The sequence below is a fragment of the Helianthus annuus genome, chromosome 16, assembly GCF_002127325.2.
Source record: "Helianthus annuus cultivar XRQ/B chromosome 16, HanXRQr2.0-SUNRISE, whole genome shotgun sequence".
NCBI classification, from domain to species: Eukaryota; Viridiplantae; Streptophyta; class Magnoliopsida; order Asterales; family Asteraceae; genus Helianthus; species Helianthus annuus.
In genome coordinates, this window is record NC_035448.2 from 162,151,503 (window position 1) to 162,211,111 (window position 59,609).

General features: G+C 37.6%; 2 protein-coding genes and 1 long non-coding RNA gene across 6 annotated transcripts; 2 read left to right on the forward strand and 1 right to left on the reverse strand.

Annotated features, from left to right (window-relative positions):
- Positions 1–21,212: 21,212 nt before the first annotated feature.
- Positions 21,213–28,343, reverse strand: LOC110879632 (protein WHAT'S THIS FACTOR 9, mitochondrial). 3 transcript variants are annotated; one of them, XM_035985898.1, is made up of 4 exons: positions 28,109–28,343; positions 24,448–24,582; positions 22,004–23,879; positions 21,213–21,505 (listed from the first exon to the last, which is right to left on the reverse strand). In XM_035985898.1, exon 3 carries the CDS (start codon positions 23,328–23,330, stop codon positions 22,137–22,139), a length of 1,194 nt encoding a protein of 397 aa, XP_035841791.1. In that variant the 5' UTR covers positions 23,331–23,879; positions 24,448–24,582; positions 28,109–28,343; the 3' UTR covers positions 21,213–21,505; positions 22,004–22,136. The 3 variants fall into 3 exon arrangements, with proteins under 3 accessions (XP_035841791.1, XP_035841790.1, XP_035841792.1); XM_035985897.1 differs by lacking the exon at positions 28,109–28,343 and adding an exon at positions 27,541–27,669; XM_035985899.1 differs by lacking the exons at positions 24,448–24,582; positions 28,109–28,343 and adding an exon at positions 27,541–27,669.
- LOC118488389 lies at positions 24,719–27,931 on the forward strand. Of its 2 annotated transcripts, XR_004884477.1 has the most exons (4): positions 24,719–24,966; positions 25,041–25,277; positions 25,410–25,480; positions 27,666–27,931. It is a non-coding gene; the product is annotated as an uncharacterized LOC118488389 (long non-coding RNA). The 2 variants fall into 2 exon arrangements; XR_004884476.1 differs by lacking the exon at positions 27,666–27,931 and having other exon boundaries at positions 24,724–24,966; positions 25,410–26,188.
- Positions 28,344–29,494: 1,151 nt separating the features above from the next.
- Positions 29,495–32,151, forward strand: LOC110879631 (probable L-gulonolactone oxidase 6). Its single transcript, XM_022128139.2, has 4 exons — positions 29,495–30,265; positions 30,668–30,923; positions 31,056–31,157; positions 31,220–32,151. The coding sequence occupies exons 1-4, from the start codon at positions 29,588–29,590 to the stop codon at positions 31,960–31,962; spliced, it is 1,779 nt and encodes a 592-aa protein (XP_021983831.1). The 5' UTR covers positions 29,495–29,587; the 3' UTR covers positions 31,963–32,151.
- The last annotated feature ends 27,458 nt before the right edge of the window (positions 32,152–59,609 follow it).

The window sequence follows — 59,609 nt, forward strand, 5'->3', positions numbered from 1 at the left end:
AGAAATTCTGATTTTCATCAGGAACTTTTGTTTAAATGTACATAATAATCAGTAATCATCAAAGGTCCACATCTTCATACATATTCTATTTGTATAAATTTATAGTTTTTTTTATTTTTTTTAAAAAAGGGGAAAACATTGATGACATGCATGAAGATAAAATTAAATCCAAAGAATTCAATCGTCACAAATGTCTTTTCACAAAAGGAATTTTTTTGAGCATGCAACGTCATTCAGTTATAAGGATTTAACAGAAACACGTAAGCACCAATATCATTAGGAGCTATGAAAGTAGCCGCCCACCTATTGAATGCTTACTCACACAAAAGGCTTAGTAGACTGTCATATTCACTGCAATAGATATCGTCTTAAATGAAGAGAAGAATTTTTTTTTGTTAATATGGAACTATCACTTTCACCTATAATTATTAACAATATGAAAAAGACATTCTTCACAACAAAATCTTCTCTTCAAAGCCTACTATCAGAAAAACCTCTTATTTCAAATGAATCACCCAAAATCAAAGGAATCCAACCAATTCCCTCTCAACCTTTACGAACATCATAATCTCAGACTAAGATCCAACTTAGAAGGACCTGCATGGGAGGACTGCAGGGTTGTATACAATATGATCATGCGAAGTCCCTTGGGCTTTGCCATGTCTACACATGTCACCATATATCCAGAACTTCTTCAGGAGTTCTGGTGGAATGCTCAAGTCGTTATGAGTGGCACTTCTATGTGGATAAAAAGTGAGGTTATGGGGGTAAAGATCACCCTAAAAGAGGAAACACTCAGAGATGTCCTCAAATTGGGTGATTATCGAAAGATCAGCATATTGGAAAAGGCAGAGGTGCAAAGGACCTTGACTGAAATGGGCTACAATTCAAACAATGTGTCAAGGCAAATTTGCAAATCTGGGTTCATACAACCTTTTCAATATTTGGTAACACAGCTAAGTGTTTGCTTTTCGAAAAAGACTGGACACTTTAATGAGCTGTCTTACAGGATGATGAAAGTGGCGCATGCTATTGTACAGGAAAAACCTTACAATTATGCTAAGTTTCTCAAGAGAGACTTAGAAGGAAACGTCCATGACCGTAATCCTTTTCTGATCTACCCTCGTTTCGTAACAAAGGTAATCACAAGTCAGCTTGACTTTGGAGGTGTGAGAAGTTGTTATACAAGAGCTGAACTGGCACTTCAAGAAAACTTAAGAGTGGCTTCCCTGGTTCCATCAACCTTTCATACAGGAAGAATAACCAGTCTCTGGTTATATGTGAAGTGCATGTATAACGTGTTGGATGAAGAGGATGAGTAGTTAGGTCTATCTGTGTTTGTTTTTGCTTGTTTAATTTTTTTTTTTTTGTGTTCTAACCAACTCTCGTTTAGTAATATATTAAGTTTTTCTTAATTAAATATTAGTTATATATGTCAATAGGTCCAGGGGGAACTAAGAAATCTTGTCTGATGATAACAAGGAAAATCTGGTAAGAATCAAATGAAATCTGATAGGATATAATAAATCATCAGAATCTGATAAAATTTATCAGAAACTTCATTAAAACATCAGAATTTGATTCAAAATCACCAGATAAAACTAAAAAAAATTGATACAAAACATCAAAAGTAATTTTTCTTGACAAACGGGAAAGATCGATTGCTTAAAAAAAAAGAAGGTTCTAACCAAGGTTGATCAGATACAAAGAAACTCAAAAAAAAATCTAGATCATTTTTAGATAAGTTTCTTTCAATTTTTTTTCTGAGGACTGGAACAAGCTATATGAAAAAGACTTCCTGATACACCAGAACAAAAGTGTGGAGTTCACAAGATCAAGGTAAGAAATTTTCCCAAACTCCACTCATTCCCTCTCATCTTAAAAAAAATAAAAAATAAAAAAAAATTCAGACTCCTATAAATGAATCAAATGACTTCTGATGATATATATGAGAAAATTTAACTCTTCAAGAAACATTTAGAGATTTTTCAATATATATCATTAAAAGGACAACATGGGAAAGCACTCAATTGAAGAAAATGTTTTTTATTGGACCAAGTCTGCAATCAAAAGGGGTCCCACATAAAAAGGTGCAAGTTGGATACTAGTGTTTATCTTTTTAAAAATCGTTGGAACCTCTAATTATCTTTAACGAGATATACATTAAATTAGAGATAAACCAAAGGTTTTTCAAAAACGGTTGCTTCTTTAAAAAGATTAAAACACCATTAAGGTGTCATAAAACACCTTGAATACAAACAACCCACGATAAACACTCAAAAATCTATGTCTCAGCTCACTATAAATATCCCCTCCAAAAACGGAGACGTTCATCTTCAATCTTCATTCTCAAACCCTAAAAACCCGTCTCAAAAGCAAAAATCCAAATCCTAAATGGCTGCCACCAACAACAGTCCACCTCCAGCTGAACACTCTGTTCCCTTAATCACTGAAGCTGAATATCTTCCTTTGAAGAACAACAATGAAGCAATGAACACCAATATCGAACAATATATATGATGTGAAGTGTCAAATTCTCATTGAATTTCTGATCAAAAGCCCAATAGCTCATGCTCTTACAAAGACCAGAGAGGTACCAGAAAGACTGCTACAACAAGTTGTAAAAACTCTCGAAGCTCATAGTACAAGTATGGAGCTAACAGCACATGTATGGGAAGATATCTTCATCATAATCACACCGGAGAAAATAAGGGAATGTTTGGAACTACCCTTAAATCAAGAGTATGAAGAAGCACCACCAAAAGAAGACATGTTTGAACAACTTAATGCTGTAATGGGATACAAGGAAAAGATTTCAAAAATCAATGAGTTCAAGAGGAACAAGCTGCCTGCCTTCTGGCAAGTGTTAATGGAAATACTGAATAAGTGTTTATCATAAAAGATCGGAGGTACGAATCAGATAAATATGAATATTCTAACAATCATGTTCAGCCTTATAACTGGGTTGAATATTGATTTTGGAACAAAAATATTTAATCTGATCAAAAGATCAGTTCTGACCAAAACTGGAAAGATAGATTCACATCAACCGTTCCCCAGATTTCTATCCATCATAATTTCTGATGCTTTTTCTGAAAGAAATCTACAAACTCCAAAATCAAAATATACGTGGAAATTAGAAATTATGAGACCTTGGAGTGCTGCAGGGTCATGGAAGTCAGATTTTGATGTACTTGTTCTGCCAGAAAATATGACGGATCTTATACCAGAAAACTCATCATACAGAGCAGAATATATGAGAATGTTAAGTAGGCAAGAAGAAACAAAAGAAAGATTTGAAAAGGTGTCACCCATGGAGCATGATGCAGAAGAATCAAGCACACCAAGAATAGAGCAGCAGGATGAATCTGATCCACATCCAGCTGACAAAGACGTGCATATGACTCATGCAACAGAAGAACATCATGCTGAAGGCTCATATATGGGAGAAACAGGTGCAACAAAATCTAAACTCAATATATTTTATATTTCTGAAAGTGATTCTGATGAATCAATTCAACCAAAATATGAAATATTACAAAGAAGCACTGTTTTTACAAAACAAAATGTGAGTGAAACAAAAGACCCATTTTCTGAGTCAGACTCTGAGGAGGAAAATGTGTTAACAACAGGTGGAGATCAGTTTACTGATCAAGGAAACCTGGATGAGAAAAATAAAAGTTTCTCAACAACTCATGGAGAACCTGAAAGGGTTCAAGGATGTGAGGAAAACCAGGACTTGAATTTATTTCAAATTTCTGGTGAGGGAACAGAGAATTTGGATACTTCAATCCTCTTAACCTCAAAACATCAGAAAATGTGTTTTCTGGTGGTGTTAGAAGAGAAACATCTGTTGTTTCTCCTATTTTCCAAGAACAACCATCTATGTCTCCAAAACAACTTCATAAAGAACTTGAAGATAAAGCTGCTACTGAGAAAACAGTCATGGATGAAAAACTTGATCTGATACTGGAAGAAATCAGAAATCAAAAATCAGAAGTCAAAGCTCTATCAGAGACTGTCAAAGCTATGCAGAAACAAACTGAAGAAAATAATGCAGCTCTCAAAGAAATACAAAAGTCATCAGAAAACAGAGGAAGTTCTTCAGAAATGGAGAAGGCTCTTAACGAAATGCATGATATCAAGAAAAAGATGACTGAGATTGCAACTGCAGGAGAAAGTTCAAGTTCAGGAAGGCTTCTTGAAGAAATTCAACTTCTCAGAGCCAACAGCAGCAGCCTGACTGAGGCTTTTGAAAAGTTGATACTGGAATTAAGTGAACAAAGATATAAAGAAAATCAGGAGTTTCAGAAGATAAAGAAGTAAGAAGAAACAAACAGTCAAGCTCTTACTAACATTCACTTGCTAGTAAAAAGATTGCAATACAATGTTGCCACACTGGCAAAAGTTAATCTTCATAAACTAAAGACTCCAATTCCACAAGAAAGACAAGCAACAGAGTCAGAAAGTCCCCAACATCAACCAGAAACCATCCAACAAGAACAAATGAAGCAAACAGAAATTGTAACAACTCAAAAACAAAAGCAGACCATGGGTCCACCACCAGATAAACAAAAGTTACCCATGGGTCCTCCACCAAGCATATCAAAGCCAGACACTTCAAGGATCCAACATAAAGAATATACTTCAGCTCAACCATCAATTACAACCATCACTGGAGAAACAGAATTTAGCATAAGGATGGACACAAAAGAGAAGCGAAGAATGGAACATGAAGTGACCTCTTCAAAAAGGTCAAGAAAAATAATGAGAGTAGATTCATAAGGCAACATCAAAGAATCAGAAGTGCTGGAAGGTGATCTACACACAATCATGTATCCAGAAGAACATCTGAAGCACTACTATTGGAAAGGTCCAGAAGACAACCCAACAAGGCCACTCTCACCAATGAGTAAAGGTATTTGTGAAGAAAGAAATAATGGCAGCTGGGTAATATTGCACAACAAATTGACCAATCCAATAGTATCAATTGAAAGAGTTGATACTTTGACTACTGGAGGAGGCATACTAGGGAATGAAAGTCAAAACAAGTACACCCTGGTCAGAAAAGACAAAGATGTTCAAAAGGTTACTGATGCCGACCTGGCTGATAAAATTCATCCAATGGACATAGTCAAGATGAAGAACATCATTGATGAATGGAAAGGTGGTTCAGTAGTGATCAGGAGAGCTCTTGACAGTGTTAAAAATGCAGGAGCGAAATTATACAAAAGAGCAGCATTAGCAGACTTTGATCTGTGTATCAATTTCGAGTATAGCACTAAAGTGTTAATACCTCCACCCAACACAATGATTCCAGCTGCAATCCCTTCAAAATTAGCAAGAACTGGTGCAATCTTTGACACACCAGAAATATGTGCAGTCTTCAAAGATACCATGATGAGAAAGCTCTATTCAGAATCAGTGAAATTTGCAGCTGAGAAAGAAAATTGAAGATTGCATTGAAGATTGGATGGAAGCAAGAGAATGGTACAAATCAATGTACAAGGCAACTCAAAAGATAATTGATCACAAGAAAAAGCTGAAATCAGGAGACAAACACAGAAGTGGAGTGAAGATCAATTGAATGAATTGATGAGATAGTGTTGTTTTTTTTTTTGAACAATGTTTAGAATTTGTTTTTCTGTTTCTTTTACAATGGTTGGATGGTCTATGCTTTAAGTTTTATGTTTTATGCTTTATGTCTGTGGGACATAGTCACTTGATCTTTCTTTTTCAAGAATTAGTTAAAAGTTGTTTACATTTGGATATAGAGATAGTTCATTTTCTTACAATACTTAGGGGGAAACTGTTAGGAAACTTTATTTGTAAGTATTGAAGAAAATCTCAATCAACTGGATCTCTGAAGAAGATAACAGTCCTGAAGAACACAGAAAGATGAAGAAAATCAGTTGGGACAACTGAAAAGCAAAGTATCTACTACAAAGAATCACAAGTTGATCAAGAGTTGATTTGGATTATCAGAGAAGGTCGTTTCTGATGGATCTGATGTTATTTCTGATGAAATATCATCAGTTTCTGACAAATTCTGATCATCAAACTTTCTGATGATTTGTTCACCAGAATTTCTGATGAAGTGGTTTATCAGAAATTCTGATAAAAGCCCCACTTGTCTAAAAATCACAACTCTATCCTGCCACCCATGACCGAAACATGACATTATTGGTTTTCATGATTACAAATGCAACTTGAACGATGGATTCAATGAATATGTTAAATTGCTACTTTACGCAGGACTTATTGCATGAATAAACAATTGTTTATTCATGTCCACAGCCGTCTATAAATAGAAGGCTCGAGAGGCAGAAGATACTTGAGTTTAAAGCTTAGCATTCACATACAAACACCCAAACTCCACTGCTCTTCTCACCCACAGAAATCAAGATTCATTTGTATTAGATAATAATCTTACAATCACCTTGTTAAACTAATTTGTTTCAAAGTGATATAAACTTGATAATTCTGTAGGTCTTGTTTCTTGAAAGTCTGATTTCCATTTCCGCACATCTTTTTCACATATACTGAAATCACTTGCCATATTACGTAAGAAGAAGTTGTTAAGGCCATACTGGGTCCAACAAAAACAATTTCAGAAGTTTTCAAACTCGATGATCTGAAAGGTAAAACTTCTTTTTCTAAAACCGAGTTGAAAAAGGATTTCATGAATAGGGGATATGTAGAGCAACCAAAAAGGGATACCTTACAAAAAGGTTTCTTCCCTTCTGCACCAAGGTTTTTATTTCACACTCTGTTGATGTGTGTTTCTAATAAAACAACTGCTTTTAACGAAATATCATCAAAAATTCAATGCCTGGGATATGAAATTTTAAATAATGAAAATTTTAATTATTCCCAGGAGATTTTTGATGATTTGGTAAAAAAATGTTGATAGCAAAGCATTTCTGCTCTTTCCGAGGTTTCTAAGCTACTATTTCGAACAAAAATTTAAAAAGGATGATGCAGAATTGCTCAAACAAGGTGCTCAATTTAAAATAAATGGTTTAACACCTGAAACATTCTCTAGAATGTTGGCACCTATTAAAACAAAAGCAGAGGTGCCTGAGCAGAATTTAGCAGATGAAACTGCTCCTCAGGCATCGGCTGCTGAGCCCACTGCTCCAGGTGATCAAAGCAGCACACCCATTGTTTTGAAACCCACACCTGCCACCACCAAAAGGACCAAAAAGAAAACATCCAGAAAGCCCCCCAAACCCAAAACAAAGGCACCTCTGGAAGAAGAGATCCCAGAGCCACTGCCAGTGACAACACAAATGTCACCAATAACCACTGCTGCTACTTCCTCACAGCAGATGGAAGAAAGATCTCCACCCTTGCCTTAAACTCCTCCTTCATCCTCACAAAAGGATCAGGTTGTAAACACAGGGACCCCACAATATGAAGCTCTGGACCCACTCGGATCCATCTTCCACAGTCCTGATCCCAAGGACATGTCTCTTTCAACTCCTTTACCTTCACCCCCCACATTACCACCATCCATAATACCTTTGTTGCATGCAGTGAATGTAGCTTAGACACAAACCAGTTCCTCTCAATCACCTATCACTGAGAGTACACTTCCACAAGTGACTGGGTCTGATGTCTATATCTCTGCTATCCCAGCAACAACTGAGGAGGTTACACTGCAGGAGTTACAAGTAACTCCTGTCAGTAGTTCAAGTGGAGCAGCCACTACAAATGTTGAACCCACTGGTTAACATTTGGACAGTGGTTTCATACATAAGACTACCTTGAAGGCAATTTCTTCAATAGCACCTCTGAGAACCACCAGTGAGGTTGTTTTGCCCACTGCTACCCGCAAAAGGTTATCAAGTGCTGAAGAAAGAAGTCCCCAATACCAAGAACAAGGGGCATCAATGAATGACTTCTGGGATTCAGTTCCTAAGTCACACATTGGTACAACCACTGCTGGTGGGGATTCAGATGATCCCATTAACTTGGGTGATGATTCAAAATATCAGGAATTGACGGGCAGAGTTGAAAATCTGGAGACCTCAATTGCTGAAATAAAGGATATGGTGCAACAGCTGTTAAAGGATCAAAAAGCACAATCCTCTGCTGCTCCAACTCAAGCACCTGCACAACCTGCACATGCTGCAAATGAGCTATGGAACATGTTCCAACCACTGCTGGAAAGACAAAAATAGATGGCTGATCAGCAACATGCTATACATGTTCAAAAGCTGACTAACATGGTGGAATCAAGATTTAAAGATACTCAGGCAGACATTAAAGCTGTCAAAGCTCATATCCAAAATGCCTCTGGAAAAATTCCTCCCACTGTTCTTTTCATGAATGAACCCTTCCCAGATAATGCCAAAAAGGGGGAGAAGATCAAGTGGAAAAAGAAGGGAATTAAAGATGGTATCTACATTGAGCCGGAAAAGAATAGCCAAACCAAAGCTGCAGTATCAACACACACCACATCACCACACACCACCACAACCACTGCTCCACCATCATCATCATCTGTGATCACATCACCAAAACCAAATTCACCACTAAAAACAGCCACCCCATCATCACCTCCTGCCAAAAAGCAGAAGACAGCAGATGTCACAACATCTGCTGTAATGACAACAATGGTTGAAACACCAGTTGTTTCAACAACTGTTAGTCAGTCACAAACCACTGCCACAGAAATCACTACCATTCCAACCCCTGCTCAAACGCAGAAGACTTCTACTGACACATCAGTAGTTGTAATGACAACAGCGGTTGAAACACCAGTTGTTTCAACAGCTGTTAGTCAACCATCAACCACTGCTCTCACTATTCCTACATTACAACCAAAATCCCTTTCATCCATAAAGCTTTACACCAGAAAGAGAAAAATTACTCAGGCAAATGAGGACAAATATGATCCAAATGCTGCAAAATATCCGATGGAACTGGAAGCTGTGAAAAATGAGATGAGACAATTTTACACTGAAGATGATCCTTCAAACAGAATGCCACACCCCAACCGATGGCGGAATCATCGGGGCATGGCACTGAGCGAAACAGATTGTCCAGAAGTTTCCACAACAACTATCATTACTATTTAGTTTAAATAATACGTCCCATACCGTATCCCAAATAATAAAACAAGTTATTACAGATAAACATCTAGTCAAATATTCTGTTTCGACAACTCAGATTTAAATAAAAATATGAATATTGTTCAAATGCTTCTAGAGACTCGATCGACAAGATCTACCGACAACTATGCTCTAAACGCTTATTCCTAGCTTGCCTTCCTAGCAGATAAGCATCCTAATTGCCTGTCACATACGTTAGAATAAAGTCAATACATAAAATGTAAAGGTGAGCATACAAGTTTGATATAGCATATAGAGTTCGAAATAGTTTACGCATAACCAGCACGTACACAGAGGAAAACGAAGCATGTTAATTATCGACATGGATCTATCGATACCAGTGACTGCGGGTTGACTGTCCGAGACAGTTCGCAATACATGATTACCACCGTAATCCATGCAAGTAATTGTCCTTAACAACCCCCGTGTGAACGGGTGCTGAGTCCAAACTATAGTACTACGTCGTTAAGGCAGGTAGACGGCATTCCACGTGTAAACATAACAACAAGCATTCATTTAGTCACGTAATACATGCGAATCGGTTAGCATTCAAATAATTGAGTAATGTGTTCGATTGTGATTTAGATAAGTAATGTATGTAACACCCAAAAGTGCTTAAAGCAAAAAGGGTTCGAGTATACTCACAGCGATTTGATTGATGGATTGAAGGGAGCGCTTGAGAGTAGGGTTAGTCTGAATAGTTCGGTAGTATAACGATGAGTAATGCGTAAAATGGAAACAAGTGATTATGGGTCGAACAGCCTAGTCGATCGAACAACCTAGTCGATCGAACTGTAGGTTCGATCGGATGGGTTGTTCGTTCGGCTGGATAGTCCGTTCGGTCAGCCTATTCGATCGACCGGTAGGCTCGATCGGTTGGTATGTTCGGTTTGTTTCTTCCTTTGTGTAGGATGTGTTTGTGTATGATGGCTTGTCCTTTCGAAGTTTTCATTGTAGTATTGGAGAACACTGAAGTATCCTTACCTTTCAGGTCGATCGATCGAACAACATGTTCGATCGGCCGGCTTAACCGATCGGTTAGGTACTTCAGACGGGTCCTCAGTGGGATGTCATCTGATCGAATAGCATGTTCGATCGGGTGGCACTCCAATACGTCGAACGAGTTGAAAGTCGACTAAGTGTTGAAGCATAGTATCTCATGATCCGAGGAGTAATGTTGACAAGCTGTCGTTCGATCGAACATTACTTCGTCCAATACCATACTTCATGAAATTGTCAAGTGTGGGGCCATATGCTAGCCGATCAGCTGGCCTGGTCGATTGGCTGACATGTCCGATCGGCTGGGCTGTCCGTTCGAACAGCCTATCCGATCGGTCAGCATCCTGACCTGGTCGGCCTGTTCGTCTAACACTTGGCTTTTCTGATGGTTTGACGTTATATCGAGGTATTTTGACAACGAGCTGCACCATAGAACCTTCGTTCCTACTTGTTTCCCCTGTTCGGACAGGAATCACCCAAGTCCGGCCGGTGAACGGTTCGGAACGGTAGTTTAACATTTAACTCGAAATCGGTGAACCTCGTAGATAGAATCCGAATCTTGAACCACACAACCATGTAGAATGTTTGGTGAGTTGGCTCAAGCTCCGTTTCTACCGGTCTGAAGGCATTGAGTGTAAAAGAGTTGAAAGAAAGTTGGAAATCTTTCTTTCAATCCTTCACACCATGTAAATGTTCAGATCTGTAGTAGATCTTAGTTTGTTTATGTGGAAATTGGCTAGATCCAAGTGATTCTTGGTGGAATAAGGCTAAAACATGATGTTCTTGAAGAACACCATGATGACATCATCCTAGAATGCTTAGATCTTGATGATTTCACGGTTAGAAATCAAGGTTTGAAAGATAGAAAGGTGTAGGAGTGTGCATAGATCAAGAAAGTACAAGATTTAGGACGAAAACTTACGGGAATCGAGAGAAATCTGGAAAAAGGAGGGGAGCACGAGCTGGTCGGTCAGAGGGTTTCCAAAAGTGGAAAGAATGACAATGACAGGCCTGTTTATAGGCTTCCAAAAGGGGAAAGGGCTGGCCGATCGGCCAGGCATCCCGATCGGACGGCCTGCTCGATCGGACAGTCTGTCCGATCGGCTGGGCTGTTCGATCGGCTGACAGCCTGATCGATCAGTAGCCTGTTTCGAGCGTTCGGTGCGACGATTTCTGATATTTCGATTTCGATTGAAGACGATACGAGTACGATAGAGTTTCATATTTAAATTACTTTTAATCCCAACCACTATATCTACATACAAGCATCTATGTTTCGCACTATCTTTTCGCTACCAATCATCATAATTCGATTTCGATTGCATTCGATTGAGTTTCGAGTTTCGATTCGACTGATTCGATTGATCACCACACATAACATAAAGTAAACACGCACAGGTAACACATAAGGCACACACACGTAATATAACACCAAAGTCGCATAATTCGAGTTTCGAGTTCGATTGATGATTCGATTAGCTTGATTGTTGATTGATTAACTTTATCGCACTGTTACTTCCTACTATTCACAAGCGTAAATCGTTTCGCGTCGATTAAACATTCGATTACTTCGATTCTTCTTGATTAACAACACTTACTTCACATAATACAAATAAACACAAAATAGACTAATTATAGTCAAAGAAATCAAACTTGACTTTGACTTTGACTTTGACATTCGGTAACACGGGGTGTTGCACAGAAGATTCCCTTCACTCATAGGCTTCATAGTCCCAGAAGATATAGATGAATATCTTGAGCTCAAAGCAAGACAGGCTAAGATAAGAGCCAAGATTGAATGTGAAGGTCAAAGTGATGAAGCCATCTCTGAAAAACTGGAATTCTTGCTCACAAAAGTTAAGCAGATGGAAGATTTTGCACAAGAATTAAGCAAAGAAAAAGCTGATCAACGAAATAAATTAAGAAAAGAATATCTTGCTTATATTATGAAAGAAAAATTCTATCCTGCTGAAGAAAAACAGTTTGAAGAATGGCCAATAGTTGCTTTAAAGCATGAGGCAGAAAGGATTGATAGAATCAAAAACAATCCTAGAAAGAAGAAGACTGCTCCAAATTGGAGCAAATACAAAAAGCTCATAGCTGACCTAACATCTGAGTACAAGAGGAAAAAACAGGAGCTAGTGGATGCAAAGGTGGACACTGCCACTGCCATAGCAAAATGGTCAAAGCAGCATACTGATGAAGCTTATGAAAGGCTTAAGAAAAGAAGGATAACTATCTCAGACACTTCAAAGAAGCCTGACTACAAAAAGCTTGAACAACAGATTGAAAATCTCAAAACACTGCTCACATCAGTTGATAATCCTATTCTTGTGTCAAACCAAGAAGAAGGAAAACAGTTGTCAGTTGAAGAAGTAAAGGAAAAGGAAGCAGAGTACTTCACAGAAACCATCAAGAAAATGGGTCTAAAAGAAGAGAGCTCAGTAAGACTTCAAGACCTTTTCAAAAAGGTATTAACCAAACCTGCATCACCAAGCACTTCAGAAATATCAGACATTGAGCCAGATTAACAAAAGAGACAAGAGCAAATTGAAAAGGAAACTGCAGAAGACGTAGCTGCAGCAAATGATGTCATTGAGAAGGCCCTCAAACAAATGTCTGATAGCTTACAACTTTTCACAAGGCCAACATCTCCAAACTCATCAGGAAATAAATCTCTCCCAAGAAACCCATTAGGATTAAAAGTACTAAAGTGGATGTCTGATCAAAAGACCCACGTATTGACCTTGGTCAGATCCAATGGTGAAGTGAAGTACATATCAAGGAAAAAAGCACTAGGCCTTGGTGTTGAAGATTTGCAGGATCTCCTTGAACTTTCACTGTGTAGGGATGAGGATGACTCAAGTTCCAAGGCCTTTGAAGAAGAATTTAAAAGACAAGCTAGGAAACTTTTGATGAGAAATAAAAATCCAGAATAATGAAGGGTTTTGGCATTATCTGTTCCAGGGGGAGATTGTTGGGATTGAACCCTACCAGAGGAACAGATAATGAAAGCCAAAACCGGATCACAAAAATGGATTCACAATAAGCAGCTGTTTACTATAAGCTTTCCCCTTGACTGTGGCTCCAACATCTGATATACTCCAAAGTACTGCCTTTATCAACAACTGCTGACACTGGAAACTGCTGATCTGCTCAAAGACTGATGAAGACTAAAGCCCTGCTGCCCAATCTACTGCCTTGAGTCAAGCACTGCTGATCATGACAAGTACTGCTGGGTTCACAGCAGTGGAAGGATGCAGCAGCAGTTTTATTCATCTTGTGTAATGTAATGTAACATCAGTATTTAGCAAAGCAGTAGTTGTATAGATCAGTAGATAGAGTTTGTTAGTTTGTTAGATGTCACTATCACGGTGACGTCAGCTGAGATGCCTCAGTGGTTTGGTTTGCCTATAAATGGAGTAGTACTCTGTACTGTTACATTTGATTGACTGAGCAAATTCTTCTTCTCATGTCTAATCCTTTCATCTTGAGCAACCAACCTTGGAGCATCAGGCTGAGGGGGAGTTTAGTATTGTAAGCATGCTTGTGAACATTTGCTTTGTAATTTAATCATTTGGCTTAATGTGAAGCATCTGTTTATCATACTATTCTCTTCTTTGATTGTGTTTACAAAGTTTGTATTCATTTCCGCTGCACTTTACATTATTTCATATTCTCTTAATGTACAAATTATACAAACAAACACAATTGTGAGAGCCTCCGATCCTAACAAAAGTAAAGCAATATGATCCCGATACCGTCTTTACCCTTAGGAAGCGCCACTGTATCCCAAGAAACCCTATGCATCTTAGGCGATTCTAGACCCACCCCAAAGGAACCTTTTTCATCTTGCTTTCCAAAGTAGCAATGATAGCTCACAAAGCTTTATAAAGAGAAAAGAAGTAGCTCGGGAGACTTTCCAAAACCGAATGGATGAGAGTAACTCTCCCCATCTCCCAACTATCGATAGAGTTTTAGCTTTCCATAAGGAGAGTCGAGACTCAACAATATCCGCCACTTCCCTCCGGTTATCAATGTTATTCATATTGGCACCAACCGTTAAACTTACATATGAGAACGGAACGCACCCACTTTTACGGCCCAAAATCGCTGCAAATGTGATTAAGTTCACTTTGAGACAATCCACATTATATAATACTCGACTTCTGGATGTTAATTTTCAGACCTGAGCACATGTGGAAACACTTAAGGATCCTTGACACATTCAAAATATTCTCCACCGACCAATCCCCTAATATTATAGCATCATCAGCATACAATAAATGAGACAAAACTAGACCCCATTCGGAATCTGGATGCCTTTAAGAACCCCCATTCAAAACCGGACCCCATTCGGAATCTTAACTGGTTCTCAAATTTATTTGACTAAGCGGTTATTATTTTATATAGATGTTTGGCCTTAAACAGGCACCACGTGCATGGTACACCGAACTCACCCAATTTTTACTACAATTCGGTTCCACTAAATCCATGGCTGATCCCTCTCTATTCATTTACAAACATGATTTGATAATTTGTTACTTCATAGTCTATGTGGATGATATTGTTCTCACCGGTAACACTCCATCTTTCCTAGAAAAATTCACCGCATCTCTAGCCAACCGCTTCTCAATCAAAGATCTTGGTCCACTTCATCACTTTCTAGGAATTGAGGTTATTCCCACCTTTCGTGGTCTCTTCTTGTCTCAACATAGACACATTCATGACCTTCTCACTCATTTTCACATGGACGGTGCTAAAGAAGTTCTTACTCCTCTCAGCTCAACTGACACAATGTCACCTCATGATGGATCTCCTTCTGCTGACCCTACTCCCTATCGCAAGTTGGTCGGTTCTCTCTAATACTTGGCATTTACCAGACCTGACATCTCCTTTGCGGTTAACAAACTCTTGCAATACATGCATGCTCCAACACAGTTACACTGGCAAGCTCTCAAAAGAGTACTCAGATATCTCAAGGACACAATTCACGATGGTTTATTTTTAAGATGTGGCTCCTCCCTTCAACTCTCGGCTTTCTCTGATTCAGATTAGGGGGTATCACGGACGGGGGCCGCTCTACCACAACCTACATCTTGTACCTCGGCACCAACATTATCTCCTGGTGCTCTAGCAGGCAAAAATCAGTTTCCAGGTCCTCCAGAGAAGCCGAGTATAAAGCCTTGGCAAATGCCGCAGCTGAACTCATTTGGGTTCAAAACTTACTACTTGAACTTGGCATCACCGGTCAACAGCTCCCTCATCTTTTTCTGTGACAATACAGCTGCAACTTAATTATGTGCAAACCCCATATACCACTTCAGAATGAAACATGTTGCCCTTGACTACCACTTTGTTCGGGAACGAGTTGCAAATGGGTCTCTCAAGGTGCTGCACATCAGCTCCGCTGATCAAATAGCGGATGTTCTTACTAAACCTCTATTACGGCAGCCCTTCACAAAATTCCACTCCAAGACTGGAGTCTCCGATGGAGCCTCCATCTTGCGGGGGCGTGTTACGGATTCTACAAATCAACCGAGCAAGTCAACAGCATAGTCAAATCAATTTAAATCCATCTGATATTGCCGTATATATTATTGTACAGTTTATTTCTATTCCTTAATTGTTTCATGTAATCTCTCACTTTCCTGTTGTACTATTGTCTATATATTCTTAGCATTGCAATAGAAGCAAATACGCCTTTTCCAAATATCTCTGAGTCACCATACAACATACAATAAATGAGACAAAACTAGACCCCTTTCGGAATCTGGATGCCTTTAAGAACCCCCATTCGGAACCGAACCCCATTCGGAATCTTAACTGGTTCTCAAATTTATTTGATTAACTAGTTATTATTTATATAGATGTTTTTGTTAGCTTCTAAAAATATATATAACCAGATTTGAAAAGATATATTAATTAAATTTTTAACAGTGTTAAGGTTTTGTCAATGACGTTAAAAATCAACAACAATAATAAGAACAGGACTCGAGAAAATCGGAGTTATTATAATATGATTTTTCTAGTGTTTGTGTCGTGCGTAAGCTAGTTGATAGTTATTCATTTAATAATATACTACAACCGAGGTTATTTAGTTAATGTTGTATTACGACTGGTGGTTTTAATAATATACTACCTCTAGTTAAAAATATCTAGTTTTACCACTGGTAGCTAGTTGTTAGTGTTGTATCTACTTAGAACAACAATACTTTGGTGGCAACATTTTTAGAGCTAAACATGTCACGTTTTGAAGTCTAATGAAAAATAAAATTACCAAATGTAAACAATCAAATAAAAGCTGGATCAGATGTAGTGAATTGCAACATGCAAGTGAGAAAATAGGTTGGATTTGAGGTAAACAAATAGTGTTAAGGTTTGCTTATCTATAAAGTGTGAGGAAAAGGGATGAGATAAGTTCCTGGCCCATGCGGATATACCAGTGTAATGGCATCGGGTAAGCACAAAAGAAATCTAACTTCTAATTACTTCTATGCTTTTCTTTTATTTTTTGAGTTAATTGTCCGGATGGTCTCTGTGGTTTCACGTTTTTTCACGTTTAGTCCCCAGTTTTTGAAAATAGCAGGTATGCTCCCTATAGTTTGTCATTTTGTTACTCGGATAGTCCCTTGACATTTACTCTGGGGACTATCCGAGTAAAAAAATGACAAACCATAGGGAGCATACCTGCTATTTCCAAACTAACTGACATCTACTCAGAGGACTATCCAAGTAACAAAATAACAAACCATAGGGCGCATACCTGCTATTTTCAAAAGGTATGGACTAAACGTGAAAAATGTGAAACCACATAGACAATCTGAGCAATTAACTCTATTTTTGTGATCATACTAGTTTTATATCCCGCGCGCGTTGCGGCGCGCTAAACCGAATCGTTCTTGGTTTAATTACATGTATGTTTGTGCATCGATTACTTGTACATTACTACTTAAAACACGATCTCTAAAAAAAGTTTATATCGAGACATAAATAAAAATATGCACATCATATAATAACTTTATTAAAGTTAAGAGGCAACGACTTATTACGTTGAAAAGTTGAGTAATCTGAATTCATACAATTGAATAAAAATGTATTATAATTGACCTGACTTGTTTTCAAACAATATTTATGTCGAAACTCTAGCTTCGTACACGGCGTGATAAAGTATAGACTAAAATTGACCCAACTTGTTCAGCATCGGTTCGGTTCGTCATGGTACCAGTAGTCGATATAGTTTACCATACAAAATTTGAATACATCTCACAACTCCATTTTTAACGAAATATATCGGAAACCATAGGAAATGAATGTCGGTACCAAGACAAAAGCTTTTTGGACGATATCAATTCGGTTCGTCACGGTAAAAAATTCAAGTATATTCCACCTGTTCTATTTTGAATAAAACTTGTATTGAAACGAACCTTTCGACGTCTCTCAGGATTGTCATCTCACTACAATGACATACTCAGAACTATATTTTATATTGTATGTTAAAAGTTATAAGTGGAAAACAGAGAGAGTGCGATCAAAATAATTATAAAAATTAAATATTATATTAATAAAAGGAAAAAAAATGTAACTTTGCTTCGTAAGCATAAATGGGTTTATAGTAAGCTTGTTACACATAAAGATTGTTAGTATTTTTTCAACTTTTTGTTCCTAATATGGTGTTTTTAAGAGAATGAAAATATGAAATTGATAGTATGAAAAATAAATGTAAATATAGATGCATAACACATTAATAATAGAATTGTTAGTAACGAATGATATGTAAAATAAAAATAATTTATATCTTTTGTTAGTATAATTGGTCGTAAAGGTTAAACATATCATAAGATAACATAAGATGTATAACATTATAATCTCAGTTTAATTTTGAATGTAACAAATAGTTTTTTTTACTGATGAGAAATAAGAAAATACCTAATATTTTGTTATTTAATTGAAAATAAAAAAATAAGAAATAGATATGCCATTGTGAGACAAAATCATTACCACAAAACCTCTTTCTCCCCCTTCGCTTCTTTCTTTCTCTCTGTAACTTAGTGAGACAAAAGAAAAAAACCATTGTGTTTACTCTGGTCAACATCCTTTTCTCCATCTTCATCGCCGGAAATACCTACCATTACCACAAAAACTTGCCGCCTCCACCACCACGAAACCACCTAACCGCGCCGTCTCCATTCACCGCGCCAGTGGCGGAGTTAGCCCATTAATTTAGGGCTATCCCGAATTTTTTTACCGTGCAATCATACAATAATAAAAAAAACGATAATAACGTCTTAAACCTAATATATAAATATACAAACTACTAAACTAGAATTCTAGATAAAATATAACATCATCATACAAGAAATTAAACTTAAGATTTAAAGGACAAGAAATCGAACAGGTATGTCGGTCAACGGCGACGTTGCAGCAGGTTGAATCGATTTTCAGGCCGTGAGGCGTGAGAAGGGCTAAATTGCTGATCATCGGCGTCTGTCCTGTACTCCTGTTCGTGCGATATTGAATGTTCGACACTTCAACGTTTGGGTTTCTTTCCGGTTTCCAATTGCCGCCAATGCCCATGGTGAATGGTTTATTTTATTCTTTTGGGCTTAATTATTATTTGGGCTTAATTATTAACTAAGTTTTGGGCTTAATTAATAATATCAAGTTTTATAATTTTCTCTTATGGGTATTTTTGTATATGTTTAGAGGTGTCCTATGTAATCGAAAAAAAATACACTTCAAATACGAGGTTGAGCCGTAGCCCGTGCTACGGCAACTTACACATTAGTTCCGCCCCTACACCGCGCCGTCATCAATCGAAAAGAAAAATTTGTTAATGTTATCTTACTATTCTTTCTAACCTCCACACTGTTAAAAACTTAGAGAGAGCACACTTGAGGAGAACCCCATCTAACTCATCCATGGCGATGAGTTTATCTGAAGACTCTAAGGTAGATTTGGGTTTTTCTTCATAATACACACTCAAAAGACAGACAAAACACACAGTCTCTCTGATGGCAATATAGTAAATTAGTTGGAGGATTGAAGTAAGGGCAAAATAGTAATTTCGTCGGTGCACTGTTGCACCGACCATTACTTTTAATGTTATATAAATGTTATATAAATTATTGTTTTGTTATCTAATTTTTCTTTTCTTTATTTTTTCCTTGGAGTATGCAACTCTTCGTTCAATCATTTTTCAACAACTACTGACCAGTTTGATAAAAACAAAAAAAAATATATACTCAGTATTAAAGCATTAAAATAACAGTATAGACAGTGGCGGAACTAGAAGAAATATTCAGGGGTATCCCAAATTTTTTTACGATACATTTATAGAACAAAATCTTTTTTTACCTGCATTACGGGGCGGGGCCGATCTTGAAAATTCAAGTGCCCTGGGTGAGCCAAAAAAAGGCCCTTAGGCCTTACCGAATTAAATTTTATAAACTAGTTTTTTTTATGTTATTAGTATTTAGGTTAACGAATCAATATTGAGCATATCACATTTGGGCTAGGCTTTATGAATTAATATTGGCAGTAAGTTTTTAGATATTAGATTAGGCTAGGTTTATTTTTAATTTTTAGATCGAAATTAAACAATTCAAGAACGCAAGAAGAAAAAAAATAAAGAATACTCACAACTCATAATCACAATTAGCACAACAATCTAATACACTATTGGGTTATTATTTGGTTATTTGGGCTAATTACTATTGGGCTATCATTTGTTTTTTTGGGCTAATATAATCAGTATTATTTGGGCTTGATTTCAGTTTGTAAATTTTTTTCAGGGGTGTCCTAGTACTTGTTGAGGGGTGTCCTTAGTATAAAAATCGAAAAAAAAAAATTTTACACTACCGGAAAAAAGTTGAGCCGTAGCCCGTGCTACGCCCCAACCTACATTAGGTCCGCCCCTGAGTATAGAAATATGAAAATGTATGCATAGTTTGAACTGATATATTTTAATCATTTGGAAAGGCTAAAACCAATTTAGCTTCTTGCAAAGGCTAAAACCAATTTAGCTCAGTAGCTCATTTTTAGTTAAAAGAGTAAATTACAAGTTTTGTTCTTTATGTTGACATCAAATTGTAGACGTCGTCCTTTGCTTTTAAATTAGACGAGTTTTGTCCTTAACGTTTCAAAATCATGCACGTTATATCCTTTAGCCCTAATCCAGTTAGATTTTTTGGTTAAGTATGGTCACATGTGCCTTGCACATGAGGGTATCTTTGTCTTTTCACCTTTTCAGAGATTATTGTGTAAATAAGTTATATACAAGGAATATTTGTAAAAACAAAATGATATTAAATGGCTTAAACTATCTACACGCTTGGTGTGTAGATAGTCACCTCATAAAGTGTTTTTTTGTCTTAGTTGTGGTTAAAGCGTGGCGTTTTGGTCTGGTCAACCAGACAAAGACTGACGAGTGTCTGACGGGTCTCTTGGCCGGACTAAAACGCCGAGCTTTGGCCGCGTTTTGGTCCTGTCAACCAGACACCCGGTCAATCTTTTGTCTGATTGACAGGACCAAAACGCGGCCAAAGCTCGTCATTTTGGTCCGGTCAACAGACCCGTTAGACACCCGTTAGTCTTTGTCTGATTGACCGGACCAAAACACCGCGCTTTAGCTACGCCTCGACACTGCAGGGTGTGCATATAAGACAAAAAATCACTTTTTGGTGTGCACATAGGCACATTGGTGTGCCAATAGGTACACCCTATTAAATTTAACAAACTTCTCCCTCTCTCTCTCTCTCAATCTTCTCTCTCTCTAGAATCTAATAATTAAAGTTAGCTGTAAATAAAATCTAGTTTGTTATTAGAGATAGGGTTTTTTTTTAAAAAAAAAAAAAGGCCGTTGCTTTTTTTCATATAGGAGACAAAAGCGCACATACCTCGCCTAGGTCGCCCAGGCGCACTGGGCGATTGCTTTTAATAACACTGGAATCTATAGGTTTAAAATCGAACATCAATGTGTGTCAACTTCACAACTGGAACTCCATATTCAGACTCTTCTAAAACCAACCTCACCCGCACAAGCAGACAATTAAACCCATATTATCTATGAATGATCGGTCATTAAGATGGAAATTGTTTAAACAGGTCACCAAACATGCACAAAAAGTGCACTTGCTTCTACGGATAAAAATATAAGGCTCAAATGATCTATACAAAATTCCACTTTATAGTGCAAGGAGCAGAAGTTAATCAAGTGTTATCCTTCACCACTGAGATCATCAATAATTAGATATAAAGGATGCATTAACATAACAAACATTTTGGAGTTTTGCAAATTTGCTGAATAATCTTACACATGTTCTAGTTAGTCAAAGCAACATAAGCGCTCGGGATTTAGTCCTTCAAGAGTTGTTCCTTCTAGTCTCCTGTAGAACACCAACAAAATTCTGTTACCATGAAAATGAACTTTCATTTAGAAGAAACAAATCATAATCATGCTGTTTCGGGTTTCATACATGTTCATTAAACTGAAATTTATCAATTTCTAACCCTAGGCATATCATGAAAACCTGAAAAAAAATCCACCATGTATCAAATATCCCATATGGCCATATGGGTTCATAGCAATTTCTATTGGCAAAATTCTCTAATAAGAATATGCAGCAGATTTGTCTAATGTCACTGAATGTATTACATACCCTACATTCATATCTAATTCTAACATAAGCAATTCGTTTATCTTTTCAATAACAGTGAGAACGTAGACTTTGTGTATAATTAGTCGGTTATTCTTTATACGTAGTTACCAACAGAATGGACAAATCTAGCTACATAATACTTGACGCCAATAGTATAAAACAATAGTATGATTATTATCAGTTATCACCATAACCAAACAAAAGATCACATTTTTTTCTACATACCAAATGCCTTTTTAGTTCCAAAGACCGATATGGACATCTATTTGTGCAACAGCCTTCTCTTTTATCACAACAATCGCCTCCTTTGATCCATGATGGACAACGGTACCCACATGTGAAATAGAGCTAAACGAATTTATAGACATTGACTTGCACTATGAGTATCTTCAACCTTCAAATCCCCTTCACCCGAGCAAAAAGAATGATTTTGCAGCCTTCGGTTTTTCAATATAACTTTCGATTCCTTCACCAAATCAATATACTTTCTCCTTACCGTTGCAAGAGGATGGGCCTCAATAGCCATTTTATCACAATACGCTTCTTTCAATATCGCAGTGCACGTGTCATTCCTCAAAGATAGATAAAACATACACGGATGTCGCTCAAACACCTTATGAACTTTCTGTGGCAGCCCCAAATACTTTCTCAAGCACAAAAGCTTCTTCCTCTCAGCAGAATGTTCCACAAATAGACTAAGCAACTCATGGAGCAAACCCACGACCCGTTTCTCAGCCAAATCACTACCCGGGCATAAATCCAAGCATTCCTCATATGGTGAAACATACGGAAGTTTCTGAAAACCATCCAACCAATCCAAAATCTTGCTTCTTAACCTCAACCCCTTAGATGGAAACATCGGAAACGAAATGGATTCCATTTTTCCACCGTTATAAACTCCGGTTCTTAGTGCGTTCTTCTGAATCACCGACAACGTCTTTTTGGTTTGAACAGCCGATAATCCCTTCAGCCCATCGCCCATTTCAACTACCTTAAAACACTCGTCAACATTTCCGTCCAAATAATCCTCCGGTAACCCTAAATACCACAACATACCTTTAATTATCTTCAAAGGCAACTTATTTTCAACACTCATAAGTATCAATTTTCTCAATCTTTCTTGTAAGTCGGCTTTAAAATCCCGATAAACAGCTTGTTCTTCATCATGAAGGATTGCAGCCTCTGGGGTTAGTCTAAACCAGGGTAAATTGTATTTGGGTCCGATGAACTCCTCAAAAACCGACGGGTATAATCGAAGAAACCTAGCAACCTTAATGGGTATTTCTAACTGTATCCCTTTCTTTGAAACATCGGAAACCGGGATGCAACTGTCTGGAGAGGCTGTAATACGGTTCTTGAGAGCGATTATGGGTTTGAGTTGGATGGATTTGTGGATTGATTCAATTGAATCGAAGTATGAATCACTTTTCCATTTCATGTATACATTGGTGTAACTGTGATTTCGAATGTGTCGCCAGGTGGGTGTGTATTGATTTAAAAAGAGAACCTTATTTACCACTTTTCTGAGATTTTTACTACTTGCCATACTCATAATCTCTACAATGACGGACCCTGCACCAATTTTCTTCACAATCTTGCAGAAGATCGATCAAAACGGTTAGTACTCATACAAGTGGTAGTGGTGTGAATTTTATGTTCAAAAAATAATAATAATAATAATAATAATCAAACATGAGGCTAGCAACTTTGGTTGTAATGTGCGCTCCTTGTAGGTATGTTTTACAAAACCTATAAGATAAAAATGAAGGAAAATGTTTACTTTATATAATATATACTAAATGTTTCAATTACCCAAACAAAAACTTGTTAATAAATGGGTTAAACGAACACGAACTGTTTAACACGATTTAATATAACAATGACGTATACAAGATTTTTTGTCGGTGGGGGCAAAAATATGATTTGGTTAAAATGGGTCAAAATAAGACATTGATAGCAATAGCATACATGAATTAAGAACACCATATTCGAAATCGAAGAATTATACACCAGGAGTTCAATTTGCTAACCTGCTCAATCAACTGCTTGACCGAGTTGCTGCTCGATTAAGTGCTCAATCGAGTTGCTATGAGCTAATTTCCTGGAGAGTAAAAACCAATTATGAAATTTCCAAACATAAAGTCACTAGAAAGAAACCGAAAAAAACTTAAACCACAAAGAAAAACCTATAGAACTTAACCCAACATAGAATCAGAAAACAATTTACAAAGATCGAAACCAAAATAAAATGCCAATTTAATTTTCTTGAAATTACAAACAATCATATAACAATCTGCACATGTTGAGCCCAAATAAAATGCCAATTTTATCATCTTAACATTGCAAAGCATCATATAACAATCTGTACACAAAACAATTTGCACCAAATTTAAATGCCCATTTCATAAAAATATAAAACAACTTAACACCAACTGTACGTTGCCAAAAAAAAAAAATCCACATAAGCAATATTACCATATAAAAACCGTTGAAGTTAAAGAAAACCCAACCATCCAATCAAAAACCCCATCTTCTTTATCAATTTAGACAGTGATGTATAAAGTTTACAGATACAGAATCTTGACAAAACAAATAAATCAAAAGAAAACCAGACGCCATAAATTAAATTGAATGCAAAAAAAAAAAAAAAATTTCAATCGAAACCTTACTCTGTAGTTGCTTGTCAGTATGCAACTTCAGGAACAATGAGATGGGTATTGCGAATTCTGATTCCGATTACTCTGGCTTGGGTTTACAGTTTCATGACCATCTTGTTGCATAGGGTGAGCAGATTTCGGTCCTACCTGAACTTACCCAAAAACAAGACCGAAAATCAACCAAAACCGAGCTCGATATAATACACATGGTCAGTCCTCGCCTCGCTTCTTATTTATTGACAAGTTAGGTTTCGGGTCGGTCCTCAGTCACCAAGGAAACCCTCAAAGAAAACCAACCCGACAAAAAGTAAAACTGATTCTTTTTTATTTGTTATACATATCCATAAGACCAACTAGGGATTGTGCCCGCGCGCAATGCGGCGCGGCGCGGTGCACGTATACATTAGGCGATAATTGGTGTCAGAAACATTAAGAAAACTAATAGCCTTATAGACATATAGAGGTAGTAGGTTACATTAGGATTTATACTACAACGGCAAACAAACAGCCCGGCCCCCATAACATCAATCAGTAAGTTAAGGTTCTTGGTTTCTTTTTTTTCATTCATATTCTAAGCTCAAACATTATCTTTATTCTTATCCAAGGTGATATTGCCAAATGTGGCTTAGACAGATGAATCCTTTGTTGTGAAGACGATGGCGCTGAGAACGCAGTCTCACAACACGAAGCTAGAAGGGAGGAGAGGCTGGTCGAAGGACCGGCGAAAATACCCGACCTTTTTAGGAATCGGTTACAGAAATGAGAAGGATGAGAGGGACTGCAGATGACCCGGCCTTTGTCAACACCTAGCGCAACCGCCAACGCCTTCTCCGATCTCTCGGGTATGACGCCTTAGACGATCTATTGCACTTTGACTTCGACATCATGTTTGACATGTATAAAAGCGTTGAAGGCATGTTGGAAAAGTATTTAGACTGCCCGAAAAATTTTGACAGAATTTGCTTTCCTTGCAGCAAATATATGACAGCTTGAAAGGAACAACTTGTAACATACGCTTGCAAAATGTTATCGAATTTTCAGACTGGTAAGCATATTATTAGTTTGTGTATGTGGTTTTGAGTAATCGGGACGGGTATCACCTAATCCCAAGGCCATCCCATACCCACGAAAATATAAAAAACTAATCTCATACCCGGTCCCATAGCCATCGAGGTTCGGGGTACACCCGTCCCGGATGTCTCGGGTTTTGGGAATACCCGTCGGGCTCGAGTTTTTTGGCCATCCCTAATATGAAAGCAAGAACAGTATGTTATATAAAAAAAAATTCATAATACTCGACTTATAGATGAACATAGATATTAAATTCTCTCCCACCACAAAATTAATATTTGAACAATTGGGAGAAAATAGTATTTTCAACGATTCTAAGAGCTCTTTGCATTACCTTGATGTTACATTCTTGTTTGTGAATGGACGAATCATCATTGAAAACATTGATATCGGTTTCCGATGAGGTTCGAACTGACCTCCAGGCCATATAACCGGCTAAAATGGCCAAGAAAAACACCAGCAGAAGAATTCTGATGGGACATTGAGCTTGTGTTGGAAAGTAGGATATCATATGGAAAGAGGTGGTGGTTAAGGTTTGGTTAATCTTTTTGGCATTTAATATGTAGAGGAATACGTCTCATCTTAGTGCAGCTGGTTTTGCTATTACAAAGTGAAAGTTGGCTACACTTACTATTTTTTTGGCAAACGGGTATTATTGGCATTTCTATTCATATTGATCTAGTCTTAAAATGGGAAAAAAAGTTGATTTTTTAATAAACAACGGAGGGTTGAAAAAAACGACAAATTCTTGTCAACTAATTTCTCAATAAAGGATTCAGGGACACTGAAGTGATCCTAGGTTGCAATTTTACAATCTCATTAGTACCAAGGAAATTTAATTGTGAAAATTGTTCTATGGTAAGCTATGTAAAAAAAAAAAAAAGAAGAATATATGCAAACTTATTTTTGAATCAAATCAAAGTTGATCCAGGCATGCATTCTCTACATTTGTTGTATGCATATGTCACTATCTTCTCTTATTGTGGTAACTGTGGGAGCTAATTTGACTACAGATGCTACCAAATTCTACCCCATGTCTGCATAATGACTTCCAAAAGGTAATGCGAAACGTAAACTATAATATTCGTCTCTAGCTATGATTATTTGAAGGGTAAAAAGTAAAAAAAAAAAAAAAAAAAAAAAAAAACACTAATGATAAACTATTCATAAAAAAATTTGCAGGCAGACTCCCTTTTAATCCGCCAATACTCTCCTTTGTCCGGTTGGCGCCAAACTCAAACCTCAAAAAGTCGTCGGTCTCTTGTCCATAGATCTGTTCGAAGAAGGATGAAATTCATTATGAAACAGCATACTATCGCTGATCGATACCTATCCTACATTCGTTGTTGGATCTGTGAAGGAAACGCCAACGACGCCACCTTCTAAACCCTAACTCCTCCAACGGCGCCATCAGTCTGTCCCCGCTACTGCGGTTCTTTACTGAAAACGCATCCATAGTTGCGATCTACCCGTTGAGCTCCCAGGCGCCTGATACATGACAGTGTGCCTGGTGCCGGTTGTAACCGACGTTACCTCTCTCTGGAACCTCGCCTTAACTATTAGCGCATTTTGGGTAAAATAAAAGTTTTTATATGCGTCATTTTCTCTTTTTGAGTTCATTCAGACAATAATCCTTGCATATATCGTTATTTAGATATAACCTACAAAAACAATAGAACCTCGTACTGTCCATATGGTATCGTCCTTTTCAAAATTTATTGTTTACCTTCTTTAAACCTACACCAAAGCGTTGCTTAAAATTAAAAAAAAAAAAAAAAAAAAAAAAAAAAAAAAAAAAAAAAAACAGAATCAATCGATGTCTTCAGCAAGTAACAAATATATACTCAAAAGAATTTGAGGAAAAAGCACAATCAGTCGATGTCTTCAGCAAGTAACAAACATATACTCAAAAGAAAGCAATCATACACACATCAAAGTCATTCAGTTTGACATAAGACCACCACACATGAAACCTAAACTCGGTTAAGAAACCCTAGACTGTCAATTAAAAGGAATGTGCTAAGCAAAACACACCTGAACAGCAAATTCACGGTCCTGATAGCCTGCAACTTGGAAGCCCTCTACAAGATTTGAAATCCTAGATCGAAAATCGTGAAACCTATTGCTGCGTAATTTGTTCTAATCTCCTGAATTCTCAGCTGAGGAAAAAATGAGGAGGGAAAGAACAGGGGACGTGATAGTAGAAGAGGGAAAGACACGTGGAAGCCAGAGGGAAAAAGGGGGGAACGATGACAGCACAATGAAATCACCGACTTTGTGCTTTAAATTTATAAGGTAATTAGATTGACCGACCTAAAAGTTTGTTTCAAGTCTATTCTAGTTACCACCAGGGCTGCTTTGTTTCAATCATTTTTTAGCACACAAGACATGTAATTTATATTCAGCAGCCATATTGGCAATAGTATCAATTTCAATTCAATTTGCAACATCAAGAAGAATGGGAATAACACTTTATCATATCTATCGATTACTTCAACTCAATTGTCATCTTAAATCATCATAAGTTTGCATTGGTATAGTCATGCAATTCTCATTTAGGCATATCATCGAACAAGTTGTATGCATACTTTCAAGAACTTACAGAAAGCTCCAACCTTGTTCGGTTGGTGAAGAAAACACAAAAGGGATGAAAAAGATGCCGATTGTGGGCAATCCAGAATCCAATGGAATCAATATTACGCCTTGAATCGCAGGATGGAATGATTGATTACAGAGTAATCGATATGAACCGAAATTTATGAATCAGGTCAGGTCGGGTACTTCATATTGGGTCTAATTTATGAATGAAATTGGGCCTTTCGAATCCTCTTTCGATATCCATTTCTTTTTTTTTTTGTAACTTCATTTATCATTAAGGGTAAAACAATCTTTGTATACGTATTTTAACGGAAAGTAATGTTCATCCACTTCAAAGACAACCGTTGTTTACTGTTAAGTGAAGAGTGAAAAGCACAAACGTAATTTCAAAGAGTGAGAAACAAGTTTGCAAAAAGACCTGCTATAGAGCATTCGAGTAGCACAATGCTAATTTTAAAGAGTGAGGAACAAACTTGCAAAAAGACCTGGTAACAGCATTCGAGTTATTTAACTCTTAAATATATTTTATTTTAATATTTTTCTATTTATATTAGTATTTTTTACACTTAAGAAGCTTACGTATTAATATGTTTCATATGAGTTCTACACTTCTACAAAACCATCGAGCAAGTTTGAAGAATGCTCTATTGGGGTTATTAGGTTAATAACTCAGATAAAAATTATCAAAGTTGTTTAGTTGATTTATAAATAGAGAGAGGGCATACGATAGAAAATACTAAAACTATATCACTTAAAAATTTTGTTGAATAAATATATATTCATAATGATTAATGATATTGTTTTGTCAAAATTTTATAAGTATTCGGTATGACAAACACCATACTACATCTAAATTAATAATTCTTGTAACATTATTCTAGTTTAATGTACTCGAACCCTTGACATTTGACACTAGAAGGGTGTGTACCCGCTTCCACATTACTCTACCCAAATCATATTTCCTTCTCTCCTCTACTTTTTACGGACAACACTCACTCTCTTATCTTTTCATATCTTCAACCCTTTACTGACCTGATAGACGGACATTTAACCCAAAGGATCTCGGCTCTCCACTTGTGAGGCGTGCTAATACGTATGAAAAGGATGCGGCTCCTTCACACCCCATAGTCTAAGATTCATTTTCATCATACTTAGACAAAATAAACTTTTTATTTGATCTTACCCTTATAATTAAATGTTAAATCAACGAAAATTATTAAAATACAATATCACACTGAACAACTATATGTTTAAAAAGTGGTTTTCAAGATAAAAAGAGTCATGTGCTTTACTTCAAAGGAAAATTGAGAACATGTATACAGAATGAAATCATGTTCTATATAAACAAATACATAGTGCGACACTTACATATACCTTTGCTTGAAAAACATTTTTATCCATGAAAGCAACTTTTCATTTGTTTAAACATATAAAATGTTGCATAAATCTCCTTTGTTGATCCTTTCCTATTTCTTTTATCATCATGCTATTAAGATCAGTTTTGATACTGAAATTGGTGGTCTTATTGATAATCACACTAGCAAACGGTAACCCCCCTGAAGAGCCCGTTAAATGTTCGAACAATTTTACAAACTGCACTATTACCAACTCGTATGGCGTGTTCCCAGACCGTAGCACTTGTCATGCAGCAGAGGCCGCATACCCTTCATCCGAACAAGACATTGTCTCAATAGTTGCAAACGCTACGCGAGCAAAAAGAAAGATGAGAGTAGCTACGCGTTACTCGCACAGTATACCAAAGTTGGTTTGTCCTGATGGTGAGAATGGGCTCATTATCAGTACAGAGAATCTTAACCGCGTTATTAAAATAGATAAAGAGAAAATGCTTGTTACCTTAGAGAGTGGTGTAACATTGAGGCAACTTATTGATGAAGCTGCAAAAAGTGGGTTGGCTTTTCCTTATACTCCTTATTGGTGGGGCTTAACGATAGGTGGTCTTTTAGGTACCGGTGCACATGGTAGCACCCTTTGGGGAGATGGTAGTTCAATTCATGATTATGTGGTTCAAATGCGGATTGTCACCGCAGGAAGTGAGGAAAATGGTTATGCTAAAGTGAGAACTCTAGAAGAAAATGGTGAGTTTGATGGTGAGATGAAGGCAGCTAAGGTTTCTCTTGGAGTACTTGGAGTCATTTCTCAGGTACTTCAGTCGGTTTAGTACCATTTTTTTTAACCTTGAGAATCTGTTACCAGAAAACTCACAAATATCCACCAATGACCTGCTAACCAATGGAATTAGGTAAATTGTATCTTACGCATGTTGGGCAAGTGACCTTCAAGAGGTTATGATAGGAAACCGTACAAGCAATATCAAACCTCGCGACCAGACTTCAAAATTTTTTTCAAGAATTAATTAGAATTTAGACATAGAATTTGAAATTGTTTCTTCTTTTCAAATGCCTTCGGGGATGAATGTGTTAGCTAAATTATGAGGATAAAGGTGGTGAATACAATGTAAATGCTCTTATATTAAGCTTTGATTTTAATAGTGTTTATTGTAAGGGGTCTTTTGCATACTTAAATACATTTGTTTTGACTATAGGTGACTTTAAAGTTACAACCCTTGTTCAAGAGATCTGTTACCTTCTTACCAAAAAATGATACGGACTTATCAGATCAAGCCATCGCTTTCGGGAGACAACATGAGTTTGCGGACATAACATGGTACCCAAGCCAAAAACGAGTTGTTTATCGCATTGATGATCGAGTTTCCTCCAATGTATCTGGAAATGGACTTTGGGATCACCCCGGTTTTCGATCAACGCCTTCACTTGCACTCCTTATCTTAAGATCTACAGGTAGTCACATGAAACATTCTTGTCAAGAACATCTGTATGCAGTATGCATGCAAATTGTAGAAGATTACATAAACTCATATTTTTAAGTTTAAATATTACGTCAACCATATTTTTACACGTTAATAATCGCAGAGGAAGATCAAGAAGCTAAAGGTGATGCTGCTGGAAAGTGCAGAAATGGAAAGCTTACTACAAACACTTTAATAAGGAGTGCATTTGGGCTGACCAATGATGGTAATATAATCTTTAAAACTTTCCATCTTAAGATAACCATTTAATCATCTTTTTTTGTGTAGGTATTATCTTTAAGGGATACCCTGTAATCGGGTATCAAAATCGGCTTCAAGCATCAGGAGGTTGCCTAAAAGGCTTGAAAGATGCTGAAATAACCGCATGTCCATGGGATCCCCGAGTGAAGGGTTTGTTCTTTCACCAAACCACATTCAGCATTGTCCTTTCAAAAGCTAAAGATTTCATCCAAGACGTACAAAAGCTTGTAAGTATCGCACCACAATCGTTATGTGGTATAGATCTATATAATGGGATCCTCATGAGATATGTCACCGGCTCAAATGCATACATAGGAAAACAAGAAGACTCATTAGATTTTGACATCACATATTATAGAAGTAAAGATCCCAAAACTCCAAGACTTTATGAAGATGTGTTAGAAGAGATTGAACAAATGGCGGTGTTTAAGTACGATGGTTTACCGCATTGGGGGAAGAATCGAAATGTGGCATTTGAGGGGGCGATCAAGAAGTATAAAAAGAGTAGGGAGTTTTTGAAGGTTAAAGGGAAATATGATCCATTAGGGTTATTCTCAAGTGAGTGGACAGATCAAGTTTTAGGACTCAAAGGTGGTTTAACCATTGTTAAGGAGGGTTGTGCACTTGAAGGTTTGTGTGTGTGCTCAGAGGACATTCATTGTGCCCCCCAAAAAGGTTATTTGTGTAGGCCTGGGAAAGTCTTTCAGGATGCAAGGGTTTGTACTTTGGTTCAAGTCTCAAATCAATGGTCGGCACAAACCGAACTCTAGAGTCTATTTATTTATTTAAGTTATAAGTTTGAATCTCTTTTTGAAAGTAGACACCATCACCATTTCTAGATTTACCAATCAATTTACTAAGAATAGGTGTTTGTCGAAATTCCGCTATATATGTTGTAGTGTCATGACTCATGGCCCTTGAACATAATGCTAAATTCGCACGTGAATTTCAAGCACATGACTTGGAGCTGTTCTGGGTACATTTTGTAAGAGGTTATGTCATGTTTTCACCATCTCTCACAAAAAAGACAATCACGACCCGTTTCATCCTTAGTTAGTCGAAGCATCACTATAATCACTACCTCATAGTACGATTTTCATCAATCAATCAGTTAATGATCTAAACACTCAATAACTATATATGTAACAAACTAATGTCATGAGTAACTATAGACACATAACAATAAATATGTATACAATAATAAATCATGTGATGATTTTTCTTTCTTATTTATCAAAATCAATCATAATAAGACTATAAGATGAAAGTTGATATATATCCAAGGTGTTAACAATAAATATGTATACAGTAATAAATCATGTGATGAAACTGTTAATTTTGCCTCCTTGTTTGTTTCGACGTGTCGGGGGGGGGGGGGGGGGTTATTGCACGGACCTCCCGGCCGCTGGAGTGATCCCACTCCACAAGCTAGCAACGTCCCAATGCTGCCTGGCGGTGAATACCCCATCCCGAGCTGAGTCCGTTTCCCTCTGGGAAGAAGGTGGCAGAATACCCCCTGCCTGGACTCGAACCCGGGTCTCTGTGAAGAGTAGAGATGGGACTGGCCAACTGGGACACCCCAGTTGGTTTGTTTCGACGTGTCTCATTTCAAGGGCGCAGGTAATGTAACTATTTGCATAAACATACATTCATAAACACTCGACATAATCTTGACCGATGAAAGTTGATATATATATATCCAAGGTGTACTAGGAATAATTAAAATTAGGCAAGATCTCAACTAGTTGGGTTAAGTGATTGCTATATCTGAACAGTCTGTTCTTGATAGCTCATAGCCAAGATCGGATCGATTAACACAAAGTAATAGAAATCAAACTTGCATAAATGATAAGAAAAATGGTGAGTTTGATGGTGAGATGATGGCAGCTATAAGGTTTCTCTTGGAGTACTTGGAGTCATTTCTCAGGTACATTATTAGCTGGTTCAGTCCCATTTTTCTTAACCACGAGAACATATTACTTAAAAACTTACAGTACTTGTGAGTATCATGCTAACCAACTAGATCAGGTTAATTTTTTTTACAGGACCTCTTGAAGGTTAACTTAATTAAGTACCAACTCCGTAAAATCTAAAACTAAGAGGTATCTATAAAATCTAAAAGTAATACACTAATAATAAAATAATAATTTAAATTTATGCATGTATAGTAATAATAATAACTAGTGGTATTCTCCCGCGCTATGCGGCGGGAACTAATCCGTTCGGTCCGTTCTGGTACCGACACTCTCTATAGTAGCTGAAAGAGAAAACTATAAAATAAATCGGGTTATGCCCAAAAGAATACGTACTTTATATCAATCGAAAACCATAGAAAGGAATACCGGTTCCGATACTACTGATATCTTTTTACCGATGTTGCTCGGTTGAAATCGGTTCAGTTAGTCCCGTATAAACACTTGTATAGTGTACAATAAAAAAATTGTTTTTGTATATTTTTATTGTCACTCGTATAGTTTACATTTTTCGATTGAAAAATATCAATCGAAAACCATAAAAAGGAACATTGGTTCCCATACTGCCGATATTGGTACCGATGTTATTCGGTTGAAATTGGTTCGGTAAGTCCCATGTCAATACGCGTACAGTTTACAATACGAAAAATATGTTTTTTATATTTTTATCGGCACTTGTGTAGTTTATGATAGAAAAAAAACAATTAAATATCATTGTCGGTTCCTGTTCGCTTTGGTACGATTGCGTCGTGGTATCCATTTTAAATATCATTGTCGGTTTCGGTTTAATTTGATACAATAGTGTCATGGTATCCATCTTAATATCATTATCGGTTTTGATTCGATTTAATACGATAGCAACACAATATCCATTTTTCAATAAAAAAACAAATTAGAAAAAATAAAATTAAAATAAATATAATATTAAAATTTTAGCTTTACTATTCATCATCAGTTAAAAATAATATGTATAATGTATAATGTATAATTTTTCAGTTTCTTTAGTTAGTGTTAATATTTTTATAATTTTATAATAATTGTTAATGTTTTATAATTTTAGCTTTCCTAAACAGATGAAGGCGTTCTACTGGTATCGAGACAAATCAAACCGACTTCAACCGGATAATATCATTATCAATATCGGTATTATCGAAACTGATACTGATATTAGTATTTGTAGGTTTTCTCTTTTTGTTACTATAGCGAGTACCGGTACTGAACCGAACCGAAACCGATTGGGTTATCATCGCGTAGTGAGATCAAACTGATTTCGGTATAACAATGTTGAAAACATAGTTGTATTCCAAACTGATTTTGGCTGAACACGTGAATTCCAAATAGTTCACCGTTCCCAAAAGTCTTGGTGTACTGTTGGGGTTAGACTATGGGGTATGGGGCGGGGGTGCGTGGGTTGGGTACAAACGCCCAAGTTACCATCCTGGGTGGGCTTGGGTTTCGGCGTGGCCCCTTGGGCGAGAGTTTCAGCCGGGCGTTGGGCGGGCCTAGCGCTCTTCCGTGGCCGGCTCTCATTGGCTGGGTTGGCTAGGCTATAGGTGGCTAGGATTTAAATTTTAATTTTGTGTGTATTTTTATAATAATTGAAAAAGAAATTATAACACGTGGCCTACCCACGCGGGCTAGCCACGCCCCGCCATACCGACCCAACATGTAACTGACCAGCAGTGCCCCTCGAAGTCCACGTGTCAACCCATGACCCAAACCCCCGCCCCACCATACCCCACGGTCTTAGTCATTATTAAGGCACGTGGGATTAGATATCGTAGGTTGCATAAGACTATCTCCAATGGGCCTTTGGAGTCCCTTGATACCCTCACTTAGGGCTGTAAACGAACCGAACGAACACGAACGAAGCCTTGTTCGTGTTTGTTCGTTAAGGAAATAAATGTGTTCACGAACAGTTCATGAACACTTACCGAACGAGAATTTATGTTCGTGTTCGTTCATTAAGAAAATGAGCGTGTTCACGAACGGTTCACGAACACAAGCAAACACAAATAAATTTGGCGAACGCGATGAAGGATAAAGGTGGATGGCCCATAGTGTAGCACTAGTGATGTGAGGGTGTTTAATCGTGTTTTAAAGTGTTTAATTATGAGGCTTTATATGATTATGTGTATGAAAACGGGTTACTTTGAGTTGATTTTGATTTACATGTACTCGGAGCATAACAGATGGCTTTTGGAGCTTGACGGAAGGTTTTCGGGAAGCATTATGGAGTATTGGAAGCATACACACAAGTTGGAAGGCCAAAATATGAAAAACGGGAAGTTCGGTAGCAATCGGCGCCACTAGGTGCTGATTTCAGCGCACCACAGAAGGAAAATACCATTTGGCGCACTAGGCGCTGATTTCAGCGCACTGGGCGCTGAATCCAGACCTGACTTGCGAATTTCTTGTTTTTCCACCATATTTAAGCACAAACATTCCCCAAACGAAATTATCATTAACCCTAGCCGTTTTCCACTTCCCAAGAACGAATTTTGGAGTTCCAAACCTCAATCCAATCATCAATCATGCAATTCCTCATCAAGATTGAAGATCAAATCAAGAACATGAGCGGCTAAACCACCCGTGATCATCTCCGGGACTAGGGTTTGTGTTAGGAACCGGGTTGATTTAGTTTTACAAACTTTTGGATTGAGATTTGACTAATCATTCGGTTAGTTTATCTTTATTGTTTATTTGTTTTGATTAAACATTGTTGGATTATCATTTGCATACTTGTTCATCAGTTATTTGGTTTTGTCATCAACAATTGGGATTAAATTCTAAGTTGTCATTGTCTTCAACCTTTAACCATTGAACTGGTTCATGTTTATGAAATCTAGGATTGGTAATTATCTAGGTTACTATTCAGTTGCATCAATCTTTCGGTTTCGATCGTGGATCATTGCAATCAAATATATTATCTGTTAATTATTTATCAAAACAAGTAGTTAGCAAATCATGTCTATGTGATTTCCAATTGGTAGTAATTAGGTTACCCGTGTTTCTACACAACCTGAAAACCCGGAGATTGGTCCCTCTTCTCACAATTGTTTACAAATCTAATTTATTTTGTTTTCACAATCATTCTAAAAACTGCAAAAAACGTAGATGGTAATTAAAGCAACGAACTTTCATACTTTCCACTGATTCCCCGTGGATTCGACACCCTACTTGCCCTTTACTAATAAAAGGTGAATAGGACACTTTTAACTTTATTTTTGACCGACTTTACGACATCGATCAAAATGGCGCCGTTGCCGGGGAATCGGTGCGCTTAGTGTTAGTTAGTTGTTTTTATTAAAAAATTCAAAAAACCTAAAAAAATTAGAAAAACCTAAAAATCCAAAAATATTTCCTTTTGTTTGTCTTTTATTTGTTGCGTTCCATATTACGCTTGGTTTCTTGTTTGTCTGTGTGCAGGTGATTCTCCAGTTGCATGCATACCAGGTTTTCCAAGAAATCATCACCGCTTTTGTTTGATTCAGAGATAGAAAAGACTGCTCGACAGAATCGCGTTCTTCTACGTTCAGCAGTGAAAGCTAAAGCTCAGTCGTCAACAGTTGCTCAAGACCTTGAACAAGCAGCTAACGAGATGGCTGACCAAGAGCCACAAAACCAAGCTCCACAAAACGAACCAATCCCGCCCATCCCAGATCCACCAATCCCTCAAAACCAAAACCAGCCCAATAACCAGAACCAGAATCAACCACCACCACAACCATTTCCACAATTCAACCCAGGCCCACAAAACCAACCGGGAAATCTGAATCTCCGACATGGGGAAATTATTCGTCTCAACCAACCACAGCATCAACACGGGTATGATGAGGGTTTTCAACACAGAGAAGGCAGTGTGCATACTTGGGAATCTGGTTGGGAAGAAGATGATTATCAGAATCAGTATGATGGGAGGTACGCGGATTACAGATACGATGAGAGGTACAACGTGAATCAAGGACACCCAGTACAACAACAAGTCAACCAAAGAAATCACATCCCGCGCCCGATTCCACAAAATCTAGTTCAACATGGAGTCCCACGATTCAATGCGGGGAATCAAAGAGCTATTAATCGGGTTGGGGGCGATCAGATACAGTTTGTGGATGGTGTCCCACAAGTCGTTCAAGGGGCACCAATTCAAGGCGTTGAAGGTCACTGTCGACCAGTTATAGTACCGAACTCGTCAGCTATAGTTACACCAGTGGGAAATAATAACCGACCTTTTGAGGTAAGGCCTCAATACTTAGGCCATTTGCCCGAGTTTCATGGAAAAAGGACCGAAGAACCATACTTGCACATTGCAAGTTTTGATTCAATTTGCCAAACAATTGGGGTTTCGGGGTTTACAAAGGATGAAGTTAAGTTGATGCTATTTCAATTCACCTTGAAAGACAAAGCTCGACAATGGTTCGCGACATTACCTCCAGGTAGTATATACACTTGGCAAGAGATGCAGCAAGTGTTTTTGGAAGAGTACTACACCATGAATAGAACCAGTGAAGCTCGGGATGCAATCAGAGCATTCCAGCAACATTCAGGGGAAGCGTTCCATGAGGCGTTCACAAGATTTAAGGAGTTGCTTAGTAAATGCCCCCATCATAGCATTCAGACATGGGAATTGATTAAAGCGTTCTACGATGGGCTACTTCCTGATGATGTAAGAGATCTCATAGCTATCAGTAATGGGACGTTTCTCACGAATACAGAAGCTGCAGATTGGGCGTATTTGGAGAGACAGAGTGCTACTTCTAAGAGACAGGCACAGTCTAGCAGGAGAGCAAGATCAGCATCAGCGAGATCAGTTGATTATGAAGCTGAAGAACGGGTTGAGAAATTAAAACAACAGAATTTGCTATTAGAGCGACAGGTAGCTCAGATGAAGTTGGGAAAGGGAACTGAAGTTAGGGCAGCTAATGCATTCGCCGTATGTACAGATTGTGGTGAGTTAGGACACCAGGTTGGAGAGTGTCTCGCAAGGATGGGTCCGAATGAAGAAGTAAACCAAGTATTCGGTGAACGAAAGCAGTATGATATGAAATCGAATACATATCATCCAGGTTTGCGAAACCACCCCAATTTTAATTACGGTAATTTTGCTAATCAAATGAACCCTAATTTTCAGGTACCTATGCAAGGAGGCCAGCAGTATCAGAGTCGTCAAGGTAATTACTCGCAAGGTAATTACCAAAATCAGGGCCCATATAATCCGGGTACTCAGCAAGGGAACTCCTCAAGTGCTAGTGGTGGAACGAGTGATGACAAATTGGATGCTATTATGAAGTTCATGAAGGACGTCCAGAAAGAGAATGAAGTTCGGGACAAAACGTCTGAAGCAATGCAGAAGCAGTTGGGGCAGCTAGCAGAAGATCTAGCTCTGCTGAGAAGAGATCCAGGTAAGTTGCCAAGCACTACCACAGTCAACCCAGCACATCAGTCATCTAGCTTGAAAAATGTAAGAAATGTGCACATCAACGCGGTAAGTATTATTCAGAATTCTGAAACTGGTAGTGTCACAACTACTCCACCATCACAATTAGTTGAGGAGGTGGTGGAGGATGTTGGTAATAGATCGGACTCTCAACATGATCGGGACCCACCAAGGGATGAAAGGTGGGAAAGCTTTAAACAAGCTAAAATTAATCTCCCCTTACTTGATGCGATTAAAGAGAGTCCTGATCAAGTTGAGTTTCTGAAAGAGTTAAGTACCCAAAAACGGCTTCACAAGTTTCCTAAAAAACTTGATTTGACTGCAAATGTGAATGCCGTTTTGTTGGGTACCCTTCCCCCGAAACTCCAAGATCCAGGAGCACCCATTATTTCAGTACTAGTGGGTGAATTTAAAATAGAAAGGGCACTTTTGGATCTTGGAGCGTGTGTTAGTATTCTACCAGGGAGTCTGTATGACCAATATGATTTTGGTCCGCTACAAAAGGTCAACACCACCGTGGTGTTGGCTGATCAGACTCCCATGTGTCCGAGGGGGATTGTAAGAGATGTAATTGTTAAGGTAGAAGAGTGTTATTACCCAGTTGACTTCTTAGTGCTTGATTGTGCCACAAGTTCAAAGAACCCGCACCCTCCAGTCATTCTGGGCAGACCGTTCTTAGCGACTGCTCATGCGATTATCAGTTGTGTTGATGGAACGGTAAGTATGAAGTTTGGTGACCGTGAATTACGGTTAAATGTGTTTTCAGATGCGACTAATCCTCCCATTTCAGGTGAACACTCAAAATTTGAAAATGGTGATGAAAATGTCTCTCCTGCAAAGGAGATTCAAACCAAACAGGAGTGTTTATTGGTTGACAGGTTTGAAGTGGCAGGAAGCGAAGCAGTAAAGAAAAAGGAAAGTGTGGCGTATGAGGAGTTTAAAACGGACAAAGGGAAGCCACGAGAGAGGAAGAAGGAAAAGAAACCGCCTGAATGTGATAATGCAAAGCGGAGGTTAAAGTTATTCGGTCCAATGTGGAAGACAGTGGACGACTTACCGGAGCATTGGCGGAGTACATACGTAGAGGCCATGGGACGCAAACATCCCACTCGACCACCATAAAGGAACATCAGGTACGGTCTGGCTGAAGACCAATAAACTTAGCGCTCTCGGGAGGCAGCCCGATGATGTATAGTAGTGTATATTTGTCTTGTTTTCGCGTGAGTACTTTTACAGGTTATCAGGTTATTAATCTCTAAGGATGCAAGGGTCCAAGTGTGGGGATGTTTGGTGAAGTCCCAATACATTCTAGCTAAAATTGTGGACATTGCACGGATTAGAGTTCAAGCAGAATTGTCCATACTCAATCTCCATTTGGACGGGGATGACCTGAACACTAATTGTAGAGATTGACCTGAGGACGTGTGGACACGGCCGCGAATGGAATGCTATACGGTCGTGGTGGAACATGAAGCATGAGGATTCTACACTTTAAACCAGGGGAGCCTGTTCCACTTTTATTATTGCATTTTTATTCGCGTATTTGGTGGTGTTAAACAATTTGTGTCTAGGGAATGTGTTTATGTCTTTTGTGTGAGGAATTAGTGCTCATGATGTTTGTTAGTTGGTATTTCCGGGTTTTATTCTTAAAAGCACTATACATTGGGGACAATGTCACCCAAGTGTGGGGATACGGAAACACGGGAAGGGAAAGGTTGGGACAAGAGTTTGAAAGAGGTTGAAAGTGATTGAAAACGATGAAAAGCGAAAAAAATTGAAAATTTTGAAAATTCAAAAAAAAATTTTATCGCCTTAAGTGAACTAAATGGATATGAAAACCGAATGTTTCAATCATTAATGAGTTCCTTGCCGGTAGTAAACTAACATAGTCCCTTGTCATGGTCGTTCCTTTAAGTTTCATGAGAGTAGGTCTGACAGGTGTTTTAAGAATAAAAGAAGTGAAAAGAGATGTCTATTTAGGGGTAACATGCTTTAGATTGCATATGCTACATGTCGGCAACCCTTTTACCCTTTCTTGGTGAGATTTTGAGCCTGTAGAATGATAGAATGCTTTACATATTGAATTCATTTGTTGAGAGCAGGCCGCATGTTATTCTGTGTTAGAACTTGTATGATTTGATGCATGCTAAGACTGTGGTTTAATATGTGCACGTAAATGATAAAGGCATTAGGATATCCCGTACACCTGTTTGTTTGTTTTGTGTTTACCTCCTCATCACCCTTAGTAGCCCTGTTGAGCCTATTTACCTTTCGTTTGTCCACCCAATGTGAATTGTTTGATACCGACCATGAACGACAAAGTATGAATAGTTGAAAATAAAAAAAAACAAAGAAAAAGAAAAAAAATCAGAAATAGAAAAAAAGAGCAAAAAATAGAAGTTTTGTGAATATTGTTTATGTTCTTGGGTAGAAACCAACCCGAAAGTGTTAGTTGTTATGTATTGCAAATAAAGTTGTCATGGTTTGGTCGTTTGTTTGTTCGCCACATAAAAATATAATTAAAAACCAAAAATCTTCCTACCTTTAGCCTAAGCCCAAAACCGAAAGTCCTTTTAATGCATGCCGTGTTATATGATACAGCGGAGGTGTGATTGTCATTCAAGCCTATGATTACAGAATTTCATGTTTGGTTTTGAGTGTTATAATTACTAGCACATTACACGCTAGTCCAGTTGTTAAACCGAGAGGAGAGTTTATTATGAGGGGCGTGTAGCATGTGTATAATCCTAAGCATGTTAGTTCTGAATAAACAAGTCTTAAGTTTTAGAAATTGCATCAATTGCTTGTCGGACTGTCAATCTTGATTGTGTCAGTCTATGGAATGGGTATGACTTGGGACTTAAACGGTTGCATTGGTTTAGGGATTTAGAGGTGTTGTTACTATGGTGAGTAATTCCGTAACGGTTTGCTTGAGGACAAGCAAAGGGTAAGTGTGGGGATGTGATGTGAGGGTGTTTAATCGTGTTTTAAAGTGTTTAATTATGAGGCTTTATATGATTATGTGTATGAAAACGGGTTACTTTGAGTTGATTTTGATTTACATGTACTCGGAGCATAACAGATGGCTTTTGGAGCTTGACGGAAGGTTTTCGGGAAGCATTATGGAGTACTGGAAGCATACACACAAGTTGGAAGGCCAAAATATGAAAAACGGGAAGTTCGGTAGCAATCGGCGCCACTAGGTGCTGATTTCAGCGCACCACAGAAGGAAAATACCATTTGGCGCACTAGGCGCTGATTTCAGCGCACTGGGCGCTGAATCCAGACCTGACTTGCGAATTTCTTGTTTTTCCACCATATTTAAGCACAAACATTCCCCAAACGAAATTATCATTAACCCTAGCCGTTTTCCACTTCCCAAGAACGAATTTTGGAGTTCCAAACCTCAATCCAATCATCAATCATGCAATTCCTCATCAAGATTGAAGATCAAATCAAGAACATGAGCGGCTAAACCACCCGTGATCATCTCCGGGACTAGGGTTTGTGTTAGGAACCGGGTTGATTTAGTTTTACAAACTTTTGGATTGAGATTTGACTAATCATTCGGTTAGTTTATCTTTATTGTTTATTTGTTTTGATTAAACATTGTTGGATTATCATTTGCATACTTGTTCATCAGTTATTTGGTTTTGTCATCAACAATTGGGATTAAATTCTAAGTTGTCACTGTCTTCAACCTTTAACCATTGAACTGGTTCATGTTTATGAAATCTAGGATTGGTAATTATCTAGGTTACTATTCAGTTGCATCAATCTTTCGGTTTCGATCGTGGATCATTGCAATCAAATATATTATCTGTTAATTATTTATCAAAACAAGTAGTTAGCAAATCATGTCTATGTGATTTCCAATTGGTAGTAATTAGGTTACCCGTGTTTCTACACAACCTGAAAACCCGGAGATTGGTCCCTCTTCTCACAATTGTTTACAAATCTAATTTATTTTGTTTTCACAATCATTCTAAAAACTGCAAAAAACGTAGATGGTAATTAAAACAACGAACTTTCATACTTTCCACTGATTCCCCGTGGATTCGACACCCTACTTGCCCTTTACTAATAAAAGGTGAATAGGACACTTTTAACTTTATTTTTGACCGACTTTACGACATCGATCAACTAGTACTTGAATCCCTTATTGTGGAACGGAGGTAGATCATATTCGTCGATGTAAATAATGAGAAAGAAAGAGAAATGGTGCATAAACAAGGTGAAAGAGGGTTTCCTAGCTTAATTGTTAGGGTAATGATATAAATAAAAGTTTAATAATATAAAAAGTATAGATAAAATATATGAAAGTATAAAAATATTTAATTAAAACACGAACATAAACGAACGCAAATGAACGAATGTTCATGAACACCTTACCGAACGTTCACGAACACAATTGAACGAACGAGACCTTTGTTCATGTTCGTTCATTTAACTAATCGAACAGAATTTCTTGTTCATGTTCGTTCGTTTTTAAACGAACGAACATAAACGAACTTCCCGCCGAACTGTTCGCTGAACGTTCGGTTCGTTTACAACCCTACCCTCACTATTAGAGCTCATCCACCCTTAGAGGCCTTAGGTGAGATGCCCTTGTGATGAGGTGGGCTCAAAGTAAAAAAAAAAAAGTTTTATTGAAATATTATGTGTAATGGGTAGTTGATGAGGTGGAAATTAAGACGGGTAATGATATTTGTAGGGTTGAAGATGAAATTAGGGTTTTAGGGATTTATAAGGATATTATGTGGCAGATGACGTGACAGCTAAGGGCACCTTTAGCATTGGAGATAGTCTAACATGTTGAACGTCTTGTTAGGTCCGGTTTCGCTCCGATTCGATTGCGTAACGACACGTTCAACGTGCGGAATCCGTGAACGTGTGTGACCGAACAGACGAGATCGTACTAATGTCGTGATTCCATTGATGATGTAACGATTACAAGCTCCGTGAATCACGTTTTGCCACTTTCTCTCTCTAGTTTCTCTCTCTAAGCACCTAGCTTCTCCAAGCTCTAATGTGGCAAAAAGTCTTCAACTCTTAACCTAAGGCTCCTATTTATAGGCACAAGGTTATAAGGGATTTCCCCTTATTTACAAGTTTGCCACCTTGCCTATTTCTTATAATTACAATATAAAGCCTATTTTACTACAGTTTCAGCTACGGTTCTGATTGACGCAGGCGATAGACATCACTGCACTAACAGACTCCCCCTTGGATATTGCCGCAGTCAATCTGTAGTCGAACTCGTAGCGACTAGTCTTTCTCTCTCTCTCTCTCTCTGAGTCTTCTTGAAGGTTTGACGGTATCAGCAACCATAGACTCCCTTTTTCTCGAACAAAATCCCCGTGGATCTGTTTTTGAGCTTCCGTTGCTCCCCCTCTCGCTTAGACTCTTTTTCTTCAGGCTCCCCCTTTCGTCAAGCTTCCGTGCTTTTGGGATCAACACCTGCTTTCCGATTACAAGCTCTTCCAGGAATGATACCTGGCTCTTCGAATCCACGCTTTCGTTTGCGTTGAGCTCGTCTTCAGACTCCCCCTTAGACTCAGCTGTCGGGATCGTAGTCTGGCTTTCGACGTTTCACAAGTTCAGAATCAATTCCTGGCTTTGTTCTACATCTGCTCAGGACTTGAAACCTGGTTAACCTGCATATCCTCTACCTCACAATAAGTTTCACAAATTTATAACCAATTAATTCCCGTAAACTTACTGGTAGATATCATTTTCAACAAACACATTAGTTACATCAAGTTCAAATAAATGACCTTGATTAACCAATATACACAATCTTTTAAAATATTTGTATATGACATTCAAAGTTTTCAACATATTCTCCCAATCCTGTTCATCATGTTTAGCACTCGCATTTTGAATATCAGCTCTTCAAAATCAGTTGTCGAAAATCTTTTTGACTTTTCAAAAATTTATGCTAAAACACTCCGAAAATATTTTTGGATTTTTGTTTTTGAAAGAAATGCAGTAAACAAATATATACAAATAATATTTTTGTGAGTTTGTGTAAGAGGATCATATCAGTTCATGAGACAAATCACTAGCACCGTTAAGCTTTAATCATTTTAAGTTCTAAACAATTCACCTCGATTGACGATATAGTTGTCCTCTTAAATTTTCACACACTTTTCAATCTATTCAGGATACGATTTAGATGTTTTAGGAACTTAGCTCAATTCATGTGTCCCACCTCTTGAATATACTCCCGTATCCAGAATCTCAATATTCAGTCTTACAGGCAAGAATACTACAATGATGTCTGTACATAAATTAGGGGTTAAATGCGAGAACTGAGGGATCTCAGGTCAGAACTTCCGTTCAGCAGAGAGATATCAGTTTTCGACTTTTGCAATTTGTTCCCTTTAGAGAATCTTTTCAGCTACAACAGATGATTATCAATTTTATTGTCTAATCAATCTGAGGGCTATAATGCTATGTTTCAAGCATTTTGGTGAAAGTATTAGCCAGGGACTAGGTCAGAACTACCGTTCAGCAGAAGTCCCGGAATAATACCCCAGACATCATAGAGTATTAACACCTAGTATATCAGAATACGAGACCTTTCAAACGAGATTTCAGGGGTTACCTATATATCCAAGTAGTGTTCCCCACAAATTTCGCAAGTTTGAAATTTTAGGTTTATATCCCGAATAAATCTACTAAATGTACCAAAACCTATCGTCACATCATTAGTGAGACCGTTTATCACATTTGACATTACATTTCTTTAGCATGCTGTGATAGTCCACTGATGTACTATCATTTCCTCTTTTATCAACAAAACTCATTTTTGCTTTTTCAATATTTTTGGTATTTTCAAATTTTCTAATTAATTTTTTTTTAAAAATTTTTTCTCCCCCTAAAATCAAAATATGTTTCAATTTTGATTTTCTGGAAAATTTGAAAACTGTACAAATAAAATGACAAACTGATATTGAATCACTTCAATTCGCCATTCATTTGGCATAAACAATCAGAACTCCCCCTCACAACAAACTATTTTCCCATTGTGATTTCAAAACACTTAAGTTTGTTTTAATCAAAATGGCTTTTCCGGAAAATTAGTTTTATGTGACATTTCATAAACTCGGGGTTTCATCACATTGTTTTTCATACTATCACTTGTAGGAAAGATGAATCAAGTACAACTTAATGTCCCTGATTTATCTTTTGAAAGACGAAAAATCACCATAGTGAAATTTCTCAAGAAATGTGCCGATTCATGTTCCACGCTTACCAACCTGGGAACTCCGGCAAGTCAGGGTTTTTCATTTAAACAGATTCACCCAAGCCTGACCAGTCTTGGGTGATTTTGACAATTTTACCTCAAAACTTGGCTCTTCTGGTTTTGACGAACCAGAATCATTGCCTGAGTGTGGCTTGTCTGACTTTGATCTGTCAGATTCATCGCCGACACGTTTCTTTTTCTCCTTTTTCTCTGTTGTCCTCAAATTTGTAACTGATGAACTCGACTTGTTTGACTTTGCAGTCGATTGAAGCGATTCATCAGTACTTTTATTCTTACCAACTGAAGAACCTGAGGACAAAATCCTTTCCAGATATTCTCTGGCCTTCTTCCTCTTCTTACGCAGTCTGTCTTTTTGCCCCTGAGAAAGTTTTACTTTCGTTTCCTGAACTTTCTGTTCTTGAACTTTTGGTTCTTGAACTTTCTGTCCTTTGGGCTTGACTTTGATTGGTTTCTTTGCCTTATTTTGAGATTCAGCCCTTGATCTTCCCATTGATCTCCTTGGGCAATCTCTGGCAATGTGTCCTCGAATTTGACAGTTAAAGCATCTTCGCGTTTCATAACTCCAATTCTGGCAGTTAACAGCAATGTGACCTCTAACTCCACAAGAGTAACACACTCTGTTATCATACCATATATCACCTTCACTCCAAATGCTCATATCATAACACTGTCTGGCATTGTGGAAATCTGCACTCCTCCTCAATGTTGGATTTGGCTTTGAAGCACTGTGGTCAAACCTGCACCACTTATTACCAACATTTTGTGAGTTTTCATTTTTATATTTTTGTGATTTTTGAAAATGATTGGATGATTGATCTGATGAGCTTTTATTTTCCTTTTTAGGATTTTTCAGATTTTTATCTTTTTGTTTCTGTTCCACATTCTTCTTTACAGGTTTTTGCGTTGAGCATTCACCTTTCTCAGTAGAATGTAAAACAGTATTTTTAAACATTTCATTTAATTTCAAAAATGTTTTTCTTTTTTCTTCCTTTTCTTTTTTATCATCAGATTTGTCATCACAATCTTCAATTTTGACTTTGTCAAAATTTGTGACATTGTCACTTATTGGAACAGAATTGATCGGTTTTGGACAAGGAGACTTCAACCTGTCTGATGAAGTCACAAAACCTTTCAATTTTGTTTCAAGTTCATCAATCTTGATCCTTGAATTCTCAGCTTCATTTTCAAGCTGTGATATTCTCTCAAGATAAGACTTGATTGATTTTTCATTTTCAATTTTAAGATTTTCAAGAACAGATTTTTCATTTTCCAAAACTTTTAACTGTTCTTGAAATCTTGTTTCATTCTCTTTTAAATTTTTGTTTTCCAGTTTAATCCAGAAATCTTCAGATTCTGAAGATTTTCTTTTGCTTTCAAAATCTTTTTCAAACTCAGCAATTTTCTTTTGAGCATCTACAGCTTCATGCTCAAGTCGAATGATTTTAGCAAGATGAGAGTTTATTTCGCTTTGTTTTTCCAAATTATTCTTGCCAAAAATATCTCTCTCATCTTGTAAAATCTTCATTTGACTTTTGAAATCATTTTCCAATTTTTTAAAATTGTTGTTTTCCAATAACAAACTCTCAAGACTCTTTAAGAGTTTGTCATTATCAGATCTCAATTTCAGAATCTGTTCGCCATCAGCTTTCTTCTCGTTTTTCAGGGTATTGTTTTCCAATGTCAAACTCTCCACATCCTTCAAGAGTTTCGCACTGTCGGCTTCTGATTTTTCACATTTCGAGCATACAACTTCACATTTTGAAGTTTCATCCTTCTTAGATTCTTCAATCTTTGTTATTCCTTCTCTAACCCTGTTGATTAATTCACTAAACTCATCCAAACTTATATTTTCTGAGTTTCTTTCTATTTCATCTAATAACTCTTTCTTTTTCTTTTTCTCTTCTTCATCTCCCCACCATTTCTTCTGCCAATAATCATCCTCTTCTTTGTATTCCTGGATAATGGCTTCAATGTCTATCTTCTTGTGGTCAACAGCAATGTTACCATATTCATCCAAATAACACTCTCTATCTGGATCCCATCGGTTTGCACGTTTTGCTTCCTCATAGACACCTGAGAGTCGGATGATCTTTGCTTCAGCAACCATTTTTCGATATTCATACTTTTGTTGTTCTGTACGATTATCCTTCCACGGAATAGGTTCATTTTTCGCCATGAACTTATATTTGTGAATTACCTTGTAAATTCCCTCGTGTTACCTGCAAATCAACAACCAAACAATCAGTTTAAAAATATCAAACAACTGAATTTGACGAGAGATCGATCGGTCAAACAGAATGCTAGTTGATTCTGACGGTGTACTGTTAAATTGGTTGATCAATCAGTTGGGCACTAGCAGACTCTAATCAAACAAACACACTAGGTCAACAATTATGCAGTGCACTTTGTTTCTATTTGACCTTCTAAAAGGTGGGCGGTGCACTTTGTTTCTATTTGACCTTCTATGTATATGGCCGACCAAAAATTAATGCACTTATTGTTTTGCTGAACACTTAACAGATCACATGCATTTTGTTGTAGAATGATTAAACCTAAATGCTTAGAGTTGACTTATGTGACCTAAAAGGTGATGTGTTGTTATTCGATTGAACCGTTCAAATATATTCATTCAAAGTATTTAATGTTTCACGTGATCATCTGATATTCAGTTGATTAATAAAGATCACAGTTGACAAAGTGAGTTAAAAAATGAGGTGCAATAAAACTATTTGCTAACCGAACGGTGAATGTGATGTGTCATGAATCGATTTGTTTGACCGTTCGGTTATATTACTCGATTAAGACACTTTTCTAGCCGAATGATTAAAACAACTACACGCTGATCGATCAGCCTAACCGATCGAACAGCTGTTCGATCAGGTGGCCCAACCGATCGGTTAGCCTAACCGATCGAGTGGCCTAGCCGATCGAGTGGCCTAGCCGATCGAGTGGGGTGGTCGAACGAGTGGCCTAGCCGATCGAGTGGCTCCCTCGATCCAAGCTCCTATCCTTTCAAAAGAACTTTTCTGTTCGATCGAACAGGATTTTGCTGCTGTTCGATCAAAGATACTTCCTATTCGTTTCAAGACAAAACCAAAACTGCTGTTCGATCGGCTATACCAGCCGATTCAAGTGACACGTAAGACTTCTGTTCGATCGGCTGTGCCAGCCGATCAAGAGACAATCCTGTTTCAAATCAAAATACCTGCAAATATGAATCACTCAATCACGTGCACTTCTTTAGATGTTACTTATCAGTTTAGTTGTCATGATCACAGAATTAATGCTATTGTTAATGGCCGACAAGAATACTATGATGAATTACTACAAATTTAATCCTATTGGCCCTTTTGAACGGTGATGACACACTCAATATCTCATGCAAACTGTTTGTATTGACTGATACTTCACGTGATTTACTGAATATGTTGACTTTAAGTGTTGCTAGCCGATTGGAAGCATGTGACGGTGATTCTTAGACAAACAGTCAAACAAGTCAACAATTTTAATGAATGTCAGATGAGGCTGCTGTTCGATTGGTTGATAAGGGCGGTGATTCCTAGCCGATCGGCTAGGTCAACCAGTCAAACTTATTAAATGAATGTCAGTTATAAAGCTGTTCGATTGAATGACTTTCTAGCCGATCGAACAGCTGTTCGATTGAATGCTTGCTATTCGATCGAACAGGGTCAACAAGTCAATGGCTTTTAATGAATGCTGCTGTTCGAACGGCTTGGAGGTGCTAGCCGTTTGATTAAGCCAATCAAGTTACACCTATATCTGCTGTTCGATCAGTTTGGCTACTCGATTCAGTGACACAAAACTTGCTTCACTTTGCTGTTCGATCGATTTGAAATTTCCTATTCGATCAAAATCAAATGCTGTTCGATCGAGTTGGCAAACCGAATGAAAGTCACTTTTTATTACTTTGCTGTTCGAATGAATTGAAATTTCCTATTCGATCGAGTGGCCTGTTCGAACGAGTGGCCTGTTCGATCGAACAAGAACTGATGAACAGTTTGACGAACGGTTTCAGCAAAAAGTTCACAAAAACGCAGATTTCTCCCAAACGGCTTGGAATTTTGACCTGAAAATTTGTAGGATTATAGATCAGATATATGCGCACAACATATCAAAATTTCAGCCAATTTGAACCGTAAAAACCCGTTCAAATTTGTAAAATTCATAGAAAAACGTGAAGAACAAGAAAGTTAAGAAGAATTTGACAAATCTGGATGTTTTTGGCTCTGAATTTGCTGAAAACTTGTACGAATCTGTGAGTTTGATCTTCGCAACCGAGCACCTGCTCTGATACCACTTGTTAGGTCCGGTTTCGCTCCGATTCGATTGCGTAACGACACGTTCAACGTGCGGAATCCGTGAACGTGTGTGACCGAACAGACGAGATCGTACTAATGTCGTGATTCCATTGATGATGTAACGATTACAAGCTCCGTGAATCACGTTTTGCCACTTTCTCTCTCTAGTTTCTCTCTCTAAGCACCTAGCTTCTCCAAGCTCTAATTTGGCAAAAAGTCTTCAACTCTTAACCTAAGGCTCCTATTTATAGGCACAAGGTTATAAGTGATTTCCCCTTATTTACAAGTTTGCCACCTTGCCTATTTCTTATAATTACAATATAAAGCCTATTTTACTACAGTTTCAGCTACGGTTCTGATTGACGCAGGCGATAGACATCACTGCACTAACACGTCTAATGCCGACATGGGTAGCAATGGAATGCTAGGTATTCTGGTACCTATTCGGGTAATGTGTGGAATACCTATGCGCTGCGTTAGCACATAGTACCTAATATGTGGGGCGTTGGACTAAGTTTATTTTAAGAAGGGCGATGCGGGAAACATCTTTCACCTGCAAGTATGGTTGATTGTATAGCGGCAATGGAAGAGCAACAATAATGAGGGATTCAACGCGACCATGGAAGTTGGCGCGTATCCTTGGAGACTGGGGAAGTCAAACATTGTTTGATGAAGGTAGGACAATGAAGACTCAGAAACCAGTTGGTCCGAGTTGGTATATGCAGAGCTTCAGATGACCTTGACAGAGACCTGCAAGATCACAAGGAAGAAAGCACACCGTTAGCCTCGTCACAGGGAGGGGGGCTTCCATGTAACCAAGCTCGGGCGTGAGAATAAGTATTTGTGAGGAAAAGTAAGTCAGTGAGAGAGAGTGGAGAGTTTAGAGAGAGAAAGTAGCGATTACCCTTTGAAGGAGGTCTTGGCGGGGTATTTATACTTTTTGGGCATGCTGACGTGGCGAGTTAGTTAGGGTCGGACCAGTCGCTGTCAGGTAGTTAAAGCTGTGAGCCCCCGGTTAGTTAGGAAAGATCCTATTTGGTTGGTCGTTCCGATCAGGGGTACTAGGTCCGACGAGTCCTTTGGGCTAACGGTCCGACCTTGCACTTACCAAGTATTCGGTCCGACGAGGACGTATCCTCATCAGACAACATACATTATGTGATAGAGGAACGACAACAAACGATTTAGACGGACGTATCAAACAAATTTTAAACAAATAAGGGAATCGAAGCTATCAAACCAAACAAATAAATTTGAAAATTCTATTTAATATATATGGTGATGATGAAACTAAAACTGATCAAGTAAGTAAACGTAGACAACTTTTTCGTTCAACTATTTAAAACCTCAAAATTCCTGCTTCAACTAATCCTCCATTTGAGTTAATAAAAATAATAATAATAATAATAATAAAATAATAATAATAACAATAATAATAATAATAATAATAATAATAATAATAATAATAATAATAATAATAAGAGTAGGAGTTGGATAGAAAGTGGGTTTTTCCTAGAAAGTCTAGGAAGCAATTAGAATGCGACATGTGGCATTGAAGATTTTTAACTAGAAGGGCAATTGTGTACTTTCACATTCTATTATTATTTTTGGAATTTATCTTCATTAACTAACTATCCATGTCCATATTTTGTAACCGTTTTTCTCCACTATTTTCTGAATAATTTGTTTTCAAAATCTAAACCAATCGCATATTCCATTGTTCTGAAGATTACTGGAAATTGTCAGCATGTTCTTGGTGCTGTGTTTTAACAGTTTACAGGGCTAAAGTCATTTTTTTTATAGATCACATAATATAAAGGTGGTTTTGTAATTGGCATTTTACTGTTTTGTAATCTGCTTGCTGTTAAAACACAGCGTCAAGAAATCCTCCAACATTACCAGCATGGATGGTAAAACACAGCGTATGAAAATGCTTGCTGTTAAAACACAACTGTATGAATCTGAATGCTAAAACACAACTGTATGAATCTGCTTGCTGTTAAAACACAATTGTATGAATCTGAATGCTAAAACACAACTGTATGAATCTGCTTGCTGTTAAAACACAACTGTATGAATCTGCTTGCTGTTAAAACACAACTGTATGAATCTGCTTGCTGTTAAAACACAACTGTATGAATCTGAATGCTAAAACACAACTGTACGAATCTGCTTGCCGTTAAAACACAACTGTATAAATCTGAATGCTAAAACACAACTGTATGAATCTGCTTGTTGCTAAAACACAACTGTATTAATTTGCTTGCTGTTAAAACACATCGTCAAGAAAACGGAGATGATACGAACAGTATTTGAATGGTGATGATGAACAAGGATATGGTGGAGATGAAGAAGTGTTTTAATTTGATCCGGTGCTCTCCATCCTTTCTAAAGTTATATTCTTCTATGATTGTAGTTATTTTTGGTAGGGATTGGGGTTTCGAAGATGGGTTTGGAGAGAGAGAGGGAAAATCGCGTGAAATTAGGGACTGGGTTTGACTGACGGTTATCTAATTGATTTAAAACATGATATGTTGACAAAATTTCCCCTAGTCTTTTAAAACAATGAATTAAATAAACAAAAAAATTACAAGATTGCCATTGACTTCATCTTAACCATTAAACACACACATTGGATGGCCCAGATCGCTTCCTAGACTTTCTAGGAAAAACACACTTTCCGCAAGATCCCTACTCATAATAATAATAATAATAATAATAATAATAATAATAATAATAATAATAACAACAACAACAACAACAACAACAATAATAATAACAATAATACTTACCGATTTGGCGAACGGGGTATTAGTTGATGGCGCTATTAGGTTTGACAACCTCACACCGTACCAAGGAGGGCGGGCGTGAACTAGTATGGCCTTATAAACTGATTAAGGATGATAGATCTTGATCATGGGCAAAATGCACGGACAATCTCAGTTTCGGTACCACACAGTTTAGTAGCTTACATGGGGTAGCTCCCCGTGGCACGTTTTATAAACGGTAACTTATTAAAATAACGTTTTGAGATAAAATAAGAAAACCTTTCAACGTGAACTCGCCAACTTTATGTTGACATTTTTCTTACATGCTTGCAGGTCCGTAGGAGCAGCGTGGGAGCCTTAGCTTACAGGAGTGTGGTGTCAATTCAAAATCCGCTATGGAATATGGAACTTATGTTTTAAGTTTTAAAACCATTTTCGAAGCTTATGTTTAATGCTTCCGTCTAATACTTTAAACCTTATTTTAAGACTATTAGTTATGATGTCACTAATCGTATTTTAAACTGTTGGTTTTATTCTACTTTATCTTATATGTTCAATATGATTGGTGGCATGAATCGGTCAGTAGCACGCCTCGCGGTAATACTTCGCTTGAGTGGAATTTGAGGGTGTTACACGAGTAGCTCGGCTACTCGACTTGTTTGCAACCGTTTCAACAACACTTATTTTTCAATGCATCAACATTTAGTGATCAAAAGGTTTCCAACTTATTTTTTGTATGTTTTTTTTATAAATGTTCAATGGACTAATTTAAATACATAAATTAATGTTGATATATATCAAGCATATAGAATACTTAAACAGCCAGACGAAAAATTAAAAAAAAAAGAAACATATCATCAACATACAAATCTCAACAGATCTATATTGAGGTACCAATACCAACAAGATCTAATGTTTAGAGATTATTATCTAGCAAAACACAGAAATCCAAATGTCTTCAGTGATATCAAAATCTTGAAAATTTGAAAATCTTACCCAACTTATCAGATCTAAGATTATTGGGCAGTTCCTTCCTCAACGGCTATTCCTGACCCATTCTTGATTTCCTGAATCACATTCTCCAACCTAGCAATCACAACCACAGCCTTTGAGATTTTCCTATCTTTTTTCATGTCAGCAGGTATTCCTTCCAAACTGGAAACGTTTTGTTTTGCCTGTTGCAAATTCTTGAAGGCATTTTCTTTGAGCTTTGCTATTTTCTTGTTCTTTTCTTTCTTTATCTCCTACATTTTCTGATCAAGCACTTCAGCTTTCTTCATTAGACTAACTGCGGACTCTTGTGCTGCGTCATTCTCATTCTTAAACTTCACTTTCAATGCTTTTAAACACCCTCCGACTTAATACTTTTTTCCTACACTCGTTTTCATAGCTAAGAGACTCTACGAAGGTCTTCCTCTTTTTTGGTTTGAGACACAATAGGAAGTCATGGACACTATCGACGTTATTCCATTCACGAACCTTGATAAACTCGTTAGCACCGACGACACCGCCGGGATAGAACTCGACGAATGGGCAATTAGGATGGCAGGTTCGTTTCATTAGCAAGCACGCCGAATAGGGCATTGCAGGGTAGTGTCGATAGGAGGCTTTTTCATCAACATTTTTGATAGATGATAAAGTTGACTCATAAGTTATAACTGAGTGATATAAAATTATAAACTGATAATCAATACTCAGAATTTCAGAGACTAACAAAAAAAAACAACAGTAAACCTCTTCCCTTCGATGTTCTGTTCTTGGCCGCTCGAAATCACAGAGCAATTGTCGATGGGTTGTTCTGTTCGTGCTTCACTGCTTTTGTTCGATGCCTTGCTCTGTACTTCTGTTACCTGTTCTTTGCTTCGGTTCCATGCCTACATCGATGGGTTGTTCTGTGCCTGCGTCGTTTCAATATTCAGGAAATTGCTGCCCAAGATTTCTAAACTGTTTTATTATTATCAATTTTTAAAATCAATTGAGTAAATGAGCATATTTAGAGTTGGTATGAGTATACTATTTGAACAAAAAATTAACACACACACACACATATATATATATATATCCGATTTAAAAAAAACACGTGCCCCTCGAAATCACGGGCTCTGTGCAGTGGTCCTCCCCACACACCCTCATCACTGGCCTTGGTTTTGAGGTGGGGGGCTCGGCGTCGAAGAAGACATGTTTAGGCTATGGGGAGTGGAAGGGCTTGGGTTGGGGTAATTGCTCGACACGTGGCAGGTGTGAGATCCACAAGCTTATGGTGAAAAATGAGGGGTTGCTGGTGTGATGGTATGGTGATGGTGGTGTGCCGATTTATAGTGAATATGATGGCAGTGGTTGCTGGTTTACTATGATGGTAGTGATGTTGGTTGATGAGGTGGGTGGCTGAAAAGTGGCAGGTGATTGTGGAAATGATGGGTGGGTGGTGACGGTGGAGGCAGGTGGTGGTGATAATATAAGGATGTGATGGGAGTAGGTGATGAGAGGTGGTAGTGGTGGTGAATGAGAATGGTAAAAAATGACAAAAGTGAGATATTAAAATGACAAAAAATATTTAGATAAAAATGAGAGAAAAAAAAAACCTATTTGAACTGAAATGTTATTTTAAGTCAAAACTAAAGTACTAAAATGACAATTTACCATATGAACAAAAACAATGTGTAATGAAAATGGAAAAGTATACACAATACGTGGGGACACCACCCTAACAAACAAAAACAAACTATGCAATAAAAAGACAATTATACCCCTACACAAATATTATACATAGCAACTCCATGAATTTGTTGTGGCGATCTTTTCGAGGAACAACTTCATGCATGTGTCATGCAATTGCAACCAAATGTTTGTCAAATTTATGCATTTACATTGATTAGCTTTAGTTAGTAGGGATGATCCTAATTACATCCGTTCAGACGTTACCGGTGTTTAGGGATACATACCTTTATCAAGAAAGTTTGGCGTCCTTCGGTAGAGAGTATAAAGGATCTAAATTTAGCTTTACCGGTAAAATGGTGGCGGCGTCTAAAAATGAAACCAAACCAATTATGGGTAAAAGTCGTGAAAGCAATACATAAGAATAAAAGAAAGGTATCGATAGTTCCGATTAAAAAAACCGACCAAGGATATGGAAAACAATAGTGGATGTAGAAAAAAATATGATAAAAAGAGGTTTGATATTGAAAAAAGAATTGTTTCGTAAAGTGGTAAAGTGGTAACGGGTGAAAAACAATGTTTTGGATGGATAATTGGATTGGGGATGAGCTGCTACGAAAGAAATTTCCGTTAATTTACGCTTTCGCAAATGAGAAAAAAGCAAATGTGCAAACATGTTATAAGAGGCTAAACAATGGGCTTTTTTGGGATTGGGCTTGGGTTAGACTACCAAACACGGATGAAGAAAAGAAACGGGCCGAAGACCGTATGAATGTGTTGGGCCAGAGCAGGTTGTCGAATGGCAACGATATATGGCTTTAGAAAGGGGAGGGGGACCAAGAATTCTCGGTGAAAAATGTAAGAGAAAGATTATCGAGACAAATAAATTTAAATGTACCAGATGAGGATTTTTTTTGGAATAAATGGGTTGCACAGAAGTGTAGTATGTTTGTTTGGAGAGCTCCAGACGGTAAGATCCCAACGGCAACAAAACTGAAAGCGAGAGGGGTAGTGGTAGAGGAGATCTGTCGGTCATGTGAAAGAGAGGAGGAAACACCAGATCACGTTTTAGTAACATGTGGGGTTGCAGAAACAATTTGGGCCCATGTCTGTTTATGGGCAAGATGACAGTAATATCAAAGCCCAGATCGTTGAAGGAGTTATTCCTATGGTTAAGTGAATGCAACTGGCCGAAGGTAAAAAAGAAAGCGGTACATGCGATATTTATACTAACATCATGGTGTATATGAAACGGCAGAAACGAAAAAATATTCAAAGCAATAAATGGAGAGGTATACAAATTAATAGAAGAAATTAAAGAAACGTCATTCGAATGGATGTGGTGATGAATAAAGGTGAAAATAAACTTATGGGAGGAATGGAAGAATTTTTCATGGTGTAACAATCTCACATAAAAGCTTTTTATTTTGGTTTCTTTTTCTCGACACAAATGCGATTTAAGTTGTTGTGCTATGGTTTGTACCATCTTGCTATAAATCTTTTGTTTTGATTAATAAAATTGTCCGTGTTGCTATTAAAAAAAAAGTTAATGGAGACGATATACAATGATTGCTTTCAACCAAATTTTATCGAGTTTTATGTACGGATATTGATAAAACTAGTTTGTAGGGATGGTAACAATTACATACGGTCAAATTTTTATTGAGTTTTATGTAATTATATGCCCTAGTTAGTTTTTTTTAGAACGGCATGTACACTAGTTAGTTAATGGAGATGATAACTGTTACATTAATGGACCAAATATTTATTGAGTTTTATGCATTTATGTTAATTATATCATTTAGGATCAAATACAAAAGCTTCTAAAAATAAGAAGTGTACAAAGACTCGTAAAAATAAATTCACTACACCAAAAAAAAACCTAAACACTCACCACCACCCATGTAAAAGATAAAACCATAGGGTTTAAAGTGTAAAAGATGAAAACTATGAGGGTTATGTTAAAGATAGAAACTATTAGATTAAAGGTGTAAAATAAAAAGTAAAAAGGGTAAAAAAGAAAAAAAAAAACAGGAATGGTGTTTTTGTAATGGGAGGAAATTTTGTAACTTAATATAAGGTAAATAATATTCTAGGGTTGTTCAGACATGTTTCAAGCCGGGCCGGTGATGATTACTGGGTTTTGTACAAAAATGTAGACCGATGACTAAACAGGCAATTATATTGGGATGCTAATATTGGTCTAAAATTATGGGCCAGATGAATCAGTTGTTGGAACAGACAAACGGAAGTTATGATCCGGAAAAATATGATAATTATTTATAGTTTAAACTTTTGATGACACATAATTACAGAGGCGTTTTTGAGAATTCACGTATTGTGTTTGAGCTCGAAAAAATGTGCCCTTCCGTAATGTTTATTATTATTAAAAAAATCAAATTAGTATTAGGCTTAATAAACTAATGCCAAGTGGGCTAAATTCTAAACCATAAAAAAATTTGTAAATGGGTCTATATTAGAATTGGTATGTGTTTACTATTTTATAAAAATAACATATATATATCGGATTTTTTTTTAAAATCGTGTGTCACTCGAAATCACGGACCTTGTGCGGAGGTCCTCCTCGCACACCATCATAGCCACCACTGCATAATTACATAAATATTCAAATATTTTATACACAGTTGCTATAAACAAAACAATTGATGTCACATAAACATTCAAATATTTTATACACGGTTGTAGTAAACAAAACAATAATACGAATGAGAACTTATCTTTTATAAGGTCACCAAATTTGGCCAAATCCTTGCAATTTTTTTTTTTTTTTTTTCATTTTCTAATTTGATGAAACACAGGTTAACACGGAGGTTAATCTATGGGGTTATTTCTTCTGTGGATTCAATCTCTTATCTTACTCGCGGAAATGACCTGAATTCTGCAAAACAGCAACACCGTTAGTCTCGTTAAGAGGGGAATATGGGGGTTTCCCTCTTAACTAGGCTCCGGCGTGAGAATAAGTATTGTTCTGAGGGAGAATAAACAGTGTGTGTTTAATGTGTGAGAATAGAGAGCCAAAGATGCTGAACCTGAATGATGAAGGGTCCTATTTATAGCCGGAAAGTGAAAAAGGGAGGAGCAGCTGTGCCAGCTGTGATTGCGCGCCAGCTGTCCGACCAAGGGGAATATCCTGTTGGTCTGCTCTGCCATAGCCGGTGTAGTGGTACACGTGGGGTGCTTACGTTTGTCCATGCTGGAAACCTTGTACTGGCGTTATCAGCTCTGCCCCCTGATTTGTCGCAGGCCTATGTGGCGTTCTGCGACTGGTGACACGTGTTGTCCTTTTTGTCGGATGGTGCATCTTTAGTGCCACCTGCAGATCTTCCAGAAGTTTCTAAAAGCATCTGGATTGCTTTGCTGATGTAGGCGCCATGTATGCTCAAAAAGTGGTGTGGTCCCTGCCATGTAGGCAGTGAATTGGGACCATACCTCTTCAAGTCCCCCCAGTCCAGTGTGCCTTCTAGTTGAGTTGATCGTCTAGAAGGGATTCTGGACTTATAAGGGTAGTGGTTTTTACGGCGGTTTGTATGGCGCATGGAATTTGACGATTTAAAGAGTTGAGCCAAATGGACGCATGGCGCATGGGTTTGGCATTTTGTGAAAAGTGAGTCAAATGGACGCATCGCGCATGGGTTTTGGCACTTTATAAAAAGTGAGCCAAATGGACGCATCGCGCATGGGTTTTGGCACTTTATAAAAGGTGAGCCAAATGGACGCATGGCGCATGGGTTTTGGCACTTTTGTAAAAAGTGAGCCAAATGGACGCATCGCGCATGGGTTTTGGCACTTTATAAAAGTGAGCCAAATGGACGTATCGCGCATGGGTTTTGGCACTTTATAAAAAGTGAGCCAAATGGACGCATGGCGCATGTGTTTTGGCACTTTTGTAAAAAGTGAGCCAAATGGACGCATGGCGCATGGATTTTGGCGCTTTATAAAAAGTGAGCCACATGGACGCATGGCGCATTGCG

Excerpts from the sequence above, each read along its gene's own strand:
- LOC110879632 (XM_035985898.1), bottom strand. The coding sequence starts at position 23,330 with ATGAGTATGGCAAGTAGTAAAAATCTCAGAAAAGTGGTAAATAAGGTT.
- LOC110879631 (XM_022128139.2), top strand. The coding sequence starts at position 29,588 with ATGCTATTAAGATCAGTTTTGATACTGAAATTGGTGGTCTTATTGATA. Across the intron at positions 30,266-30,667 it reads TACTTGGAGTCATTTCTCAG|GTGACTTTAAAGTTACAACC; the intron begins GTACTTCAGTCG and ends TTTTGACTATAG. Across the intron at positions 31,158-31,219 it reads ATTTGGGCTGACCAATGATG|GTATTATCTTTAAGGGATAC; the intron begins GTAATATAATCT and ends TTTTTTGTGTAG.